We start from the raw sequence: 72,089 nt of genomic DNA, 5'->3' as shown, positions 1-72,089 counted from the left end.
TTCAACAGATATAAGTAAATCAGCCTATGATATTTCAACATAAACTGTTTCAAAACATTTCATATGACTCTTTGTGTATTTATTTTTTCCCGTGCTTTGAAATTATAAAAAAATTTGAAGCTGATTTTAGGCTACACATAAAATGTGATAGTCAATGTGTTAGAGAATATAAAATTACAGCTAGATAGAAGGAATCAGTTATAGGGTTCTACATCACTTTAGGAAGACTACAATTAACAATAATATATAGTTTCAAATAGCTAGAAGGAGAATATTGAACCTTCCCACACAAAGAAACAATAGATGTTTGAGATGATGGATATGCTAATTACCCTGATCTGATCACTGTACATTATATGTATCTAAATATCACTATATGCCTTGTAAATATGTATAATTATTATTTGTCAGTTAAAATAATCAGAACCAGAAAAATTGTACACACACACACACACACACACCAATCTGACAAACACTCAAGTAATACAATCTGACATAATTGGCTACAAGTAGGAAATAAATTTTGCTTTGAGTTTCCTGGAAAACATAGTCCAAAAGAAAACTCAGTTACATAGTCTTCATTGTACAAAAGAAAAAAAACTTGAGTTTCTCAGGCCAAGAAAAGATTTCATAGCACTAAGTTCTGAAAGAAATTACTCAGTATACTTGTGTAGGGATTTTTTAATGACAATGGTACACAATGACCTCAATATCCACACAGCATACATAGATACAGATTTTTTAAAGCTGCTTCTTGTGCTCTTCCAAACAGGTCAATTTCATGATACTAAAAAACCAGCCAGAGACATCAGTCTGCATTGAATCAAAATAGTGCCCAAGGATGTCACATTCTTAGAATGAACTCTGAATAAACCCTACACTAAAAATCAGAATGCATGGATTGCTTCATCTTCGATTATTCACCTGTTAATAGATGCAGATATGAAGTATCACTGATCAAAGGAGGTTCCAGTCAAATATGTGAAGATGAAGCAAATGGTGGGGTTCATATTCTTTGTTTTTCCTTTTTCCTTTTTTTATAAATTTTATTTTATTTTATTTGAGACAAGGTCTCACTCTGTCGCCCAGGCTAGAGCTCAGTGGTGCGATCTCAGCTCACTGCAACGTCCACCTCCCAAGTTCAAGCGATTCATTCTCCTGCCTCAGCCACCCAAGTAGCTGGGACTACAGGCATGCCACTATGCTTGGCTAATTTTTATATTTTTAGTAGAGATGGGGTTTCACCGCGTTGGCCAGACTGGTCTCGAACTCCCTACTTTAAGTGATCTGCTTGCCTTGACTTCCCAAATTGCTGGGATTACAGGTGTACGCTACACACGGCTGATTTTTTGTACTTTTTGTAGAGATGAGATTTCACCATGCTGTCCAGACTGGCCTCAAACTCCTGGGCTCAAGCCACCTGTCCGCCTTGGCCTCCCAAAGTGCTGGGATTACAGGCGTGAGCCCATATTTTTCAATAAAATCAGGGATATGCCAGTTCATCCTGAGAAGTAATTCTAACTTGACTGACAAAAGGACCTGCACAGAAAATTAAGTTTTGTTTAAATACCAATCTTGGTACTACTTGTAGATCAAATTGCTTTTCAAATCCACTTTTTTTTTGTTTTTTTTTTTTTGAGAGGGAGTCTCGCTCTGTCGCCCAGGCTGGAGTGCAGTGGCCGGATCTCAGCTCACTGCAAGCTCCGCCTCCCGGGTTTACGCCATTCTCCTGCCTCAGCCTCCCGAGTAGCTGGGACTACAGGCGCCCGCCACCTCACCCGGCTAGTTTTTTTGTATTTTTTAGTAGAGGCGGGGTTTCACCATATTAGCCAGGATGGTCTCGATCTGCTGACCTCGTGATCCACCCGTCTCGGCCTCCCAAAGTGCTGGGATTACAGGCTTGAGCCACCACGCCCAGCCTCAAATCCACTTTTTAAAGTGTCAGCTTGTAACATTTGATGTTTGTATGGTGTAAACCTGTAACTAAATGGGACAAAATATTTCGAAATTATCCAGTGAAATGATAGTATTTGGACTAAAAATTACTCTGCTCAAAATTAGCTTCCTGTTAAAATCAGCTTTGGGCAAGTTAACCAGCCTCTTTGAACTTATTTCCACTTTGGAAAACAGGAATATATAATCAAAAGTCAAATGGCAGCCGGTAATCTCATGCCTGTAATCTCTTTGGGAGATTTGGGAGGCTGAGGTGAGTGGATTGCCTGAGTTCAGGAGTTTGAGACCAGTCTGGGAAACATGGCAAACCCTTGTCCCTACAAAAAAAATATATAAAAAATTAGCTTGGCACAGTGGTAAGCACCTGTGATCCCAGCTACTTGGGGGACTGAGGTGGAAAAATCACTTATACTTGAGGTGGAGGTTGCAGTGAGCCCAGATCGCGCCACTGCCACTCCAGCCTGGGTGACAGAGTGAGACCCTGTCTCAAAACAAAACAAAACAAAACAAAACAAAAAAACAAAAACAAAAACAAAAAACCAACAACAACAAAAAAAAAAAACAAAGAAAAAGTAAATGACATAAATGACATAAAAGTGTGTTTTACACTATGAAATACCAGGCAGATGCCAGAGATTATTATTACACCCGTTAAAGTTTTTTAAATGACCATCAGAACTTCACTCAGACTAAAGATTCTGAAAATGACTCATAATTTCTGCCTAAAGTTTTTTTTACCCATTGTGATAGTTACATGATTTTATGTGTCAACCTATCTGGGCTGAGATGCCCAGAGAGTTGGCACAATACTATTTCTGGATGTATTTGTAAGGGTGTTTCAGTGAGATCCTAGCATTTGAATCAGTAGACTGAGTAAAGGAGAGAGCCCTCACTCGCGCAGCGGGGCATCGTCTAATCCACTGAAGGCATGAAGAGAACAGAAAGGCAGAGAAAGGACAACTGTTCTCCCTGCATGAGCTGTGACATCCATTTTCTGCTGCTGCAGGACATTGGCAATCCTGGTTCTCAGACCTTCAGACATGGACTGGGACTTATACCATTAGCTCCTCTGATTCTCAGGCCTTCAAATTTGAACTGGACCCGCACCCAACACCACTGGCTTTCCTAGGCTTTCAGCTGGCAGACAGCAGATTGCAGGACAGCCTCCAAAATCTAGTGACCCAATTCTTCATAATAAATATCTTTCTCTGTATCCACATATCTTTTATTGATTCTGCATCTCTGGTTTTCTCTGCCTAATGCACCCATGCAGTTTAACATGTAGTTGTTTGAGCACCCACAAAATGCTTTCAGAGAGACAAAAGAAATGAAAACATGGCTCCTTAACACAGAAGGGATTAGGAGACAACCTTTAGAACAACATTCTATTACATGACAATGTTATCAAATGATGCAGTGAGCATTCCTGGCAATAATAATTCTGCAAGTTGAGAGTTGAAGGAGTTGAGACCTTCGTGGGCTGACTGGGAAAGCTTCTTGAGGCAGTAGAATGCCACAGAGTGATTCTCTTTCTTTTCTTTTCCTTTCTTTCTTTCTCCAACACCCTCACCCCCCCTCACTCCCTCAAGAAAGAAGCCTTCCTCCTTCCTTTCCTTACCACGCGAAGAAGGAACGGAGGAAGCCAGAAGGAACCTACCTCCTGAATGCTCTCGTCTCTTTCGCCCTCCCTCCTCCTTCGTACTTTTTTCTTTTCTTTTGCTATTTCTTTCTTTTTCTGATGTCTTTTCTTTCTTTCTTTCTTTCTTTTCTTCCTTAAGTACTTCATTCCTTACTTTACTTTAAGTTAATTCTCTCTATCTATCTTTTCTTCCTCCCAATCCTCCCCTCCCTCATTTCCTTTCCTCCCTTCCTTCCTACCTCCTACCTCCCTCCCTCCCTCCCTCCTCATTACTTCCTTCATTCCCTTCCTTCTTCCTTCCTTCCTTCCTTCCTTCCTTCATTCCTTCTTCCTTCCTTCCTTACTTGCCTTTCCTTCCTTCCTTTTCCTCCATCCTTTTTCTTTCTTCTTATGGAGTCTCACTCTGTCACCCAGGCTGGAATGCAGTAGCGCAATCTTGAGTCACTGCAACCTCTGCCTCCTGGGTTCAAGTGATTCTCCTGCCTCAGTCTCCCAAGTAGCTGGGATTACAGGCACCCACCACCATGCCAGGCTAATTTTTGTATTTTTAGTAGAGACGAGGTTTCACCATGTTGGCCAAGCTAGTCTAGAACTCCTGACCTCAGGTGATCTGCCCACCTGAGCCTCGCAAAGTGCTGGAATTACAGGTGTGAGCCACCATGCCCAGCCCCATAGAGTGTTTCTTCTCCTCTTCTAATCAGGTCCTCTGTGATCTTGTCACACAGCTTTCATTAAGTATTTAACAACTGGTAAAATGTCCAATGAAGTATTTTTAAAAATTTCTCCAGGATTGAGATCCATATTTTAGTTTCTGTGTGAGATTAAATTATTTTGCCTGAGTTCAGATCTTAAAAGATTTAATAAAGTTTGAGTCATTTTAATATCACACAAGAAGGGGAAACAATTTTCTTTCTGTACACTGTGAGCACTATGTATGATGGCTACATGTCAACATAGATCAAGGTACTAATTTGACAATGTGTGAGGAATTGGAAAACTCTTCCACTTCTTTAAAATTTCAGAATCTATATATGTACAATTTACTTCAGAAACTAGAATAGATAAGAAATGTGACCAAAATTTGATTCCTATATGCATACAGATGAGATGGTCTAAGACATGCTGAAATAAACAGGTCTATTCAGGAGAAAAATAAACCTGCTAATATCTCAAGCCCGTTGAGATCAGTCCATCCAGTCAGAAAATCTCATCCATTTACTCCAAAATGACAGTCAGGGATTATGGTAAGGTTGATTTTTATTTTTATGTTTTAGACTCAAATACCATTTAATGGGTCATTTATAAGAGAAATGACAGGATCCTTAATAAAACCTAAGGTTATTGTTTTTTTCAGACAGGGTCTCAGTTTGTCACCCAGGCTGGAGGACAGTGGTGCAAACATGGCTTATTGCAGCCTCAACTTTCTGAGTTCAAGCAATCATCCCTCCTCAGCCTCCCAAGTAGCTGGGACTACAGGTGTGCACCACCACGCCCCTTCTACATGTTATTTGCATCTTTCAGTTTTTAAAGATCAAGGCTACTCCCTTCATATCCCCTTGGAGTTTCCTCTGGTAGTTTCCCTCTTCCTTACCCTTAGTTGCACTTTTAGCTTCAGGAGAAGCTGGTATCTAAGAGCTTCAGAGGTTGAATGAACAATAAATATTTAAATTTTAGCAGAATTCCGCAGGATAGTAATAATGACCATATTTTTAGATTTTCTCATATGGTTCTGATTTCATTTTTTAAATAATAAAGGTGATATATTTAAATTTTTAAATTTAAAAATAGAACAACATCAGCATTACAGCTCCCTGTATCACATTTGCAAAAATAGAATTTCCTCTATTACCTAAAACTCATGTTGATTTCTATTTCATAGCCCGTCTCCCACTTGGCAAGAAACACCCTCAATCATTTGCCATTTCCCTCCATGACCCCTATCCTGAGTTGGGTCACAGTCATGCCCAGGGCCAGGTTTCAGTGTGAACGGTGTCCCATTTGGTTTTCAGTCCATGCAGGTGGCCATGAAGGTGTCCACAAACCAGAGGAAAAATTCCTGTGGACCCAGTGGTCCTCAGTTGCTGCCAAGCTGTGACAGGGGCAGAAATCGTTCTGATTGCTCTCCATCCACCTGAAGAAACACACCTCCCTGTCATGCCCAACTGGTTGTTGCAAGATGGAATACAGAGGATCTTAGGGGAGAATTGCTGCCCAGAAGCCGAATTCTCTCCCAGAGACCACACCCCTCTGTTCTGCTGGCCTCCATGTTTCCAGGGGAATCTTTAGGTTTTTCCCAGAAGAAATCTCTTTCGTTTTATAATTTTGGCCAGAATACTTTATTTAGACCCAAATCCTCTCTTTACTCCAAGACTTTAGGAAATAAAAGCCAAGAAGTTTTGCAATCTTGTTCAACTCTCTGCCTTGCCACCTCCCTGCACTGAAGCTGGAAGCACAAACCTGGTTCTCTCTTAGGTGAGGAAAGACGGAAAAAGAAAGATACAAGGAAAAAGGAAACAATAGATTTACTGTCTCAAAATGTTTATTCCCCTCACCTGTAAATAATTATGTTTCTCCAGTCCTAGTAGTAAAGGTTTATTTGTTTATGTCAAGTAATAAAGCTGGAAAGATGGTGAACGCTAGTTCCGATGTTACACACTACTGGAGAATGATCTCTTCAATTGTTTTCCCAAAATGACCATGCACAGTACAGATTATTTTAGGGATCACTTAGTCTTCCCCTCTTCTTCCTGACAGAACATCAGCCTCTGCAGTCCTGCTAATGCACAGGGCCACTCAAACCAGTTATTTACAGTATAAATTGCTTAATGCTTATTTATGCATTTCACAATCATCCTTTAATTGTCAACATCAAATGAGGTAGGTAGAAGTTGCATCATGTCCTGACTTTAAGACTTTTTTTACACCCCCCTTTCTCTGATATGCTTTCAGTTAACATTGAGGAAATAAAACTCTCAACTAACCTGTGCAGAAGCCAACTGATAACTAAAAAACATTTTATATAAAACCCATCACAACATTTTTGATAGGCTATTAATAATTTAAAACAAAATGTGATGTTAAAAGCTTGTTTGAAAATGTGGGGAAAAGAAAGAGATCAGCCTGTTACTGTGTCTATGTAGACAGAAGTAGGCATAAGAGACTCCATTTTGTTCTGTATTTGAGCTGCTATTAATCTGTGACCCTACCCCCAACCTTGTCCTTGCAAGAGACATGTGCTGTGGTGACTCAAGGCTTAATGGATTTTGGGCTGTGCAGGATGTGCTTTGTTAAACAAGTGCTTAAAGGCTGCTTGCTGGTTAAAGGTCATCACCATTCTCTTAATCTCAAGTAAGAGAAAAGCATTTGACTCTTGCCCGTCCCTGGTCAATGGAACATCTCGGTGTAAAACCCAATTGTATGCTCTGTTTACTGAGATAGGAGAAAACCGCCTTACTCCCATCTCAGCCTCTTGAGTAGCTGGGACTACAGCATGCACCAACATGCCCTGCTAATTTTTGTATTTTTGTACAGCATGTGGTTTCACCATGTTGCCCAGGCTGGTCTTGAACTCCCGGGCTCCAGCGATCCACCCTTTTTGGCCTCCCAAAGTGCTGGAATTACAGGTGTGGCCACTGTGTCAGCTGATCCTCACATGTGTCGAGCACTTCCTTACTTTCTGGTACTACAAGAAATTTCAGGCTTATTTTGTACTTGCAGCTTATACTTTCTCGTCTAGTCCTGGAATGACCCATTTCTCTAAGAAGCCCTGGTCCCTTTTATTTGAGAATGGTAGATGGAGACCAAGACGCATGTGCAGAGGTACCCATTGGTACTGGGAAATCAGTCTTCAGCCTCTTTCAGCAGAGAGCTGAGAAATATATGTACACACACACACATACACACACATACACACTCACACACTTCTTATTTCTATATCTAGTCACCTGAAAATATATTGAAAACCATGAGTTCATATGGATCCTCTGACCTAACACCACTGAACATATTCTTTTGCCTTTCCTTATATCTAGCTCCTTTTTCAGACTGTGGGAATCCTGGCTTTCTTTTCCACAATTTATTTACTTGCCATATGAAAGTAAGGTCCTTTGTCCGTATTTCCCCCTTTGTTTTCCCTTAATGATTTTCTAAAAAAAAAATTATTTTAATTTTTGTGGGTACATAGTAGGTATATATATTTATTTTGAGGTACATGAAATATTTTGATACAGGCATGCAATGTGTAATAATGACATCATAGAGAATAGGGTATCCAGCTCCCCAAGCATTTATTCTTTGTTTAACGAACAATCCAAATATATTATTTTAGTTATTTAAAAGTAGAAAATTAAGTTGACTATAGTCATCCTGTTGTTCTACCAAATAGTGGGTCTTATTAATTCTTTCTAATTTTTTATCTTCACCTCCCCCTATCCTCCTACTACCCTTCCCGGCCTCTGGTAACCATCTTTATACTCTCTATGTCCACGAGTTCAGTTGCGTCCATGAGTTCAACTGTTTTGAATTTCAGAACCCACAAATAAGTGAGAACAGGCAATGTTTGTCTTTCTGTGCCTGGCTTGTTTCACTTAACACAATGATCTCCACTTCCATCCATGTTATTGCAAATGACAGCATCTCATTCTTTTCATACCTCAATAGTACTCCATTGGGTATATAACACATTTTCTTTATCCGTTCATCTGTTGATGGACACTTAGGTTGCTTCCAAATCTTGGTTATTATGAGTAGTGCTGCAATAAACATGGTAGGGCAGGTATCTCTTCAATATACCGATTTCCCTTGTTTTGGTTGTGAGATCACTAGATCATATGGTAGCTCTATTTTTACTTTTTTGAAGAACCTGTAAATTGTTCTCCACAGTGGTTGTACTAATTTACACTCCCACCAACATTGTACGAGGGTTCCCTTTTCTCCACTTCCTCACCAGCATTTGTTACAGCTTGTCTTTTGGATGAAAGCCTTTTTAACTGGTGTGAGATAATATTTTAATTTTGATTTGCATTTCACTGATGATCAGTGATGCTGAGCACTTTTTCATAGGCTTGTTTGTCATTTGTATGTCTTCTTTTGAGAAATGTCTATTCAAATCTTTTGCCCATTTTTTAATCAGGTGACTATTTTTTTCCTAGAGTTGTTTGAGCTCCTTATATACTCTGGTTATTAATCCCTTGTCAGATGGGTAGTTTATCAATATTTTCTCCCATTCTGTGGGTTGTCTCTTCACTTTGTTGATTATTTCCTTTGCTGTGCAGAAGCTGTTTAACTTGATCTGATCTCATTTGTCTATTTTTGCTTTGGTGCCTGTGCTTGTGGGGTATATTACTCAGGAAATTTTTGACCAGACTAACATCCTGGAGATTTTCCCCAGTGTTTTCTTGTAGTAGTTTCATAGTTTTGAGGTCTTATATTCAAGTCTCCTTAATGAGTTTTAAGGGCTCCTTTTACTAGGGCTGTTGGCTCTTTGTTGCTCAAAGTGTTTCAAATCTATTTTTTCCTTTACTTTTTTATTTTTGCTTTACAGTATTTACAATTTTTTTCTCTTTTTTGGAGTGTCTTATATGTGGTCATGGTATCATGGATGCATGAATATGTCCAAGTTCATTAAAATGTATACATCAGGCCAGGTGCGGTGGCTCACGCCTGTAATCCCAGCACTTTGGGAGGCTGATGCGGGCAGATCACAAGGTCAGGAGTTTGAGGCCAGCCTGACCAACATGGTGAAACCGCATCTCTGCTGAAAACACAAAATATTAGGCAGGCATGGTGGTACGCGCCTGCAATCCCAGCTACTCAGGAGGCAGAGGCAGGAGAATCACTTGAACCAGGGAGGTGGAGGTTGCAGTGAGCTGAGATCGCACCACTGCACTCCAGCCTGTTTGACAGAGCAAGACTCCCTCTCAAAAAAAAAAGTATACATTAGATATGTATATTTTTGTATATCAACTATAAATGGATAAATATTAATAAAGCTTACAGTTTTCTTAATTTAATTGAGAAATTAAATTTATTGAGTTTATTAACTAGAATTTATTTTTTAAAAAATAACATAAAATGATGGAAACAGACAATTACCATCTGGCAAACATCACAGAAACAATTTACTTTAGTCGAAAATCATCAATGGATGCTAAGCTTAGTGGATCAAACTGTGATGAGAAACAGGATAATTATATGATATTAAAGTACTGCCCCCACAAGATACTTATTTATTACAAAGGAAAAATAGCAAATTTACAGAGGAGAAATTTGAGAGGTACTACTTTAACCAAGTGATTAAAGTTAACACTCACAGTAATGGGACAGACCAACGTCAAGTCCCTCCTTATGTGATACACTGAGAAATACACCACATTGCTTTTGTAGCATTCTTGAACAAATGCAAAACTTGAATTTAATTAAAGAAGACCTCGGATGAATTTAAGTTGAGAGACTCTTCAAAAGTCTGAATTTGATGTAAGACAAAGAAAAACTGAGGAACTGTACCAGGGGAAAGGAGACTAAAGATACATGGCAATTTTTGGGAAGCTGATCCTGAGTTAAGGGTACTGATCATATATTATTTTCCTGGATCCCAAATAGCAAACAGCATGGAAGCAAGCACTTAGTAAAATGATTATTTAGTAAATACCTATTCCCTGATTGATTATTAAAGAATCTAGATGTGTAGAGTCTTCTGACTTCACCAGCTCACCTCTTCCTTAGTAGGACTATTTGTTCCAAACTACCCACAGAATATAGGTGTGCAGTTAGGTATGCCAGAGGAGTTCTGTCCTTCATCAGATAATTTATAGCACATAGGCTAAAAAAGAACTGAATAGCTTTGAAGGTGCTAGACTCCACCAAGTGAAGATGTTTTATGATCTCGGCCATTACTCCAGTGTATTTGTTCTTGACCCTGAAGAACTAGAGAGCAAGGCGTCCTTGCAGACATGTCATACCTTCAGAGAGACTATATGGAGGATGGGTATCTTGTTTACTTCTCCTTTTGGGAAATGTCACTGGAAAGATCATAAATTAAACTTCCCACTGTATTTTGTCTATTTTCGAAAATACACCTGTAGACTTTCAGCTTCTGAGAATGGGAAGCTCACATAAAAATAGCCAGGATTTTTGTAAAAAAAAAAAAAAAAAAAAAGATAAATAATATAAATCTACACATCCATAAAGCCATAAAGCCTAGAAAATCCCAGAGGGATATATGAAATCTAAAAAGGATATATAAAAATATATACCAAGGTACATCACACCAAGGCTACAGAATGTCAAGGTAAGAGAGAGAAATCTGAAAAACATCTAGACAAAACCACTGTCCTCCAGAAATACTTCAATGGCAGTTTAGATGAATTAGTTTCCAGAGCATGAGCCAAGCTATTTTATTTTGCAAAAATACTACTATCTCTTAAATTAATACAGTTTTGGTTTTCTTTAATAATTACAAGAAACCAGGCCGGGCGCGGTGGCTCAAGCCTGTAATCCCAGCACTTTGGGAGGCCGAGACGGGCGGATCACGAGGTCAGGAGATCGAGAAGGCCTCTATTAACATATAGTTGTGAAACAACCGTAGCCAGACACTTCTTCTTATGAACCTTCTTTTTATGACGACCCACTCTGCTTAGGCTACTAATATGCCTTAAAGGGTTAAGAGAATTCCTACTCAAAGAAATAACTGTGTAACTTACCCAGAGATCATCCAGTTTGAACATTTCCATAAAATCATACTGTGTAGTGTTCCAGGACCAGGTCCAACCTTACTGTATTGGATATAAGAGGTCTAGGCAATGCACCAAATAAAATGATTCCCTGAAGTCTCCCCATTCAAGATTTAGTCCTTCAAATTTTGTGTATATTCCAGTCTTTGGTAAAAGTGCTAAGAATCCTGGACCTCATCTGGAAATAATTCTTATCTGTTAGCTGGCTGTTGAAAAGACAACGCAGAAATGGGCTGTAGTTTGGAGCATCAGAAAGAAAAACAAGTAGAGGGCAAGAGTGTGTCATTTTTTTTTCTTGTCCCTCTCATTATGCAACTTTTTTTTTTTTTTTTTTTTTCTGAGACTCAGTTTTGCTTTGTCATCCAGGCTGGGGTGGAGTGCAATGGTGCGATCTTAGCTCACTGCAACCTCCGTGTCCCAGGTTCAAGCGATTCTCCTGCCTCAGCCTCCTGAGTAGCTGGGATTACAGGCATGTGCCACCACGCTTGCCTAATTTTTTGTCTTTTTGGTAGAGACAGGGTTTCACTGTGTTGGCCAGGATGGTCTCGAACTCCTGACCTCGTGATCCACACAAATTTGATAACACTTGACTTTTCCAAGTCACTGACAAAAATGTTGAACAAGGTAGCACTTTTGCAAACACTCTGTGACATTCCACTGGAAACCTTAACCCAGATTGGCATAGCTCCATTAATTAACCATCAGTCGAGGTACTGCCTTGGCCTCCCAAAGTGTTGGCATTACAGGCACGAACCACAGCACCCGGCATCATTAGGTAACTTTTTAATTCATACTTTCTTCATCATTTTGATAATATTAATTGGAGCTGCTAGGGGTTGAATTACATCCCTCCAAAAGATATGTTGATGTCCTAACCTTCAGTACCTCAGAATGTGGCTGTATTTGGAACCTGGGCCATTTCAGATATAACTAGTTAATATGATGCCATACTGTGGGGGTGGGGGGCCTTAACCCAATATGACTGATGTCCCTATAAGAATACAGCCATGTGAAAACACAGAGACACAGGGAGTGTATCAAGTGAAGACAGAGGATTGGAGTGATGCATCTAATGAGCCAAGAAATGCCAAAGACTGCCAGAAAACCTCCAGAAGCTAGGAAGAGGCAGGAAGGATTTCCCTGCAGGTCTCAGAGGGAGCATGCCAACACCTGGATTTCAGACTTCTATCTGCTAAACTATGGACAAAAATTTCTTTTCTTTTCTTTTTTTTTTTTTTTTTAAGCGCCCACTTTGTGGTACAAGTACTTTGTCACAGCAGCCATAGGAAACTAATACAAGGGCCTATTATGTGTCATATCTCATTCCAGTAGCTTTGGATCAAGGCCAAATAAGATGTGGTCTCATTCCCAGGAAAATGCCAGATAGGATTTTTCTTTCAACATTTGGTTAAGAGATCTGCAATGTTAGAAAGGCTTTTGAAACCTCAATATACATAACCCTAAGATAAATGAAAGAATTGGAGCTGAAAAAAGTGGATCTTTGATAGAGTGATATAGGTGAGACATACCCTATCTTCTTCCTTTAGAAGTCTTGAGATGACAGCTTTGGAGATTGAAAAAAAATAGCTTGTGTTAATAATAAAAAGGAAGCAGCAATCACTAGAAGTCAGCATGAGTTCACCAAGAACTGGACCTGTCAAGGCCAGCTCATCAGCTTTGACAGGGAAGTCAGATTGGCAGAAGACAAAGGTAGTAAAGTGTGGTGAGATTTTATTGAGACACCTGATAAATTCCCTTATGATGTCCTTGTGAACAGGATGGAGTGGTTGAGTTGGAAATTAGTAATCAGTTGTACCTCGCCTGATGATTAATTAATGGAGCTATGCCAGTCTGGGTTAAGGTTTCCAGTGGAATGTCACAGAGTGTTTGTAAAAGTGCTGCCTTGTTCAACATTTTTGTCAGTGACTTGGAAACGTCAAGTGTTATCAAATTTGTGTCTGATGGACCAGATGACTCCACCTGTATTTGGATATGCGCACTTTGTTCTGGATGCCCTATTTAGGAAAGGCAGAGGGAAGCAAGATGTTCTGAAGAAAGCGAGCAAGTTGGTGACCTCAAGGAAAGTGGCAACTAGGTAACACAAGAAATTGGTGAGGTATTTGGGAATATTCAGCCTAAACAGTAGAAATCCAAGAAAGACATGACAGCCAAGAGATAATGTACTTTACTTGGATTAAAGAGTGGTGACCAATGGTTCCAATGACAGGAAGAACTTTGAGGATGTGAATTTTTCAAAGAAAACATTCTAGCAAAGAAATTTGAAAGTTAGCAAATCTCTATGGATTGATTTATAAATTTAGTAAAAATTCTAGCAGAATATTTTTAAGGAATTAAGTTATTCCAACTATAGGAGAATACAGATTCGTAAAAGATAAATCAGTTTTGAAAAAGAAGAGCAAAGCGGTTCCTCTTGCCTAAACAATGATAAGATGTACCACAAAGCCGTATTGATAACCTGATGGACCTGGTGCAGCCATAGGTAAATACGTCAATGGAACAGAAGAAAGAGTTTAGTGACAGCACTCCAATCAATTGCTAAATGAATGACTGTTCAGTGGGTGTTGTTGAGGAAACGGATGCGTGGGTGATACAGGAAAAAGAGACTTGGAAAATGAACACAACATACAAAGATGGATTAAAGAACTAAGTGAGAAAGACAAGCTCTAAGTCAAATGGAAGAAAATGTAAAAGTACATACCTACAATTTGGGGGTTGGCAGGACTTTAATAAGACTTCCAAAGCACAAAGCATTGGGGGAAATTATGCAAGTGTTTATTTTAAAATTGAGGATTTTGAGTGATAACATAAAAGGTTATCAGATTTCTGACAGGTTGGGAAAAGTTATTTGCGAAGTCAATACCATAAGAGGTTAATATCTAGGCCCTGTGAGGAATACCACAAGTAAATATTTAGCATATACAAGCAAACCCACAATAAAAAGGTAGGAACCTATTTGGAAAACAGTCCTATCAAAATGGACCCATGAGACTTTATTTTCCTCATTTATCCATTCAATAAATATTTATTGAGTGCCTATTGTATACCAACACTCTTCTAGGCCCTGGGGATACAGCGGACAAAGTTCTCTGACCTCATGGAATTTAAACTCCAAAATGTTCTTTCCCACCAATAGGAAAAAGAAATTAGTTTCTACTAAGTGAATTTTCCCTTTAAATTACAATTACATAATTTTAAAGTCAGAAGGATCTTTAAGGTGCCTTTATTTTAAATTCATACTTTTGTATGGTGACAAATGGCAGCCCAGGGGCATAGAGGCTGACACCTCCCCAGCGTTTAGACTATACGCTCAACTGTTAAGTGGATTCAGAATGCCAAAGGCGGAATCCGGCTTTTCTTCTACAACCTATGTTGGCAACGTCTCTGAGCTTCAGTTTCTTCGTCAGTATAATGGCACCAATGATAAGACTTCACATAAAATTGGTATAAATATTAAATAAGGTATTTTTGAAAGAGAACAGCATCTGACACATGGTAAAAACTCAATGTTAGCTATTTTTATTTCTATATTTTGATTATGGTATGATTCCACAATTATTTTCCTATACAGCATATTTCAAAAATGGTAACCTCTCTGGGTTACCAATCAAGTAACTAATTTTTTAAAGTAATAATTTTAAAAAAGGAAGTTATATATTCTTTATGATAGTGTACCCTAAAGGTTTATGAAATGTGTCTCATGGATTAATCGTTTAACCTCATGTGTGAAATCTTAACTCAGGATATTAGGGCTGGAAGGGATGTGATAGACAATCTTGCCAAGCCTGGCCCTTCTTCTACACGGAGGTCTTCAGAGATCTGGAGGAGGAAAGTTCCTTGCCCTGAGTTCGCTGAGCCAGAACAATAGGACTTCTTTTGTAGTTGTGAAACTTGTCAATTGTCTAAGTCTAGGTTAATGTCATTTGGCTGGCTTTTTAAAAAGAGTGTGAAGTAAGAACATGAATAATTGTCACTTAATTAGAGACCTAGACTCAGAGGAATTATAGTTACTCCATGTATGAAAAATTGCAAGACTGTTGACTCTGTCATTCTTTGGTTTAGTGGGTGGAGCCAGCTGTCCTCATTAGAATAAAAGTTATTTATTCAACCCAAGTATAAATGGAAAAAAAGATGTGCCCTCTGTCATTGAGGGTTGACTGACTGGAGAGCTCAAGTGCAGCAAAGAGAAGTGTCAGAGCATGAGTGCTAAGTCCAGAACCATAGGGATTATCGGAGCTCCTTTCTCAAAGGGACAGGTAAGGAAAAAAGTCTTTCTTTGAATTCCTGGAATTTAGTTGAAAATTTTGGACTTCAAAATTTGTAAGGTGTTATTGTCTAGTTCGTTCAGTTTTCTGATACAATCTATATTTTAAAGTCCTCTCACCATTTTCCAACATTGTATAATTATACTCACATACCCACTTATTCTTGTGGCTCCTGATCTCAGCTAGAGCTAAATTCATTTGAACCTACAGAATGTTTTCTCATATTTTTTAGGAGAAAATATTTTTCTTTGAATTGAAATGGACTATTTCTGCATTGTAGCTAGTCATTTAGGTTTAGTTGCTCTTGTTTTTGATGTTACTGTGTGTATGTATAGGAAGAGAGAATTTTAAGAAATACATTTGTTTAGTTACATAATTAATGCCTAGAAAAATTTAGTAGTTTAGTGGTAACCTTCAGACTTCTTATGATTTGGATAACCGAAATATTATTGTTTCATGCAACTTTGTGAATAATTCATGTTATGTTAGGGTTTTAATGATTCTATGAAACTGTTCATTCATGGTCTAGGTAGAACCCTTTATGTGCCTCACTTGGAAGGGGAAAAAAGAACAAAAAAAGTAAGAAAATCCTACTGCAGTTTGGCAACTCTAAAAGGATTTTAATGGATTTATGAAACTCCCAGACTTCCTTAGAGCCACCAGCTGTGAATCCACACATGCCAACAACATCTGAATACACTTTTTTTTCTGCCTGGGCACACTTATTCTAGTAAAGAGAGTGTGATGACAGAACACCATAGACTTCAACACACATCTGTGCTCAAAGAAGATAAAAAACAAAGAACAAAATCAAACGAGACAATGTGTGAGCTGAAACTGCTAAGGTTGATTTTCTCCAGGTTTCTCAGAATCTGGGCAGCGTTTTGCTTCCTTTTAATTTGGAACCCTTGCTGTGTACTCTGACTTTTTACTGCAAAACAAATTGAGAGAGGCCAGAGGTTAGAGGCCCAAACAGCATTTGAACTGTCAGTAAATACTACTTTGCTTCTCCTGGAAATCCTCCAAAAGTCTCTCCCAAACACAGGGACATTTTGCTGACACAGAAGTGTTCCTTTTAAAATCCACACTGTTCTCACCTACTCTTGAACAGGTTATAATAAGTATATAATTTAAAAAAATGACAAAAGGGAAGCAAGTCTCCTCCTTCTACCACCCTTCTCCCATTAAAACATGGTCATGAGAATGGAGTTCATTGTTTCACGATTGTAAGGACTAAGAGAGAGAGATTTTTTTACACTAAGTCATAGAGAGGATAAAATGGCCAAGATGTAAGTATTTGTCCTCACCTAAAGGAGTTACAGGTTTGACAGGTAGTCAAAAGGAAAGGATTAGAGGGCAGATGACTAAAATGTTGAGTCTGAGAAAGGGCTTCATCCCTGTCTCACCTCGTTGAAAGGCTTGCAAGGCAGTGAACAAACAATAAAGTAGGTATTATTTTTACCTTACAGTTGGGTTAAAAAAAGGCTCAGAGAGGTTTGGTAATGTGCTCAACGTCACACAGCCTTGACCAGATAATCTGATTCCAATGCCTATGCCCTTGATTTGCACTGATGTCTCTTCAGACTATTCAACTCCAAAGGTGACTTTATACTTGTGGCCATTTAGGGATTGGGCCCAGCTTAGAAAGTCAGTGGAGCTGACAAAGCAATTTCCAAAGTGGGCAGATAGAGCAAGCAAGAGGAAAGCCCAATCATGAGAAGCCATTTGAATAAAACAAATAAAAATGAATGCTAGAAAATGTAATGGCTGTGTTATAGCAAATATAGTGTCAACTAAGGGGTCTATGAGCTTTGTTCTAAAGTCTGAAAGGGAGAAGGGTAAAAAAACCAATGAGTTTTATCAAACTGAGGATTGAGTATCTACTATATATCAGCTCTACACTACAAAATATAGGCCCCGAATGTAAAGCAAACTGGACTGAAATCTAACAATGAGGAGAAGACAAAAACAGTCTCAAAACTAAAGGCAAAACATGAACCAAGCAGCACCCTATTGGGGTTGAAAGAAGGAGAAATTGTGTCTACTTGACTGGGGAGAGGGAGGCGTGTCAAGCAAAAAGGTAGTAAAGAAGCAAAATGTGTCAGGCAGAGGAGATAGGGTGGGCGCCTTGCTGCTAGGGACAGGAAATTTGACATAAAGGATTTGCCTGGCACCCAGGGCAAGTCTTCTGTTCCTTTGAATGGGGAAGACATATTTGCTTGCTTTGATGCCACAGCCCCAATCCGAAAGATAGACACACGTGTCTTTTAACACATTGTCTCATCTGACAACATGTAATCATTTTCTGCATCTAAAAGCTCGTCAGAAATTAAAATCAGAAAGATTCAGAAAAGAACTGTGCCTTTAGACCTCTAATTGTTCAGGGGGCTGAGGAAGACTTGTCCCTTGGAGGAAGAGTGTTAGCTTCCCTAATGTCAAAACGGCAAGGGTAGAACTTCCCATCTGCTGTTTAAGCAGGCCAAAACTTGAAATTAGTGGGTTGGTCTTTGTTTGTAGTTTTCAGCTCCCAGGTGATGACTTTTTCTGTTGCCTGCTTTCTCCCCAAGAGCTCTAGCTTACTGCTGTGAGTACATGCAGGTAGGCCTCTTTCATGTCACACTCTTTCGATACTTTTGCCCAATTGTTCCCTTGGTTTGCAGAGTTTCTCCGTCACTCTGTCTTGTTTTCCTAACTACCTACTCATGTCGCAAGACTCAGCTTAAACAGTATTTATTTCTTGTAGCCTTTACTGACACACCCTGTTCCCAATAGTATTAAGGGCATCCTGCTTTTGTTACTACATTTTATGTCGTCATTGAAGCAGCTATGTACTGTAATTTGGGTTAAGTGCCCATATCTCCTATCAGCTTATGAGGGACTCAAAGTCAAAAGCTTTTTCATTATTGGATCTCATCTACCAGACTGCTTTTGCACAAACTATGTGCTCACTATGTTGATAACATGGGTTGACGGGAAGAGGGGATGCAGGTTTTGGAATCCAAAGACCTGAATATGAACACAGGCTCTGCCACTTATTAGCTGTGTGCCAGTCTGAAAACCATATAACCTTTGTGATTCTAGTTCTTTCTATTTGGCATAAGAGTCATTCAGTCTACCTTGCTGTGAAGATTAAAAGAGATGATGTAAATGCCTGGCTCTGTAGGAACTCAAAAAATGATAGTTACAGTTCAACTGATTAAATAATGAAAAGGGTTCCTGCTGTGAGCATCTGATGGTCATGATAATGTCTGAAGTACTTTATTTTTTAATTGTTCAGCCACGAGGAGGGGTGGAGGAAGGCCCTACAGTATTGAGAAAGGCTGGTCTGCTTGAGAAACTTGAAGAACAAGGTAATTTTTAAATTGAAAAACGATCAGCCTGATTTCCTCCCCACTCTGAAGGAAGGAGCAGGCCCCTGTGAACCTGGAGTGTGTCTGGAATATTTACACCAGAATTGCAGTACTGGCTATAACCTGAGAAACACATCCTACAAAAACAGCAGGGCATGGGGAGAATGCTCAGGAATTGCTGATGTACACCCTCACTCAGATATTTTGTCTTTCCAGCCAAACTACAGTATAAGAGAAATTGCGTGTGCAGGAACGGGGTTGGGGTGGATGGTAGGGGAGCCGGGGAAACAGCAAATGGAAAGCAAGGTGCAGCAGGAAGTATGCTACTAGCAAGAGGACCCCATTTGTGAAATAAAATAAAATAAAACAGTAATAATGATAATAACAATAGTGCCTAGTGTTTGCGCAGTGTGTATGTATATACATATGCATAAGCATGCAAATGTCAATTTACATATATTTTTAAAGTATAGGCTCAATTATCTGTTATCTTTACATATAAAATGCTGATAAAGTGTTGGTCAGGATGTGGAGCAACTAGAACCCTCATATATTTCTGATGGGAATGCAAATAATACAGCCACTTTGAAAGTAGGTGGGCAGTTTCTTAGGTAAACATATTATTTACATTTTGACCCAGCAGTTCTACTTCTGGGTGCAGAGAAGTACAACTACAAACATTCAAGTGCAAGTTTTCACTTCTCTTGGGTAAGAGATTTGTACTTGAATGTTTGGGGGCAGCAACATTTATAATAACCAAAAAATGGAAACAGCAAAATGCCCATCAACTGGTAGATGGTTAAACAGAAAGTGTCACATCCATGCATTGAGATAGTACTCAACAATAAGAAGGAATGGACTGGCTGGGCGCAGTGGCTCAGGCCTGTAATCCTACCACTTTGGGAAGCCAAGGTGGGCGGACTGTCTGAGCTCAGGAGTTCGAGACCAGCCTGGGCAACACGGTGAAACCCCATCTCTACAAAAAATTAGCCGGGCATGGTGGCATGCACCTGTAGTCCCAGCTACTCAGGAGGCTGAGGCAGGAGAACTGCTTGAACCTGGGAGGCGGAGGTTGCAGTGAGCCAAGATTGCGCCACTGTACTCCAGCATGGGTGACGGAGCGAGACTCCATCTCCAGAAAAAAAATAAAAAGGAATGGACTGCAGACACAGGCAAGAACATGGTGGATCTGAAAAACAGCAGGCTAAGACACAAAAGACTACACATATATGATTCCATTGATACGACATTCTGGAAAGACAAAAGCATAGCAAAAGAAAGCAGATCAGCAGTTCTTGGGGTTGGGGGCAAGAATTACCTCTAAAGGGGCAGGATGGAATTTGAGGGAGAATGGAAATGTTTTAAATCTTGATTGTGGTGGTGGTTTCAAGACTAGATTTTTTTCAAACTCATTGACCTGCACACTTAAAATCAGTGAGTTTTAGTGAACAAGAATTACACCTTGTAAATCTTAAAAAAAAAAAAAAAAAAAAAAAGACAAATACAGACACCCAGCTGAGAACAGAATGCTTGGGTAAATGGACTTGTCCCTTAACTGACAAGCATAATTTGGTCATGTGTTACAGCAGGTGAAATTTCTTTTTCTAGGCATTACTAAATCAGATTCAGACACACATGTAACAAATACCATATTTAATGGCCAGTTAGTTCAGAACACTGAACTGATTCCATATCACAGTTTTACACGAAACTCTCTACCTTTCAAGCCTAATTCAAGGCCTTTTAGGGAGCACACTCAGTCCTTAGGAATCTGGGGTTACCTGCAATTTTTCCTTACTAAAAAGAAAACTAAAAAGCTTTATTTCCTAAGCTTCCAAAGTGTTAGGTTTAGTGCTAAGCACGTATTCACATATTCTTATTTATTTATGATAATACCACTATGAGGCAGGTTCAATGGATATTTTGTGTGTGTGTGTGTGTATCCAGATGAAAATATACCAGTGCTTTCCAAATTTTCTAAGAATACATATATATATATATATATATAGATATATATATTTTTTATCAAAATGAAGCATGCTTACTATAGAAATGTAAAAAGTACATAAGCAGAGAGAGACAGAGAGACAGAGACAGAGACCGTGACATTCCCTATTAAGCCCAAGCCAGAAGATTATCAGTTATATTTTGGTGTCTAGTCTAACTGGATGGATTCAAGAAGTGTTTACTGAGAGCCTGGTATACAGCTGCACCAGTGTGTGGTACTGATAACATGATATCAAGCAAAAGCAGACATGGGTCTACCTTCCTGGGATTTACAGACCTTTCAGGGTTTTCGTTTGCTTATACTTGTGAATATATGCCTATTTTATATAATTGGGATCATCCTACATAGACTGATTTGTAATCTACTTTTTAATTTAGTAACTAAAAACTTTTAATTTTAGAGTGTGATGTGAAGGACTATGGGGACCTGTCCTTTGCTGACATTCCTAATGACAGTCCCTTTCAAATTGTGAAGAATCCAAGGTCTGTTGGAAAAGCGAATGAGCAGCTGGCTGGCAAGGTGGCAGAAGTCAAGAAGAATGGAAGAATCAGCCTGGTGCTGGGTGGAGACCACAGGTCTTGTTGAATAACTGTGTCTATGGGAGTCTGGCACAAAGGAAATGTAACCAAGGCCAGAAGAAGAGAGAAAATATAGAAATATAGATGGAAAAGCATTGACCTATATTTTATATCAAATTTTCTGCCTTTAAAAAATTTTATAGGTTACTAACTTTATTATAGAAACAGACTTAGCTCAATTTGAAGTCTTACAATATCTGTATTTTGACCTAGTACCGCAGAAAATGTATGAAATATGAATGGATTTCATCTAAACATTCATCACAAGCTTACATTTCTAAATAAGTATCTGAGGCAATTCATAGCTTATTTGTTCTTAATTGCTGAAAATATATACAACTCATATAGGTCAACAATTTCAAAGTGTGTGTTTTTCATTATAAAATAATGATTATAACAGTTTTGAAAGCATCAGACACACACACAAGAAAAAAAAAATGTGGTAATCGTACTTCTCTAGCAACCATTTCAACCAGAATTGAAAATCTGGTACATTTCTTTCATGGCATCTTTTCTTCCCTTGTACATGATGACTTTGTTTAACAAGTGTGTGTGTGTGTGTGTGTGTGTGTGTGTGTGTGTGTGTGTGTGTGCATGTGTAAGAGACAGATGTCTATGTTGTGTTCTCACTCTACAGTGCAAATTTCCTTGTTGCTTCATGGGATGTGCATAAGCATCATAAGCATCAGTTTTTTAGTTGCTGCATGATTTTTCATCAAGGGGTTACATCGCTATATATGTACATATCGTCACATATTCAGGTTACATTGTAATTTTCACCATTACAAATAATGTGACAAAGACCATTTTTGTGCATGAGCCTTTTTAAATATTTACTCTCAAGGCCTAGGATAATTTTCCCAGAGAGGCCTGATTAGATCTAAAACCAGAAACACTTCTATGGCTCTTGAGCTCAGTGACTTCAGGCCTCCTCGTCCTCTTCTAAAGCCACACTGTTACCAGGGCCTCTGTATCAAAACTGCAATTGGGAAACCGAGGCTCGTTTTCTTTTGTAAGTGGAGAAATTTGTAAATGGAAATCTGAAGAATGGCACATGGCAAAAGACAAGAAACCTGAAGGGAAAACAAACGTTACATTGAATAATCCATACCTGAACATGAAGGCATGATTGCTTTCACTTCGAGAATCTAAAAGCTAATGATTCTCTGAGTGATACTTAAACATTCACAAATGAGAGAATACAGGCATTGTATAGTATTAGCTTGGTGCAAAAGTAATTGCAGTTTTCAAATGGCAAAACTGCAATACTTTTACACCAACCTAATACATCCTAACTTTTAACTTCTGTGCAAGATATCATTTATGTCTTCCATTCCAGCAAAATGTCTGGAGCTTGAAGTATTTGGGATGAACTTTGTTCCTGGTTCAGGGGGTAACTAGATGCATTGAATAGAATGAGTGAACACACACGCCATACGCTGGCTGAAGAACTTCTGAGTAAGAACATGTAAGAACTTCTGAGTGATGCTCCCAAATTATAAAAGAGCTGGATTTTTTAAAAAATTGAAGGACTTTGTCATACTTCACTTGAGAGAATTAAGTATTTCCCAAGAGAGATCAGTGTGCAGAAAATGATCCAAATTTAACTATGAGAATTGAACAGTGTCTTATGCTAAGGAATTTCTTGTGTAGCTAGTGTTTTTATACTCATTTATTTTTTGGCTAAGCTCTAATCTGTGTAATTCTTACAAGGTGGATTTTGGGGAAAAAAATCACAATTTTTTTTAGTAATGCAATCGATGTAAATATAACTAGTTAGTAAGCACTAAGTGTAAGTGATGCTTTCTCTGTTGTTACAACTGATTGGCATCTCCAATTTAGAACCTATCAGAAATATCAGACACTCTGACTTAAGGGAAAACCAAGCGGGAGCATTAAGTGAGTGAATAATATGATGTATGTAGTGACACTGCAAACCTGATGTTCACACAAAATTTCTCCCCCAAAAGTTTGGCAATTGGAAGCATCTCTGGCCATGCCAGCGTCCACCCTGATCTCGGAGTCATCTGGGTGGATGCCCACACTGATATCAACACTCCACTGACAACCACAAGTGGGAACTTGCATGGACAACCTGTATCTTTCCTCCTGAAGGAACTAAAAGGAAAGGTAAAAGACTGGTTGGTACTCTAGTGCGAAAGAATACTTTTTAGGAGACATTCAGGAGGTGGAAGGGAAATGAGAAACTCCATGTTACCTTATTCTTGGTGTAATCTCAAGTCATTTTCTCTGCAGCCAGTAAGCAAAGGGTTGGTTGATAAAAGGCAGTGAGGCTCTCTATCTCTGCCTTGCAAACTGACTTAATATATATTTTCTCTGATAATTCTTAAACTATCCTTTTAGTAAGTGGGGCAGAGAGTAATCATTTATAAACAGGTCAGTGGAGGTTCAGAGGTTAACCAACTTGCCCAAGATATATGCCAAGCCTATAGTGAAGCAAGGGTTAGCACCAGGTCTCCTCATTCCTTCCTCTTTCCACTACATGCCACACAGTCCTGCATTCTTACCGAGTAGTCCTTCTATATCATAAAGAGTCTTTTCAAAAGAGAAATTTTAAAGTTTCAGATACAATGGTTTATGAACTAATGTATTTACTGGGAGAAGAACCTGTCTAAATCATAAGAGAAAGAACTATCTCCCTGCTCCCTAGAAACTTCTTTTCTGAAAGATGGAAAATAAAATGTCAGATTAAGATTTAATATTATAGCTATTAACTTTTGTTGATATGCCATAGTGTATCAATAAAGTTTTTATTGATATAATATTTTGTCCTTATGATGATACAAGAGGTTAAAACCTCCTTATGTTAAATGCTCAGAAATAATGTCTTTTGAACTAATGACCAAGGGATGGGTTTATAAACTTGCAAAGTATCTACCTAGCACATGGGAAAAACTAAACGTGGCTCCAGGACAAAGCAGATATCATCATATTATGATGTGAAGAATAACCAAAGGACAGGTCACAAATTTCCCTCAGCTGCTCTAGGCCATCCTCTGGATTAAGGACTTACCGAGAAAGGGAAGTAAAGAAGGAAGCTACCAAAGTAATGGGAGCACACTCATTTCTTTATAGAGAAGCCCTGGGAAAGAAGGGCCCAGCAGGAATGGGGCACAAAGTAGGTAAATGCCAAGTGGTTCAAGGCAAAGTCAAAGCAATCAAGGGGAAGCACATATCCCCTTCTTAATTGTGTATAATTTTTACACGATTTCTTCTATATTTATATTCTAAAGGTAAGATATTTGCAATCCAATAAGTGTCTTTACCTTTGAATGTAGGATTTGTTCAAGAGAATCACACATAACCAAGTGAAAACATTGCAATTTTAGATTCCCGATGTGCCAGGATTCTCCTGGGTGACGCCCTGCATATCTGCCAAGGATATTGTGTATATTGGCTTGAGAGACGTGGACCCTGGGGAACAGTAAGCTTATTCCTTGATGTGATTTGCCTTCACATTTTCATCCCTTTGTGTGCTAGATGTGCTTTACTGACCAAATCTATGAGAGAAAATTAAACATCAAGACACATACACACCCACACACACATATTTATATACATGTACATACATATGTATCCAGGCAATTAAATCTCAATTGACTTGCTGTTAAAATACAAATAAAACTATATTGAGTTAGGTTCACAGAACCTAAATATTTTATATATTTTACTATATTGATATTTCCCTTAAAAGGAGACAGGCAGGCACAGTCAGCCTTATTAATTATCTTAATTTCTCTTTTTTAGCTACATTTTGAAAACTCTAGGCATTAAATACTTTTCAATGACTGAAGTGGACAGACTGGGAATTGGCAAAGTGATGGAAGAAACACTCAGTTATCTACTAGGAAGGTAAGATTCTTTTGTGCGTGCACATGTGTGTGTAACATAAAAGGTTGGTACTGACATTAACCAATGTAAGTTATTAATAAAGTCTTTATGTGAAATAATGGGTTGCTACTTTTTATAAAGCAAGGTAACAGATATATTTATCGATGAAATGTGAAGCCATCAATCTTAAACTGAAATCCTTTCCCACTTTTTAAAAGAAAGAAAAGGCCAATTCATCTGAGTTTTGATGTTGATGGACTGGACCCATCTTTCACACCAGCTACTGGCACACCAGTCGTGGGAGGTCTGTCATACAGAGAAGGTCTCTACATCACGGAAGAAATCTACAAAACAGGTAGTTAACAATCTGAGGGAATAGAGAAGCAAGTGTACACTTGACTAATACATATTTATACCTCCTTGACCTGAAAACAAGTCCCAGTTGACACTTACAGAATGTCCATCAATCACATGATGCAATAACTAAAGTGTTTTCCATTGGTTACTACCTTTTTCTGTTAGTGGATAATCTTTCAAGTCTGTCTGTACTAATTTCAAAATGTCAACTATTTTATAAATTACAGTATTACATTTTGTTGTTGTAGGGCTACTCTCAGGATTAGATATAATGGAAGTGAACCCATCCCTGGGGAAGACACCAGAAGAAGTAACCCGAACAGTGAACACAGCAGTAGCGATAACCTTGGCTTGTTTTGGAGTTGCTCGGGAGGGTAATCACAAGCCTATTGACTACCTTAACCCACCTAAGTAAATGTGGGAAACATCCGATATAAATCTCATAGCTAATGGCATAATTAGAAATCTAATCATTTACTTAAGCATAGAGTTGTCTTCCTAAAAATTTGTTCTTTCAGAAAAATGTTTTTCCAATTAGTATAAAACTCTACAAATTCCCTCTTGGTGTAAAATTCAAGATGTGGAAATTCTAACTTTCTCAAAATTTAAAAGCTTGTATTTTCTAACTTGACAAAAGACTTATCCTTAGAAAGAGAAGCATACATTGATTTCCAATTAAAAATTTGCTGGCATTAAAAATAAGCACATTTACGTAAGACCCCATACATAGAGTGAGACTCCTAGAACCAGGAGACAAAGCTACCCCATCTGGAAAGGTACTATGTGTCCATGTCGTTCAAAAGATGTGATTTTTTTTATAATAAACTCTTTAAAACAAGATTGTATTGTGTCTACATACTTCTTTTTTTTTTTTTTTTTGAGACGAAGTCTCGCTTTGTCGCCCAGGCTGGAGTGCAGTGGCGCGATCTCGGCTCACTGCAAGCTCCGCCTCCCGGGTTCATGCCATTCTCCTGCCTCAGCCTCTGGATGAGCTGGGACTACAGGTGCCCGCCACCTCGCCCGGCTAGTTTTTTGTATTTTTTTAGTAGAGACGGGGTTTCACCATGTTAGCCAGGATGGTCTCGATCTCCTGACCTCGTGATCCGCCCGTCTCGACCTCCCAAAGTGCTGGTATTACAGGCTTGAGCCACCGCACCCGGCCCGTGTCTACATTATTTCTAAATACATGCCACACACACACACACACACACACACACACACACACACACACACACACATTCACAATATGTCCTGCTTAAAAACTAAGATTGTATTGTGTCTACATATTTCTAAATACATGCAACAGACATACACACACACCCCCCACATTCACAATATGTCCTGCTTAAAAATACTAAGCAGGACGTATTTAAGAATTGTAGGCTCATGCCCATAATCCCACTGCTTTGGGAGGCCAAGATGGGAGGATCTCTTGAGGCCAGGAGCTTGAGACCAGCTTGGGCAACACAGCAAGACCCTGTCTCTAAAAAATAAAATAAAATAAAATAAAATGATAAAAACATTAGCTGGGTGTGGTGGCACATGCCTGTAGTCCCAGTTACTCTGGAGGCTGAGGCAGGGGGATCACTTGATTTCAGGAGTTCAAAGCTGCAATGAGCTATGATTGGGCCACTGTATTCCAGCTTTGGTAACAGGTGAGACACTGTCTCTTAAAAACAAAAAAATTTAAAAAACAAAACATTTTAAAAGTCACAGTGAAATCATCATTCCCAAAACACTGTGAGGCCTTGAAGCTATTTAAACTCCCTGGCTCTGGTTTCTTCAACTGTAAAATGGGTAATAATAGGTTTGGGCAATCTCCAAGTTCATTGGGCTAGATGTCCACGTTTTACTTTTTCTAAACCTCAAACATGATTCTGGTTAATATTTTCAAAGCATGGTTGCTATTCAAGTAGCCTTTTGGGAGATGGAAGATATTCCTGGCTGGGTGTGGTGGCTCGCACCTGTAATACCAGCACTTTGAGAGGACAAGGAGCTTGAGTCCAGGAGTTTGTGACCAGTCTGGCAACATGGTGAAACCCCATCTCTACAAAAAATACACACACACACACTAGCTGGGCATGGTGGTGAAAATCTGTAGTCTCAGCTACTCAGAAGGCTAAGGTGGAAGGACTGCTTGAGCCCAGGAGACGGAAGTTGCAGTGAGCTCAGATCGCGCCAATGCACTCCAGCCTGGGCAACAGAATGAGACCCTGAAAAAAAAAAAAAAAAGATATTCCCCAAAATCTATTCAGGAGCCACATAAATCAAATTGCTAGTTTGTTTTTAATAATTACTAATTCAGCTGAGGATGTCATCTACAATTACCTGTCACTTCCAATGTTTCACCTTTCACTCACTACAATTACCGTTTAGCCATATCCTAAAAACTCATCTTGGCTCTGGAATGTAGTAAGGAAAATGGAAAAAACAAACCAGAGTAAACAGTAATCAAAACAAAAGCAAAGTTTTTCTCCTCCCAGCAATTAATGTGAAAACCCCAGGGGGTTCTGTAAAAAAGGCAGGCTCCATGAATGGATTTCTTCTGTGTTTTTGTTTTAATAGCTATATGATAAAGGGCCCCTACAATCTGATTTTTCAAATGTAACACAGAATTTAAAAACTGTTACCTCTAACTACTAGACCTTCGAAAGATACACATTTTATTGAATTACTTTTAGATGGTAGCAATTATAATGGATCTCACTCTAAGACACATTGTCTAATACAGTAGCCACATGTGGTCATTTAAAGCTTAATAAAATTAAAAAATTCAGTTCCACATTTCAAATGCCTCACAGATAAATGTAGGTATTAACTAGTGTATTGAATAGCACAGGTAAAGAACATTTCCATCACTGCAGAACGTCATACTGGACAGAGCCACTCTAAAATTACTATTAATTTTCAAAAAGAAAAACTTTTAGGATGTGATAAATACAAAGGCATTTTTTCCCCCTCTGCTGTATTCTTTTTTTTTTTTTTTTTTTTTTTTTTTTTTTTTTTTTGAGACGGAGTCTCGATCTGTTGCCTGGGCTGGAGTGCAATGGCCGGATCTCAGCTCACTGCAAGCTCCGCCTCCTGAGTTTACGCCATTCTCCTGCCTCAGCCTCCCGAGTAACTGGGACTACAGGCGCCCGCCACCTCGCCCGGCTAGTTTTTTGTATTCTTTAGTAGAGACGGGGTTTCACCGTGTTAGCCAGGATGGTCTCGATCTCCTGACCTCGTGATCCGCCCGTCTCGGCCTCCCAAAGTGCTGGGATTACAGGCTTGAGCCACCGCGCCCGGCCCCCTCTGCTGTATTCTAAACCCAAATAAAGTTTTTGTCTTCTATTAGTCTCTGATTAAAAACGTACTTAAAAGCCTATCCAGGGAAATTATATTCCCATGTTTTTAAGCTAGAGAGGGAAAACTGAATTTTTAATAAATTAATTAGAATGTTCATGTCCTTGAGAAAGTGATTATATTGATTTTCATTTCCTCTGTATAATACTAGAGTCATAATTTTATTCTCATTCTAGGATCAAAAAGCAACAAATTCCTCAAGGCAGCAAGAATACACTGACACTATGTTAAGATTAATACTTGAAATAATTTCTAGCATTTTTTCTGGGTAATTTTAAGACTGAGTCTGTAGGGGCCGGGCGCGGTGGCTCACGTGCAATCCCAGCACCTTAGGAGGCTGAGGCGGGCAGATCACGAGGTTAGGAGATCGAGACCATCCTATCTAACACGGTGAAACCCTGTCGCTTCTAAAAATTAAAAAAAAAATTAGCTGGGCATGGTGGCGGGCGCCTATAGTCCCAGCTACTCGGGAGGCTGAGGCAGGAGAATGGTGTGAACCAGGGAGGCAGAGCTTGCAGTGAGCCAAGATCACGCCACTGCACTCCAGCCTGGGCGACAGAGCGAGACTCTGTCTCAAAAAAAAAAAAAAAAAAGTATGAGTCTGAGCCTGCAAAAATTACTTTTACCATTATATAAATTTTTAGCTGGACTTGCATGGCCAGTAATGATTTAGTGATGGCAATAACATGAGCTACAAAGAAAATAAAGTTCTAGGAGGAACGTATTTAGAAATACGAATTTGAAATACAGTTGGTTAAATTCACTAGTTTTTTCTAAAAGAATCTGTAACTCTTAATTCCTAGGCCAATGTCAGTCACCAACTGTAGTGTAGGACCCACAGAATAACCCATTTCCAACTGACCCCAGCCAGCACACCGCCTGGCACACAGCCGACATTCATTCCAAAGGAGTCATGAAGCAATCACGTGGTATATTCATTCAGCAGACTTTACTCATTAGTTTTCAAGTCTTTCACAATGCCAATTCCCCCAAAATTAACAATGTCTCTCAAAATCCAAGAAACCCTGAAGAAATAAAATGTGTACTGTATTTACAAATATAAAATTAAAAAATTTTAAGATTATAAAAATTGAAGAATTACATCATCTGTCAGGTGAGAGTGTCAATCTGCAAAAGCAATTATTTTTAAAAAAAGAAACTGGAGAATCAACCAAGTTCAAGAATTTTCAGATGTTATTTTCTTACATGGCTTCCAACTCATTTTATACAGTAAGTTCGAATCCATAGCAAAGGTAATAAAACTACCAATGACCTTGATAGAAACTATGGAAATTTATAATAAAATTTCAAGTCATTTTAAAAAGAATATGAAGCCTTGTTTGCTCCTACAACGCAACAAAGTCTAGATTTTTTTTCTTGATAAAAATCTTATTATTCTGAAAATCTACCAAGAGATTTATGCATAAAATATTTGTAATAACTGTTTTACATGTGTGGTGCCTTTAAAATAATAAATCTGAAGACTAAATATGTCATTAATAATAAAAAATACAAACAAAAACAATGGCTAGAATAGGAAAGACTGAAAGTGCCAATGACAAAAGTCATTTGATCACAGATAACCTCTATGTTCCTATGTAGCTCTAATAAGTTGTTATGAATATGAACAACACGTATCTTACTTGATCTCTTAGAGACAAAAACATAGATAGGGAGATGGGAGTTATAAGGTGTCCACAGATTCATCATTTGAATCAAAATAAAACAATCTGAACATCATCACTGCTTCTATCACCATAGCGTGATCACATTCAGATTTAAAAGGTTTGAGTCTATTCTCAAAGACGGATGTATTTCCACTTTCTCCACAGTACAGTCTGGCTTCACTGAGTTACTGGTAAAGACACGGGCACCTGATTAGACTGAGGTGCTGGAGACCCACTGTTCATAGCTTGTGGAGGCACTGCAGCTGGTTCCATCTTGCTAATGTGTGTGATGAATCGAAGACGAAGTTTTAAAGCTGGTTTTAAGTTACAGATAATTTTCTCTACCTAAGAAATAAAAACACATTAAAACGTACTTTAATCAGAGAATTTCAACTTCTCACATTTAAAGCAGGATTTACACATATCCTGAGACAATAAACTAAGGAGTGGCGTGGGGTAGATGAGAAGTTTCTCAACATGTTCTGTGTTTTACGAAAAGCAGATACAATTCTTTCTTGCATGAGAAACAACACATTCTCCCTCACACACGCCTGTTACATATTCCATATGCATGTTTGTACATAAACCATATGTATATTCATATATAGGCGTTTCCTTACAAAAGCATATCCACTTATCTAGCTAGCCAGTCATCCCACTACCAAAAGCTAGCAGAGTTTACACTGGAAATTTCATACATCCAACAAGCTGATCATTCTTTTAAAATGCTATCTTTACAGAAGCATGAAGCATAATTATATTTTAAAGTTCTCTGAATAACTCATGTCTGCAACATTTATCTACAAAACTGATTATTTTTGTTTTGATTTACACTTGGAATTAACTAAATAATATTAGATCTACTCTTTTGAAAAACACTAAGGAGACCAACACATCAAGCCGTTTCACAGCTTTCTTAGCTTTACTCAGATGCTCTTTGACCTTTTCCTTTCTGTACTCCCTTGTGTTAAAGTTTCTTAGGCCCAAACGTAAAGAATAATTTTTTTTTTTAAAAAGCAAACAATTTCTTTTATAGTTTCTCTGCATGTTCTGTGTTGTAACAAAAGCCGATATAATTTCTCTCTTTCTTACATGAGAGAACAGGTCACTTTTCTTTGACACTGCTGCTGAGACATAAAGGAGTCAACCTCCTTGGTATCTCAACCCAAAGAATTGGGAGGGGTATCTCAACCCAAAGAATCAGTTATGATTCAAGGTCTTTTCTACTTTCAGACATCCCTATTAGGAAGTTCCTCTTCATATGCTAAGTCAGGATGTCCTCCCTTTAACTTTCCCGGAATTCATACACCCTCTAAAGTGACACAGAACAAATCTAATCCCTATTCCAAATGAAAACCCTCCAAAATGCTGAGGGCATAAATAATTCCCTAGGACTTTTTTTCTTCAGGTTAAGCATTCCCATATTCTTTAAACGCTCTTCATGAGTTAGTCTCTAGTCAGGATGAGTCTAGAATCCTGACTTTAGTCTTCTAGTTATGCTGCGGTTTGTCTAATGTCACCATGAGTGTTAGGAGAAGTAGGACCTCCTTTACTCATAACACAACAACCTCTCTGCTCATATTTCAGCAGCCATATCCCACTGTTTCTCCCTAATGAGATTATTATTAATTAACCCTCTAGGTCTTTTGGGGGAAAAGTACAAGAAAATATAACATGTATTTACTTTAATACTACATCTAGAATAATATGCCTCTGTTGCCTAAAAAGGTCTCATACCCACTCTTTTTCCTTAAAAAAAATTAGACAAAATAAAAATAATCACTCAAACCAAAAAAGTCTATTACTATATGTTCAAGTTTTCTAAATTAAACATCATTAAAAATAATTAAACAAATTCAACTTACCTGCTCTTTCACGCTATCACCAGTAAACATATACTTCATGTGATATAGGAAGTCGCAGATGGGATCCATGTAATTTAAATGGGTGCTACACTGGTCGACATTCAGCAGCATGTCATAAAACGCCACACCAATCTATTTAACAAATAATGTAAAATTATTTAAGTGATTAAAAGCGATTCAATAATTCGGCATGATGCAGCTGGGCTCCATTACAACACTCGCACTGGGGGATACTGTCTTTGTTGTAGAACTGTCATATACCATACACACCTCTATGCACATGAGATATGATATGGCTTGCATTTATAAAAGAATCTATAGTGCTACAAAATGCCCCTAATAAGGCTTAAATAAAATTTCTCTTCATAGTTTAGTAATTTATCTTAAAATTAAGAGATAAACAATCTCTTTTACTCCACTCCTAGGGATCCTTTGGTTTATACTTTCTTAGTTTCATTTGGTAGCTCTTGCTTTAAGGTTCTACTCCTGGGTGCTTTCCTTGTTTTCGACATCTTATTAGAAGTGACTGACTTCATCCATTCTCATGATTTTAATTAGTTCCTCTGCATGTAAGATCTCAAGTGTACTTCTCCATCCTTAACCTCTTCTCAACCTTCATAATGGGTATTTCTCCTGCATCTCCAACTCAATACATCCCACCCTATATTCATTACTGGCACACTAAGTCCTCTAAAGTTGCTCTTGGATCCTGTTAAACTAGTTTCACTACTAATGGTTGTGACCTGCAGTTTCAATAACACTGGTAAAACACCTAAATAGATACTTCAGAATTTAATCATGTCACAGGAAACCCAGATTATATTTTACCTCTATCATACAACGAGTTCTCTCTTGCTGAAATCTTTGTAAAAATGGTCCAACAAGATGGTATACATAAAGCAACTGGAATTCAGTCTTCACTATAGGAAGAAGTACTTCAGTGAGAAACCTAAAATTTGAAGATAAAAATAAAAATCTCCTGTGACTTGAAATTATTTAAATTGTTTGAATTTTGTAATACATTATTTACAAAGTATTATAACAAAACATAATTTTTTAAAAGTTCCTTTTACTCTGGTAACAATAATATTTCTAATTGATCTCACATCTCTCACTGGCTCTTACTTTCATTTGATTCTTTTTATTTATTTATTTTTTTGAGATGGAGTCTCACACTGTTGCCCGGGCTGGAGTGCAGTAGCGCAATCTCGGCTCACTGCAACCTCTGCCTCCCAGGTTCAAGCAGTTCTCCTGCCTCAGTCTCCTGAGTAGCTGGAATTACAGGTGCACGCCACCACGCCTGGCTAATTTTTTTATTTTTAGTAGAGACGGGGTTTCACCATGTTGACCAGGATAGTCTTGATCTCCTGACCTTGTGATCCACCCACCTCGGCCTCCCTAAGTGCTGGGATTACAGGCACCCGCCACCACACTCAGCTAATTTTTTGTATTTCTACTAAAGATGGGGTTTAAATCAGATTTAAGTCATTCTTAATCATAAAACTACTGATAGGTGAATTATCTGAAATAAAAAGAGAATAACCTAACAGAAATGCCACTCTCAAGAAATTTCAGTCTAATTAATACCATTATTATGGTCAAGAAAAATAATCAGGAAATAGGATAATATCAGTTATTCAGTTTAAAATGTAACTTTTGGGATATATTCTGGAAAAAGCATGCATTTGACTAAGCTTCTTCAAACTATAGTGGAAAACTACATTATTAGATTATTACTAGCACATACAAGTCAATTTTTAAAAAACAATTCTGAAGCAAAAGGAGCTTTCTGATCAACTTACTTTGCAAGTTGTTCTTTTGTTGTTGCTTTTTTGAGATGGAGTCTTGCTCTGTCACCCAGGCTAGAGTGCAGTGGCGCGATCTCGGCTCACTGCAACCTCCGCCTCCTGGGTTCAAGTGATTCTCCTGCCTCAGGCTCCTGAGTAGCTAGCATTACAAGGAGCACACCACCACGCCCGGTAAATTTTTTTATTTTTAGTATTTTAGTAGAGACGGGGTTTCACCATGTTGGCCAGGATGGTCTCGATCTCCTGACTTTGTGATCCACCCACCTCAGCCTCCTAAAGTGCTGAGGTTACAGGCGTGAGCCACTGCGCCCGGCCACAAGTTGTTCTAATGAATGAAGTATATATCTCATCTGTTAATGAATGAAATACATCAAATGTCCTTTTTTTTTCAGATGCAGTCTCACTCTGTCACCAGGCTGGAGTGCAGTGACGCGATCTTGGTTCACTGCAACTTCCCAACTCCCTGGTTCAAGTGATTCTCCTGCCTCAGCCTCCTGAGTAGCTGGGGTTACAGGCACATGCCACCATGTCCAGCTAATTTTTGTATTTTTAGTAGAGATGGGTTTCACCATGTTGGCCAGGATGGTCTCAATCACCTGACCTTGTGATCTGCCTGCCTCGGCCTTCCAAAGTGCTAGGATTACAGGCATGAACCACCACACCCAGCCTATGTCAAATTTCTTTAAGAAATTATTATACTTACTTTGGAATGAGAGAAAGTTGTCCGATGCTAGAATGGTGCCACACAGCATGTGCGAGAGCTAATGTATAGCTACAACTCATCTCAGAGTAGGACTGATGACAGGCAGTGAAATCAAAGAGGCGGAATGGATAGCCAACCCACTCTGTTTCAGATGTCAAGCTGGGGCTGCTGATGACACTCACAATTCGATCATGAAGAACAATCCAATACGGCTCCTTTAAAATCGGAGGAAGGCTAGTGAAAATATCACTTATCCAGCATTCCACCCCAAAGTCTAAAGTAACAGTGTTTTCTCCTTCTTTGAAGTTTTCTATTTCTCCAGCTTCTGCACGTACAGTTGGGTGACTTTGTAACTGGTCAAATTAAGTCAGTAACAACCTGGGTGAAGTACCTGTGAGTTAGCGGGCTCCATACATGTATCTGCCCAGCTCATTTAGGTACCTGATATATACTATGCAGTAAATCAATTAATTTATCAAACAATAAATCTATAATTTTATTATTTATTTAAAAATAATAAACTTTTAAAAAATATGTGTGGAGGTCAAAGGAAGGAGTCTTCATGTGAGCTGGAACAGTCAGGGAAGGCTTCATTCACTGATAAAGGAGGCTCTAAGCTAGCAAAGAATGAACAGGCTTTAGAGAAGGTGATGGAAAGAAGTAAGCTCTGGAATAAGAAAAATGTCTTATTCACTCACATTCAGAAGTACCTAAAACATGTCTTAAGCACTATCTGCAGGAACAAAAGCTGTAGATATACAACATGTTAAGTGGCCAAGAGCAGATCAGGCTATGATGTAAAAACTAAAGTTGGATAGGTAAGGTGGTACTAGAAAATGCAGAGACCTGTAAGTCACATAGATATATTTAGATCTAATACAGAAAGGCAAACACTAGTCACTGTAGATTTTTAAAGCAGTAATAATATGAAAAAACTTTAAAAACATAAAATACTTCATTAACTTGCATCCTACATGCATCTTTTTCTTTTTGCTGACATGGAACAGCTGGCTATATTTCATCACTAAGCACGAATCACAATTATTAACTCACTGGTAGGGCAGTGATGATCAAACCAATTGCATTCATCCATGCTGTAATGTTCTCTCTTGGCACTAAAGGCTGACTGCAACCGGCAAAAAAGAATGTAAGTATGAATTTATAAAAACATTTTAGATGGTTGACAACAGATCTTATTTTTAAATAATATATCTAATTCAGAGGATTGACAACTAATCCATTTCAATAGAACAACGGGGAATTTTTTATTGAATAAAAATGTAATATGCATAAAAACTCAAGAAGTCTTTTTAAAAATACTTCCTCCCCAATCATTATCCCATACTTCATACTAATTTTTAAAAGAATCTTGAAATCTTGAAAACAAGATGAGGAGAATCTTGTTTTAAGTGACAAGTTAACATTACGCCTATACTAAACATCAAACTGCTATTAATAAGCAGAAGTAGGAACAAACCCGGATCTTAGGATCCTGTCCAGGGCACATTCCATAACTCCTATATCACAAAGACAAAATCTGGAACCAGAAAATAGTCATCATCCAACGTGCATCAGCCTTTTGGCAACAGGTTTGTCTTAAAATTCCAAATAAAATACCATTCTGTTTACAAATAAACAACAAATCTTCCTGCATGAACCAGAATACATACCTTTTCAGGACAACATTTAGAAGGGCATTCCCAACCTCTTTGCCTGAAACTGCCAAGGCCATGAGCTCCACACAAGTAACATGGAGAGCGTGGGCAGCTGGGTTGGGAAACTCATTGAATCTCCAGTCACAGTTTGGAAAGGGACCAGGAGATTTGCCAGCCATCGGTACACACAGTTAAAGCAGTAACAACTGGAATATCTCATCTGATTATCAATTTATTGGATTATGAGCTGCCAAGAAGTGATTTATCTACACTTAGAGAGATTAAGATGCAAATACAAACCAAATGCAAATGAGTTTGACATGATTGAAATGTATTAAAGCAACCATGTGATTAACCACAGGTATAAATGGTTGGTCTTACAGGTGGGTTCTTATAAATATGACACAATAGCCACAGATGCAACCAAGGTATACCTAGGTTTCATGAGCCTATTTCTTTTAATAGTTATAAGACATTAATATGAAAATTATTTTATAATGAGTCATTCTGTTGCTTCAGAAAATAAATTCCTTTGTGTAGGAAAATAAGTCATGCTCATTTATGTAGAATTTCTCTACCTAGTAACATAGTGGTATGGTTATAGACATTAAGTATAGAGTGCTAATAACTGAAAACATAAAATCAAAATGAAGAAATAAACACACAAGTATATTTTCACTAAAATATACCTTTTCCATAAAGAAAAATTTATCATTTATTATAATACAAACATTAATTTTTTTAAAGTAACAAGATCCTACATTCTCCAGCAGCACACAGATGCCTGTGCTATGAAACATAGTATTTAAGATTTTTTCTTTGAAACGAATCTCCACAAAGTCTATTTTTAAATATAATTTTTTTTTTACCACTTATCCTTAAGTTCAAAAATAACAATTTTAATAGAATTTCAGCCTATCTGGTATGATGCTGCTAATTTAAGATTTCAAACCTTTACAGAGATGAAAATGGAAGTGATCTTAAAAAAGTTAAAACCTTGAAATATATAAACAATTACTTTAAAAAGAAAAAAATATGTTCTCATAAATCAAAATACCATTATTTCTGGAGAATCTGTAAAATCACAATAAAAAGGATATTATCGACTAGTCTGCCAATCAATCTGCAATAGTAGGTGTCATCTGGAACCCAAGGATTTTCCTCTCGTGCATTCATCGCACACTTCAGGTAAGTGTCACTTAGACACCAGCCCTGCGGTCGATTATCCTTGAGAGAGCCAATGATTGCATGGACGAGTTTTCGTTTGAGAAATGCGCGGTCTCTCAGGTGCATTTCATAATAGTGCAGAGTATTATACAGATAAGTCACTGGACGATCTGCCAAGAAAAAAACATACCACCACAATGTTTAACTGGTTACTAACAACTGTGAAAAACTGACCAACTGCCTCCCAGATAACTGGAAAACAGCTCAGAAGATTATGAAACAAATTCACATGCTGGGCAATTGTATACTATGAATATTTTAATCTGAGGAGAAGCAGAAGGCTCAGAATGCTTCTAGTAATATACAGTTGTATTTATATCTATTTTTATTTAAGTGGAAGCAATTCCATTTCTGAAAATTTATCCTGCATAAATTTTAGTCCCTTGACATATAACAAGGGATGTCATTGCAGCCCTGTTTACACTAGCAAAAGATGAAAAACTGCCTAAAAGGTCAAAAACAGGGGACTGATAAAGTAAATTATGGCATGTATGAGGCAGCTCTTTATGTACTAATACAAATGACCAAAGCTAATACATGATAAAGTTGAAACAAATAGGGTACAGAATAATATGTGTATTATATTTTACTTGTGTTAAAAACAAACAAACAAAAAAAACCACCCAGGATATCTAAGAGGGGATGACAAGAGACTGGTAACATTGGCTGCCTCCAAAAGAAACTGGCTAGCTGGAGGTCAGGATGGGACTAATTACCTTTCACTGTATACTCTTCCCCACCAAGTGTGTTTATTACCTAATCCAAAAGAAAAATGTTTTTAAAAGAATGCTCACTTGAACTTTATGCCTATTCTATCGTGTTAACACACAATTCATACTTCTGCTTTGAGGGAAGGTATCTTAGATTAAAGATGAAGCAGGACTGCCCGCCAGACAAACACTTTGTTCCCACAGTGGCTGCTCCAGGACCTTCACATTTCTGTCACTGACCCTGCCACTCTCCAGTTGCTATGCTTACAATTTTAGAGTTGTCTTTTTCTTTCAATATTCTCCTTATAATCAGCCAATCAAGTCCTGTTCCGTCTTTTGTGACCATCTGTCCCTTTTCTGTCATTTTCAATGCAACCATTGTTGCTTAGATACTAATCACACAACTGGGCTTTTTGACATGTCCTTGAAATGGCTTCCTGCTAAGATTGCTGCCAACTATAACTGGATGTAGCTTTCTGAAATAATGTTTCCTATGCCATGATCATACTCAATAACTTCCAGTTGATTATTATCTGCAATTATAAAATCAGCCTAGCATTCAAGGGGACCTAAGTTAGGTACAATCTGTCTTTCCAACCTTATTTCTAGAACTCTCTGGTAAGAATTTTCAATTCAACCCAACATAGCAATTTTTCTTCAAATATACCTTATTTTATCTCCTCCATGATTCCCCCAAATGATCCCTTCTGCCTCATATGCTGTCTTTTCCCTGCTGCTGCTACATAGTTCAAATCCTACCCATCCAAGAAGGCTGCTAAGATCTGTTTAGTTTATAGTAACATCACCCTGTTCTGAACTCACACTTTTGTATGTATTTTTATGTTGTATATTTTATACTTTACGGCACCCTCCACAGTACTTATCCTCAAAACACTTCAATTTAAAAAAATTAAAACAAAACCTTTAGAGCCATTATTACCATCTGGTCCTGCCCAGCCCACTTTTGATAATGGAGGTATCAGATGAAATTAAAATTTGAAAAAGCTCACCATGAAATTTATATAAGCCTCCTAGGTGATCCAGTAGAGTCTCCAATGATTTGGATACTGGAAGCAACTCTAAAAATCTGTGGATTACTATATCAAATACTGGAAGGAATCGAAGACACACATTCCCAAAATATATGGGCAGATAGGGAGACTGGATTTGTACAGGAGGATCCACCTGTTCCGCAAGGCCCTCAAAATACAACTTCTCTGGATATTTCTGTGCAATTGAGAAGATGATAAATGGTTAGAGCATTTTTTAAAAAAAATTCTCTTAAAAGAGCTAAACGTGAAAACATTTAGATTTGTTTTTACAAGGAAACATTTTAAATTATATTTCATTATACTTCACTTCTTTTTATACAAGTACTTAAGTCCACTAAACTGCAGTTTCAATTTATTCTCAATGTTACAGATATTCTCAAACCTTGAAGAAGTTTAGAGAGCTAACTTACTTCTATATAGACCAGAGAAAAAACATTAGAACCAGAGAGAAAACGGCCAAATCAGTTCATCAAATGCTCAAGTATGGTTTTAAAAGCATTATTTTAAATACTAATTAGAACTAGTACCTTGTGATAATTCATGTGCTTGGTGTGCCAGTCATTCTGTAACCAGTGCTCTGGGGAATTTTCCTTCACAAAGTCACTTACTCGATTTCTAAAATCGTTTGGTTTGAGTAACAGCAACTGAATTATGAAATAACAAACCTGGGCTTCATTTCCTTCATGACTACGCATGGCCTTTGAAGAACAACAGAAAAATTATATGAAAATGTTCAACCTGTGCGAAACCATGAGGGCCATTTGAAAGTCTAAATTTTAACAAAGTAAAATCTCACTACCATAATTTCCTTAGATGTCTAGTCTATCCCAAACCAACTGTTCAGTATTCCCCAAACATATATGACCTTTCTTGCCTATTTTGGCTTACTATTCCTTCTGCCTGGGATGTCCATCTTTATTTTTAAAAATTTAATCTATCTTAAGCAGATAAGATTTCTCACTGTTTCCTGGAAATACTTTTTCTACACCTCCACCTTATCCTGATATCTTATTAATTTATAGACTTACATTATTTCTCCTAAAATATAGTAACTACTTTTATATCTATGCTCCACAGCTAAGGGGTTAACGTTAAACTATGCCACTCCAAATATCACCACTATAGAATTTTTTTCAACGTAGCATTTTCCAGCCCACCTTAGTGTCTTTTTAAAAAATGTACCCAAAGGCTAGGCGCAGTGGCTCACGCCTGTAATCCCAGCACTTTGGGAGGCCGAGGCGGGCAGATCATGAGGTCAGGAGATCGAGACCATCATGGCTAACATGGTGAAACCCCATCTCTACTAAAAATGCAAAAAATTAGCCAGGCATGGTGGTGGGCGCCTGTAGTCCCAGCTACTTGGGAGGCTGAGGCAGGATAACTATGTGAACCCAGGAGGCAGAGCTTGCAGTGAGCTGAGATCATGCAACCTGGGTGACAGAGCGAGACTCTGTCTCAAAAAAAAAAAAAAAGAAATCTACCAGAAATAGACACCAAAGTCAAGAGAGAGAGAGAGAAAAAAAACATTTGGGGAATGTTTGCTACCAAAGTGTACAGAAATGGTTATATTAGCACTCTGTAAAGAAACACAGTGACTTACTGCTACTACCTGCCTCTAGTGGGAGTTCTGGAGTTTTGGAGAATCAACTCAGGGTCTAATCGCTCATATTTTGAGAGTACCACAAGGCTAGGACCACATCTTCTGTACCTTCTATATCTTACTTCTATACCTTCTATACATAGAACACAGTTGATATTCAGTATGTACTTATTAAATGAATGAATAAGGAAGTTGGGGCTGGAGGCAGTAGCTCATGCCTGTAATCTCAGCACTTTGGGAAGCTGAGGAGGGAGGACTGCTTCAGTCCAGGAGTTGGAGACCAGCCTGGGCAACATAGAGAAACTCCATCTCTATAAAAAAGTTAAAAAGAAAAAAAAATTAAGTGGCTATGGTGGCATATGCCTGTAGTCCCAGCTACTCAGGAGGCTGAGGCAGGAGGAGATTGCTTGAGCCCAGGAGATTGAGGCTGCAGTGAGCCATGATCACGCCACTGCACTGGGCGACAGAGTGAGACCTTGTCTCAAGAAACAAAAAAACAAAAACAAAAAAAAAGAAGTTGGAAAATTTGTAGTTCTTTAGGGAAGTGACAGCAATGCTTGATATAGTATAAATTCATTAAATCCTTCAAAGCAATATAGAGCAGATTGGCATAAGATATATTAGTCATACATCTTGATCTAAAAGAGAATAAGCTTAGAAACATATTTATTCTTACCAGGCAGAGAATTAATCTGTCCAGTGTAACAATGTTATACTTCCATACCATGTCATTAAGAATTTCAATGCATTTATTGAGTTGCTGACCCCCTGCTGATGTAGAAAACTCATATACCAGAAAATCTGCAAATGTCCTCACATGGGCTACCAAGGCCCTGGCTCCAATTCTCTCTAATACTCTGGAAGGCAGAGAGTAAAACATAAACTCCATTGTTGTATGGATACAACAATTTGCCAAATGGAATGCAAATTAGGTTTTTGACTTACCTATAGCCAATTTGATTAATATGATCTGTTTCCAAGAGCATTTTCCAGAGAAGACAAAGAAAGAGAGGAGGGGAGCCCTGCATAGAGAAGTGGGTGATAATGTCGTTTTCATTGCTCATTGACTTCCACTTCCTATACTCCTCCTCCACATTTTTTTTCAGATTAAAACGGCTTTCCTGAGGCACATTATTTTGTTTGAAGAATGCCTAAAAAGAGGATCAGAAGTTTATTTCATTGGTCATAGTAGAAAGAGCACTGGATATGCAGTTAATAAGCAGCTCTAGACTTGATTCTGACATTAATAAACTTTAGGTGACCTTGAGCAATTCAGCAATTAAGGCCTGAATTTCTGTATCTGGAAAATACATAAGCTTGACTAGATTATCTCCAAGATTCCTTTTCCTAGATTTCCTAAACTGAAATTATAAGCAAGCCTGAATTTAAAGCTTCTTCAATCATCTGTTGATACTTCCACCAGTCCTAAAAAGAAAAAACAGAATGAAATGTCTCTACCCTTTGGCTACCTATGTTAGTGTCTCTAAGGAAAATCCACTGCACTAGCCCAGTGATTCTCAGAGTGTGGTCCCAACACCAGCAGTATCAGCATCATCTGGTCTTACAAGAAATGCAAAATTCTCAGACCTTATCCCAGATTTACTGAATCAGAAGCTCTGTGGCTGGGGCCCCAGTCATCTGTAGCTTTGCAAGCCCTCCAGGTGATTTGGTAAATTTGAAAACCAAATGCTCTAGCCCTAACAGGAGTTACGAAAAATGGACGTTCATCATGCCTAACATTTTTTCTGAAAAGAAGAGAGATGACGTTTGCCTTTCTCCCTATTAGAAAAACCAGGTTTACAGTTTTTCTGGAATTAAAAAAAATTCAGTGAAGTGTCATATATGTGCACTCTGTGAAGCTCCATTACATTATACTTCTCCCCATTTCAGTTCTATGAGAGACAAAAAATTTTCAGGTACTATGTTAATTTTCATGAGATTCTGAAACCATTAACTATTTTTTTCTTTTTCAATTTTTTTCACTTTTTTTCCTCTTCCTACTCTTCCTTCCCATAAAACTGTTAACTAAGGTGAAACCACAAAAATTAAATTTTTAGAAACATGCCCAGTCCCAGAGTAGGACACAGAACAACTTGAGAGATTTTGGAAGTAACGACATTTTTTTTTTCTAGAGATAGGGTCTGGCTCTGTCACCCAGGATGTGGTGCAGTGGTGTGACCATAGTACCCTGTAACCTTAAATTCCTGGGCTCAAGTCATCCCCCTTGCCTCAGCCTCTCAAGCAGTTAGGACTAGAGGCATGTGCTACCATGCCCAGCCCCTAAATAATTTTTAAAATAAATAAAAGCTAATTTTATTCAGATGTCACCAAGACTCACTCTAGAACACCACTGTGAAGGGGAAGAAGGATTTCATGTGTATTCAATAAGTAATTCAAGACCAAATTACCTGTAGTGGGCCTGGAAAACAGCTCAGGGTGTGTGAAGCCCAATTATGAGGAGTGAAACTCATGATGGTCTGAAGTATGTCTTTACACCAAGTTCCCTGAATTGAATCAGAGCCTGTAAAAAAATCTAAACATAAACAAATAGATGTAATCCACATTTAAGTGATTATATCCACAACTCATAAAAGATTATAGCGAAAATAATAATTAAGTACACTGAGAATTTCACTGTAGTGCATTCATTGCTTAACTAGTCATATTCAGCTTAGAACCTAAATTTGCTTAGTTTATGAGGGATCTGGATGATCACATTAGAAAATATGAGAACAATTTATGAAAAGATGACAAAAGACATTTGGAATCTCTTTTTTTGAGGTTACAGAGTACCAGTGATAATGGTACAGGTCCACCACTACTGTTCATTTATTTTGACACTGATTTAGTAGTACTTTATTTGGCCAAGGGAACAGAATAAAGAAAGATGTCTTTTTTGGTGAGTGAAATAATTACATAATACATGTATAAATCTCAGAATTGAAGAGGGTTCTTTACATAAAACAACATAATTTACATAAACGTATTTGAGGTTGCTAAAATCAATAACTATCTCTTTAAAACATCAGTTCTAAAGTGTGGTCTTCAGACCTCTGGGGGATTCCCTAGTAGCCCTTCAAAGAATCAGTGAGGTCAAATAATAATAAAAAGATATCACTGGCTTTTTTACCAGATATGAGCACTGACGGTGCAAAAGCAATGGTGGTAAAACTGCTGGTCCTAAGCACAAATCAAACAGTGGTGGCAAACTAGATGAAAAGGCTTTGTATTCTCCATCCACCACATGCACTCAGTGAAAGAAAAGTGCCAGTGTCAATCTCGACACTTATTTTTAATATCATATTTAACAAAATGGGAAGCATATGCCTAGTGTTCCAAAGTTTGATGGGTGTCTTGAGAAAAAACACTTGTGTGACTGACTGACTACTGAGTTAAATCAGCTGCTTTTTTTTTTTTTGAATTCCAATTTTACTTGAAAGAACGTCTGACAGAAAACTATAGTTAGCTAGACTTAAGTATTTAGCAGACATTTTCTTGAAAATTAACAAAATGAGCTTGTCACTTCAAGGAAAACAAATGATAGTAACCTTTAACAATGATAAAATTTGACCTTTTAAGTAAAAATGGAAATTTTGGAAAACCTGTATCTACCACCATGACATGACAGCATTCTAAAACTTAGATTTTTCTAATAAACTTTGCAGTGATATTAACGAATGTAATTTTCTGATACTGTATAACAAAATGTCAACATTTGCTAGATCTACGTAACTCAGTGAACCAATATTTTCAAAATGAATAACTCATGAAGTTACAAAACATGCATGGATTTAAAAATCCACTAAATGTACAAAACAGATGTACAGATTACAATGTAACAAAGTACGTGAAGTTCACTGATAGGGTTTTGGATTCCACATTGCAACTAACCTTTAAGCAACTATCATTTTTCCATGTGATGTCAAAGAACATTCACAACGATCTGAAAAGGCTATTAAAATACTTCTCTCTTTCTAACCTCATCTGTGTGAGGCCACATTTTTCACTCACTTCAACTAAAACTTCAATGGATTAAATGTCTAAGCAGATGAGAATCCAAACTATGTCTTCCTTTACATCAGGTATTAGAGAAGCAAAAATGTAAAACAATGGCACCTCTTCTCACTAAAGTTTTACTTTAGAAAATATACTTTTTTTCATAACATCATATGCTAACATGTAATGTTTATTATTACTATTTAAAAACAAATTAATAAATATTTTTAAACTTTATTTTACTATCTAATAGAATAAATATCCATAGATATAATCCATATAAACAGAAACTCTTTGGGAATTTCAATTTTAAGAGTGTAAAGCAGTCTTGAGACCAAAAAGCTTAAAGAATTACTACTTTAAAATCATGGAAGATAGCTGAAAACTGATGCTCAACCCAGTTCTTAATAGAATGATGTTACACAAAAGAGCTTCCATAAATGAATGAAATATTGAAGATATCAAAACAACTGGCTTTTTTTGAACAAATGAAAAGTATCTTTTTAGTATGTTATACCCATAGTAATTAGTAGAATCATGGCACACTTTAATTCATCTGCTTTTGTTTGTTTGTAGTCACATAGTCACTGTACCTGTTACATGAGTTGCTCTAGCCAAGGTCAATATCAAGGCTCGGTTCAGTTCTTCAGATTCTGCTGAGAGCACTGTTTTGGGATCACTAAGGAAGCGTGTAAACTGCGGTTGTACCTCTGAGCTACCTAATGCTGTTATAAGCCTGAGAGCAGTGCTCTCGACACTGAAAAGTGGGAGAATAAAAAGAAATGTAAAAAAATTTCAGAATTATGGAGTTAAATCTAATTCTAAGGTTAATTACAATGGAAAAACATGCAATCTATATGACTATCTCTTCTTTAATTAAAAAAACACTTTTGTGTGAGAATAAATGTTGCTTAATTTGTTTAAAAAACCTAATGTGTCCAAATTTATAATGAAATTCGTGACATTTTTACACATTTGAAAAAGATAGCCTGTCGCCTATAGGACTAAAAAATTTCACCTGGAGATACTGCATTTCAAAAATTACATTTTTCTATCTAAAATATATTTTAATTTAAAGCAAAATCAACGTGACATGATACTTTAACCATAATCTGAAGTATACTTAAAAACAGCATTCTAAAGGGCTAAGTTACAACATAACAATAAACACCCTGGAAGTACTAATTCTCAGTCCAAAGATCCTGAAGCAAGGACTCAACTACCTTAATCAGTTTCTATTTAAAAAGCTGGACTCTGCTCCTATACTGGAAACAAAGTACTTTAGAAGCAGAGAAGTTTTATGACAGATGAATTAAAAAATAAAAAAACCTGTAAGGCAAAGGATTAAGAACCTCATCTCCAAGAAAGGTGCTAGTAAATCTTAAGGAAAGATGATCTTGAATGAGCTCACCAAAGATGGAGCTGGTTCTGGTTTGTTTGCGCAACTGCAGCCAAAGTATGAAGATGACTCAGGAGCTGAACTCGGTAATGAGGCTGAATATGATGCATCCGGTAGCTAAACATCTCAAGGAGTGTATGTAAGATCCCCCATGCATGTGATTTGAAAACAGTTGGCAAAAGCTGACCTGGAGGAAAAAGACAATTTAAGGTACCCATTATTAAAGGCTATGCATTAAAAGATAATTGAAGAAAGTCACATTGAGTAAAATATAAAGATTTGATTGCGAAAATACACACGCACACACATATATATTCTCCATATTTTCTTATTTTCTACTTTAACAGTAAGGAAAAATTCAGATCCTAACTATAGTATAAATTTTTTTTTCCTGGGACTTGGGAAGTGATAATCATGTTTATCTGGAAAAATAAAATGAGACAAGATATGAAAAAGCATTAATCTTCTCAATTCTGGTATCTTTTATTTTTAGACAGTTAATGTTCCATACCTTTTGAAGTATGAGGTTCACTTTTTAATACAAAAAAACTGTACTACACCTGACCTTGTTTCCTCCTACCCCCAAGAAAGTTTTATTCAACAATCAGTTATCTAAGAAGACTTACTATGGTTAAAATTAAAACTATGCTGTATTCATGAAAAGCTGGAATTACGATGAATCAGAAAAACACTTCTGTATTAGAAAGTATCTACCATTTGAGAACTACATAATAAATAACAGATATTATAATGTATCTTCTGCAATCTAAGAAAATTCCTTCTTTATTGCCAGTCAGCCTTTTGTATGCACTGGAGGACAGCATTACTGCCTCAGGCAGAATCCATTTGCATGAGGACAGGGACCAGGTCTATCCAGCTTATCACATCCCAGGCACCTAGCACATTAACCTTTTCTTACCACTTCAGTTAAAAATGCAACAAACCCCTCCTCCCACCCTCAAACTTCCTATTCCTTTTTGTTTTATTTGTCTCTATAACATGTATCACCTGACATACTCTATATTTCATTTATTTAACTTCCCCTTCCATAAGCTCCATCATGGTGGTGACTTGTTCTCTGCTGTGTCCCCAGGACCTAGAAAAGTACCTTTAGAGTTAACAAATGGGTTAATAGTTATAAACACCAGAAAGTCCTGTCTTACTGATAAATCCTTTGATGCCCAAAGACTCTATTTCCATATAGACCAATAAACGACTGTAAGTTTCCACTAGGGCTGGAGCCAAGGCCACACTGGACTTTGCATGAGCAAGTTTTATCACCCTGGTTGCAATGCTGTGAATAAGGCTGAGGAGAAAAAAAGGGAAGAAAATAAAAATCCATATTTTTGACATAAACATAGGGGCTACTCTACTTAGAAGTAACTTAGTATAATTTGAACTTAAATGATTCAAATGAAGTTGATTCATTTAATGTGTTTAAGCTGTGCAGGACACTTGGTAAGGATGCACTGCACAACCTGAGACTCATTCCGGTTTCCATGGTGCTTTCAATATGCATACGGATCCCCCTGCTCATGGGAAAACAAACTTTGGGTTCAACTTATAAGAGCAAGCTTGAGAGATTTTGGTCACTCAAATGATGCATCAAAATACATTTGGGAAATTAAATAACTTCTGTCACAGATTTACTTTAATATATCACTGCTAAGACCCAAATGTTAGGTTCTAATGGGGCTTTGCTCAAATCTGTTATACATGCAAGTGAAGCACATGTGTAATTCTATCACAATGGTTACCATGTGAAAAAGAGCATAGCTCTACCAGAACTGATGCTCCACTTGGAGGCCCACAGACAAATTCTCTTTGGCCTATATGGTGGTTGTTTTAAATTTGAGCCAATACTTAAAGGCTGAAAGACTAGTAATAAAAAATCTGGATTTCTAGCCCTTCTCAAAAATGTTGGAAGCTCTAGCTACACTAGTCCTCCTTCTTAACTATCTACAAAAAATGAAAAAAAAAGTGCAAAAAATTTTTGTAATGCTTATCTCTCATGGAGAGATTATGACAATTACTTTCTTTGGGTTTGTTTATCCTAGAATTCCTATAATAAAAAATATTTACTTTTGTAATAAAATAAAGCTATTTTTTTTTCCTAAATGTACCTGACTATGAAAAATTACACACATAAAATCATGAAATAAAGGTTTATACTATACTCATATCAATTCCCTGACATGGAACCAAACTAATAAAAAGAACATACCTCATTTTGGCATGCACTGTCAGTGAATCCAGGAGGTTCATAGGTAAGGGGGTAATAGATCCTGAAGCCATACAGTTTGTTCCAGGGAGAGGTATCCTCATAATTCCATTTCCATAAATAGTTTCTACCAGAGCTCCCATGGGTAATGTAAAACATTCTGAATTTGTAGAGTATGCATTACACAACAGAGCAATCTTATAGTCATTCATCTGTAAACTTTTATTTCTCAGACTCTGCTGCAGGAACCTAAAAATTCATGTTCCATTAAAAAGAAAAAATGAAAATTACTTCCATAATGTTAATTTGTATTTTTTTAAAAGTTCAATTTTATGCAATTATTTATTAATGCTATCTTTGTTCCTATACGTATTAGAGTTTCTGTGTGAAATGTATAGTGGCAATACACATAGAAGCTGGGGTAGTGTTTCAGAAGAAAAATAATTTTAAATAAACAATTAATGGGTATCTGTTAAGTATGCACTACATATACAGCCACCATATTAGGCTAAGTTTCAGAGATGAAGAAATAACTCACAAGTCTATGAACCAGGTTTCTACTTATTATCTATCTGTATAAACACAACAATGTCTTCATTACAGATATCACTTTGAAAAGGTGGTTAAGGGGTATCTCATAAAATGAAAACCAAATGAAATATCAAGTCTGACTCCCCTGGCACATCCTATGAAGAGATGTGGCAGTCCTTTTCAGAAGTTCTAGGTGGGAAGTTAGGCTATTCCTAGCACCCTTGACTACAATACAATACAATACTATCTAAGAATGGTATCTTCTTTGAGTCATCACAACTTTGGAAGAGATATTAAGGGGCATGCCAGCCAGATCAGCTCAATCAATCCTGGCAGCCCACAGATGAATATCTCAGTCAGCTCATGCTCAAGTTTCAAGCACTTGAGAAATTCTGAAACATTTTTACATTTATAAAACTTGATATGCTTTCATTATATTAATAACTTTAAAGTATAACATATACAACTGAAGATCAGCCTTGAAAAAAATTTTTTTTAAATCTATACATAAAAGCAAGACTAATCTTGTAGCTGTTTCCTGATATAGGTGTTGGTCAGATTCTCTTGCTATGACATATATCTCAAGTATTTGCCCTTACCTATAGTGGGTATGGGGAGATTTCCAAATTTCACACAAACACCGAGACCAATATTAGTCTACAATCCGCTATTAATTAAACAAGAAAAATAAGTATCAAGCAGCAAATAACTTACTCATGGTGAAGTCTTAAGGAATGAGGTATTGGAATCTGTAGCTTGGAGTTGTCATTTTGAGCTTTTCTATTGAGATGAATCCAAATACAAGTCATTGCAAAGGCATGGGTTGACTGGGGTTTGTTAATATCAGGAACTGGAATATACTGAAAAATAACAATTTGAAAAATAACACAATAGAAGAAAGAGAAGAATTAAATAATTATGTGTATTTTAGTAATCAATTTCTAACATAACTCTTTTTAGCATATCATATCTTACTTTAGCCCCGATAATTCAATAATACAAATCAGAAGGTCTAACAGCCATACAATTTTGAAATTATTACAAGATGCTTTATTTGGTATATGTTTTTACTTAAAGTAACACAAATTCACAGGTGCTTTGTCAAGCTTTTCCTACTATCGCAGAGCATTCTCAAATAAAAATAATTTTTTAATTTTTACTTTTTAAAAATTAAAACACATCATCATGAAATCTTACTAAATGTGATAAATGTAACTAAAAACAAGACTTTCTAAAAGTCTCATAATAATTTTTAAGAACATATAAAAATCTAAGAAATATGCAACCTAAATGATTATCATTAAACATATTGACTATTAATGGATAAAATGATATGGGTGTCTGGAATTTGCTTGAAAATTGCCCAACTTTAACAAAAAAGATAAGGAGGAAAGATGAAACGAGAGTATTTCTTGATGATGGGTATAATATGGTGGGGTTACAGCTAGTGCATGGTGGGGTTACTATAACCCCACCATGTTATATCCATCATCAAGAAATAGTCTTGTTTCATCTTAAAATTTTCTGGGCAGATCACTTAAGGTCAGGAGTTCAAGACCAGCCTGGCCAACACAGCAAAACCCTGTCTCTACTAAAAATACAAAAATTAGTCGGGCATGGTGGCATGTGCCTGTAATCCCAGCTACTCGGGAGGTTGAGGCAGGAGAATTACTTGAACCCAGGAGGTGGAGGTTGCAGTGAGCTGAGATCACACCACTGCACGCCAGCCTGTGTGCAAGAGTGAAACTCCGTCTCAACAACAACAATTCATAATAAAGTACTTCTAGAAAATGGCAATCACCAAAATACATCACATTTTACTCAAATATCTTACATGATAAAACACCCAGGGGACATACTGAGGCTCAGCTGCCAAAGAAAAAACAGCTATTAATAGAGACTGTTATCTGGCCATTCAATGATGTATACAGATTAAAACAGTTTTCGTGATTTCTAAAACTGCAGACCTACCTAGAATGTAGAGAAAGAGCTTGCTACACCTAATACTCAATTGTAATTTAGCATAAACTTTAGAAATACACAAAATCACACTAAAATCCTTAAACATAAATCAGACATAATTTACTCATCATGTTGTTATGAATAGTTACTCAGTAAAGCTTACTTCTTTTTCTGGGTATAGCAAGTCGAAGAGCTTCATCACGGGGAGAAAATCAGCTAGTGCATTTTTCTGAATACTTCCAGAAATGAACTGCAGGAGAACCCACATAAGATGATCTCTGCCTTTAATCAGTCCTCGCCCTGCTAACTATAAAAGATGTTTAAATATACATGTATACACGGCTACTTAAAGAGATGAATATAGAAAGTTTTTATTATTATTTTGTTGTTGTTGTTGTTGTTTTTAAAGAGAAACCCTGGTTCTTGCTCTCAGAAAGTCAGCATCTAACTTTGGTACTTAGTAATTACTTAGTCTCAATTCAAGACACACCATGCAAAACCTGCTAAATTATTTTAGTATTATATATATGCTTATTTCCTGCTCCCCCAAACAACTATGCATATAAAAAAATGCAGTTTTAGAACATAGTCAAGTTGATCATGTGTGCATGAGAATCAAGTTTAATATGGGATAATTCTTATTTAAAAAATCTCATCAAAACCTGGGGAATACTCTATCATACCAAAAGGATTTTTGTTTTAAATTTGAAATTATCATGGACTGGTTATCATAAAATGCTTCCTGGTTTTCTGTACATTTTGTTTCTTATTTATTTATTTATTTATTTTTAGAATAAGGATAGAGATGGGGTCTTGCCATGTTACCCACGCTGGTCTCCAACTCCTGAACTTAAACGATCCACTGGCCTCGGCCTCCCAAAGTGCTGGGATTACAGGAGTGAGCCACCCCTCCACGCCCCCGCTCCGGCCGGTTTTCTGTACATTAAACAGAAACTAATGGTGGTTTCTGGGAGAAGGTGGTTAAAAGGATTTTAACAATATTTACGAATAATTTTCCCCAAGATAATCCATGCTGTGGAGATGTTATATAAAACATTTATTTTATTCCCATTCAATATGTCTAAATTTTTTGACAAAAAACGACTTTTCCCACAAACTTAAGTCTTCCACTTGTCTCCCTTTTTTGGATTCATCGTCCTCCCTTCTATTCATTCCCAGAGTAGGAACCACTGAGCAAGCCTAGACTCCTGCTACTCCCTCTATTCACTGTCAGTCACCTAGTCCTATTCCACTTCAGTATCCCCCATCTCTGGCTCCTCCTTTCTGTCCTGGTTTAGACCTTTAGCACCTAGCCCACTGCAGTATCTCTCACTAATTTCCTTGCCTCTGGCTTTGTACCTGTCCATCGCTACACCACCCACTTTCTCCATGTGGACATTAGCATTTTTCCAACTTGCATATGATGATGCCATTCTCCTCTGCATTGCCTCCAAAACAAAATCTAAACTCCTTAGAACAGGCACATGGCCATTTAAAGTTCTCCATGTCTGCCCTTGCTTTCCCACTTTCCTTATCTCACCAACCATTTCCCCTTCATATTTTTATTTCTAGTTCTCACACATCTCTATCCCTTTCTAAATGATGGTCTTACAGGTAGGAAACACTTTTCTTTCTCTCTTAGCAAGTTTCTATTGGTCCTTCAGGTGTTAGCTTAAAGATCTCTTTGATACAGCCATCCCTGATATCTCTGATAGAAATTATTCTTTTTTTTTTTTTTTTTTTGACACGGAGTCTTGCTCTCTCACCAAGGCTGGAGTGCAGTGGTGTGATCTCGGCTCACTGTGCAACCTTAGAGACTATTCCCTTCTATTTGTATTGCAGGGAAATGTGCTTTCATTATAATAACTATTAAGATATAATCATACTGTCTGTGTGTTGTGTGTATATATAAAATATCTCCTCCTTTAGTGAGGTGCTTCTTGAGGATATTACAGTGTCTTTTCATCTTGTATCCGCTGGTGCCTGTACTGGGAATACATAGGATGAATGACTGAATCCTATTTTTACAGTGACAAGAAAGTTAAAAAGTTAAGAAACTATAAAAGCAGTGAACAGGACAGAAATTAGGGCTCAGAACTTCTGCAAGTTCTAAAATCACTAGGGAATGCCCATAGCAGTCTAAAATCCAGTAATCAACAGGTGAAGTCACTCCGACCAAAAGATTTAGTACATACCTTCTGATGAAGAGAAAGCACCATATGTGGAAAACTTGCAAACTGGAAAAGCACAAAGAAAATGAGCTGACTTGAGAGATGCTGCCACAGGAGTTGGCTTGTTCCCCCATCGTCAAACTTCTCCTCGGTCTCAGATCGCTCCATGGCATAAACAACCAGATCCACCAACTGGTCCTCCAGCACAGGGCAGCGCTGCTTGTGCTGTAGGGCAGAGATTAAATACAGTATTCCAAAAGCCTCTCGGTTAGTTTCAGAAGTTACCAGTTAATGAGCATTAATTGTAACAAGAGGCTGAGAAGCATGGAATGAAGTTGAACTTAAGAAGTTAAGATTAGATTTAGTCTATTAAAGCTGCATCATGTTCTATTATCATACAGGATAAGTTTCAAAAAAATTTTTTGAGGTTTCCTACAAAACAGACGTCCCATTAACTTTGACTTTCACTATGGACATTATTCTTTCAATTTGACAAAGGGCAATGCATCGTAGAAAATTCTGTTATTTATCCTTTGGAAAAAGATAACATTTTAAAGCATATGAAACAGGGATAGCAGTATTAATTTTGCAATCTAAGTCGAAAGATGAAAACCCTGGATTTACAGGGAGCAAATATTGTGACAGAACAAATAAAGCAGGTATGTGAATCTCTTTATTTTAAAGTAACCCCTATAAGTTTACACTAACTTTATATACAGAGGTATATCTAAATAGCTACCAGATTATTCAACATCTGTTTTCAATGTGTGGTATTGGTTCTGACACTGAAATGGAAACTTCTTCCACAAGTGGAAAAAAATTGATCTCTGCTCTTCCTTCTTGGAAGCCAAACATAATGCAGCTTTAATTTTAAATTAGACCACTTTAAAATCTAAAACAAGAAAAAGAATTCAGTTTAAACACTAAAAATGAGAATGCAGCTTCCCTTTCTAGAGGCAAAAAGATCTGTGCTTTTAAAAGTGATTTAAAAAATATACTTTTACCAAAAGAAATATGTTAAGCCATGTTTAAGCCATTTTCATATTTCCTTTATAAATATGTTATATGACTTAGTAGCAGGCAGTTGGAAGCCCTTCTAGTGAATACAATTACTAATACAGATCTTTCCCCCTAAACTTTAGGTGTGATTATCAGTCTTTTGCCATGAAAAAGGGATATGATTTTTTCAAATTTAGGGAAAAAATGCAAAATGGGGACAAATTTGGAAATAAACAAGACATAATGAATAGCATCCCCTCTTTTGCATGCTCTTTGCCAGCTCCAAACTTGTAAAGCTCCAATATAGCTGCAGTTTCTTAAAGCATGCAAATAAAACAAACATCTATCCAAATGATAAGCATCAATGGTTGTTTCTTATTTTTTCCAAAAACACAATGCCATGACCACAGTTCAATCACATTACAGGTTTACAAATAGCAATATTAACACCACCAGTTGAGACTACAATACTTTTCCTCCAAATGTAATTATCATTATGAAGCAGAGCAAAGTGCAACAGACAACACTACAGACTATTTCTTAAATCAGCATGCAAAACTACTGTGTACAGGGCTTGAAATTCACTAGTTCTGCCAACCACCAACAACCTAAGAAATGTGTCAGACAACACAAATTTAGAGTGAGATCATTCAAAGTATACAGAGTCAGAAAAAATTGTGAAAAGAAGTAAAGCCAGGATTTCCAGTAGGAATTTTTCACTAGTGATGGGAATTTGCTTCCAGTTTGGAAACTGACCAATTTGTCATCTATTTCTCCATCCATAATGGTCTTCCATCAATCTGCTTTAGGAAAAAAGAGCAAACTAAATAAAATTGGCTTTTAGCACCTGAGTCATTTTGGAGTTTCCCTTTTCAGTATTAGCTATTTAAGAAAAAAACTGGATTTTCCCCTACATATTTTTAGGCATGTAGTGACTGTCATACAGTTAATGATTTTAAAAGGAAAGCAAAAATATTACGATTTTGACAAAGCAAGAACTAGGAAATTTACAGTTAACGCTGATGGTCTTTCAATACATGCCATGACCCTTAACTTTTCTGTCAAAAATTAAGTCAGTCAGGAATCTCTGCAGTACCTAATGCTCCAGTACCTGAATGTAGCAGAAGAGCTATCAGGATTAACTACAGATTTCCCAGGTATTTTTAGTTAAAGCCAAGGATATTTCTCAAATCAAGTTTAAAGAGAGCTTAAATATGTTGCTTTATCTGTAAATTTTGGTAATATCAAAAAAAAAAAAAAAAAAGTCTGAGCTACAAAATGATCTGTACTGCTACTTCAGAATAATAAACTGCTTTAGTTTTCAATTATTTAAAGACAGGCACATTAAAATTAAGACTCTCTACTACACAGCAGATGGTTTTACAAAGTGGAACAAACATTTGTAAAGCAGTTTCAGAATCTATGAATAAAAGTTAACTGTCAATCACTAGGCTAAGATTATTTCATAAGCCAATGGATGCTATGCCTGTAACTGTTCACATCTTGTTTTGTGAAAGCTTTGGTGAATTTAAGTCTTCAAAATACTGACAAAGTTAAATTTGTTAATGTACATCATAACTATATGCCTACTTAGTTAAAACCTGTTTTAAGACTATTTAAATTCAATATTTTAACAATTCTATTTCTACCTAGTAGCCCAAACTATACTGAAACTTCATTTAAAATTTTCAGCTTTGATAAAAGCTAAAAATCAGGCAAATGACATTAATAGAAACATTAATATTAACCCTTGACCTATGCCCGATTCCTTCCCAGCACTATTTCAAATGGCAAATGATAGCGCTTTTCAGTCTTAGCATCTCATATCCTATATTGAGTAGTACTTGACACTTTTCATGTACAGTTCTCATAATGCTTTTGCAGCAAAATTTTAACATACTGTACTTAGGTGAGCTTAAATTAATTTTAAATTATTTCAGTGATGTACATCAATTTTAAAATAATATCTATTCAGGAGAAGTTGGGAAGAAAAATTCCTTTCAATGTCATTTTCTCTTTCAAAATCATATTCACTGCTTTAACCAAGAAAGTTACCAATAATCAGAATAATATCAAAGAGAAACTTACTGATTAACACAAGATCAAATGAATGATGAATACTTCACTGTCTCATAGTAGCCAAGGTTGATACACCACCATGTAAGAGGCTGAGGAGTGCATCTGTTTTACAGTGCTTTTATTCGGCAGAAAGAATACAAACTTGTGTAAGCACATGAAAAACAAGATTTTTTCCACTGTGAGTTGAAGTCTAACACTCCATCTTGCCGGTCACGGAACTGGGCTATTTATGACTTGCTGAATGTAACCAATAATAGCATAAAATATAACCCAATTCCTACTGGAAAATATAATGTGAACAGCTCTTAAGGTTTCAAAAGCTATGAGTAAATTATCACATTGCTAGAGAAAGGACAAGAAAGTATAGTGTAGGATGCAGTTCTGTAATGATAAAAAGATGTAATACGATGATTTGGTTATCTTTAATCATATGCTTCTTATCCTGTGGGTTCTCGTTTTCTAGTCTACTTTCCAGTAGGTAAAAATTTCATGTCAACTGAGCATATTGTCTTCTATCTACACAACCCTTAACTAAAGAGTTTTCTATGAAAACGATTACTGATGAATTGTGAATTTTTGACAATGTTTACACTACAGTGGTACCAATACTAATAATGTTCTGTCAGCATTTCCATTATAAACTTTATTTTTTATGGATTTATGTCTTAGTCATAAACTTTTTAGGTTGAAACTTGTTATCAAAATGATCAGATCAGAAATACTCTCAATTGTTTCGTCAATTTCTAGTTTGAGAAGAGCTGCCCGCCCCCAAAAGAAAAAAGCTTAGGATAGCTAAGGATATCTGGGGGAAGGTATTTGCAGCTCAAATGACCATGGGTACATTTATCCACCAAACTGTAAAAAAAGTGAGTCAAGTATGACTTAAGGTTCACTGTAAAAATTACTTTTAAAACATAGCATGAAGCATTCTTTCAAAGTTAACTGAATACTTACCTCTAATTCAATGAAAGTTGATCAGAATTAATGACTTGGTATTTAAGATGTTAAATTGACAGATTATATGAGGTAACTGTCAGATACTCTAGTGTGAAGCAGTTTCAGTTTCACATGTACAAAAGCTTGTCCAAACAAGGAAACTTGGCAAATTTTTCAGAAGAAAAACTTAAAATAACAAAAGAGATACTGCTACTAGGGTGAGGTTTGGCATGCAAAGTTTCAACACTGAGCAAGTTTTATGGCCAAGCTATATGTCCTTAAAAATAGGGCTTTATAAATGGAAGCACTGGCACAACCTTCACTATAGTATTGCAAACAGTAACGCTATTTTATATAACCTAGACAAGAACGTCTTTTTAAAATCAAAAAGCTGGTCTATTTTAATATGTTGGGCTCAAAAATTTTTAACAAAAATAATTGGAACCACTATTTTGTTTAAAATATCAAAGGTGAAAAGTCCTGGAACAGACTTGGGACTGTATAAGAGTTTGATTTATAAAGTTTGGCCATAGTGTTTTTCTCCCACCGCAGGTGAGTGTCAGTTGAGAGGAGCTCACTCTAGGAGGAAGGCACTTCTGGCAAAGACTGACAAAGAAGGGTGTTTGTCAAGCAGGTGTGGGGTCACCTAAGAGTCTGACATTTCGTAGTCAATCCCCATGTTTCCAAAAAAGCCTTTCCTGTATAAAGTTTACCACTCCAACTTTTAAAAGCAGCATATCTCTACTAAAGTGCCTTTTTTCTCTTTTTTATGTTGTTTTTAATTTGTTTTTGTTTTAAGGCAAAGCAACATAAGTATTTCTGTTGTTGTTATTTTTCTTTATTTGTTTTAGCAGTCTGGAAAGATAAAGGCCACCATAAATCTTTCCATCTCTGAAAATTCCACCAGGCTAGCTTTAGCCCTAAAGTAGGAAAAAGTAAATGGAGTGGGAAGGAAAAATAAACCATCAAAAAGTGACAGGCTTCATTGAGTGCCAGGTGTTGTCTCTTTGTTACCAAAAAAAAAAAAAAAAAAAGAAAAAAAGAAAAAAAAAGTATATTAAAAAAAAAACAAACACCAAAAAAACAAAAACAAAAACAATCCACCAAAAATAACTCTCATATCCCAAGAAGAAATCGTTTTTTAGTGGCCTTGGTCTCAGCATGGTCCTGCCAATTTCAAGCCCCGACCATACACGTATTCTCTAAATGGAATCAGTGGCTACAAAGCGGCCAGCGTATCGTTAGTCACAATACAACAGTAAGGTTGTGAACATACCTGAGCAATGTTCAAGGTCTAGAGCATTGGAGGATGGGCAGGACAAGACAGGACAGAACAAAAATAAAGGAAGAAAAAAAGAAAAGACAAAACAGTGACTATGAGGCCAGCCTCAAGGAACCCAGAGTCAGCACAAACCCTCCCACATGTTAAACCACCAAAAACAAGCAAACACACACCAAAAAAAAAAAAAAGTCAGCAAGAAGGCCACGCTGAAGATACCAAGGGTTATATAAAAACAGACACCCAAACAACAAAAAAAAGTCAAAAATTATGGTTAAGTCATGTGTAGGTTTCTCTGGCAAAAGGTATACTTGAAACTGGCCTTATAGAAAAAAAAGCAATGCAAAATAAACCAATTTTAAAATTTTTTCTTTTTAAATTTAAACATTCTTAAAGTAATATATAAATGGTAGGAATAATATATTGTTTAAAAAACCATGTATATTTTTAAAAGTCACTAAGTAGTCTTTAACTGTTTTGCTCAGTTAGCTATAGCAAAGAAAAGAGAAAAGAATAGTGCAGATTCTATGCAGAATTTACTAGGTTTCCAGCATAGTACAGTACCTGCTTATTTAAACCTAGCATATTGCAGACCATATCCCTGGAATAAGGCTGCTCCAATACATATCTCAACAAAGCAGTCTGTGGTTCAAAGAGATCCTTTAAAGAAAATAAGAAAATCATTGCTTCAAGATCAATGTCAACATTAATCCAAATTATTAGAAATGAGATTTAAAAATCCTCTAAAGGCACTTGTTACCTTCACAGAGTAGGCAGTATCTAGTGGGAAAAAAATCATAGGATTTTAGTGCTTACAGTTCATCTGTTCCCACCCCTCATTTGCCTCATTTGACACCTGAGATGAAGCGGCTTGCCCCAAGGTCATACAGAGGGTAACAATAAAGATAACACTAGAACCAGACCTTCCAATCCCCCTTCCCCAGTGTACTTTCCACTATACTTTAACTGAAAACACAGAAGGTTTACATTTTTAAAATTTTAGCATCTCACTAATGTCAATTTATATAGATTTTGTCCTAGGTGATCATGTTTCCTAGGCATAAAGAAGCATTATTAATAATATCTTTGCTTCCTTTCTGTTAAAACTTAACAAGTCAATTTTCTAGAAGTCTTTCTAGGCATGTAAGTATATAATTTCTGATAGCCAAATTCAGTTTATAATAAATAGTACTAGGCGGGGCATAGTGGCTCATGCCTCTAATCCCAGCACTTTGGGAGGCCGAGTTGGGAAGATCTCTTGCGCCCATGAGTTTGAGGCCAGCCTGGGCAATATGGCAAAACCCCATCTCTACAAAAAAATATAAAAAATTAGCCGGGCATGATGGCATATGCCTGTAGTCTCAGCTACTCAGGAGGCTGAGGTGGGGAAGGTCACCTGAGTCCCAAAGGTTGAGGGTGTGGTGAGCTGTGATCATGCCACTATACTCCAGCCTGGGTGACAGAGTGAGAGCCTGATTTAAGAAACAAATAATCAAACAAAAAATAATACTAGAAAGCGACATTAAAAACAAAATATTTTTCAGAGTTTTCCAAATGACAGGCTGAATGTTTATTCAATGTCTTGAATATAGACCAATCAATTCCCTATTTTCCTAATAAGATTCAAAAGACAGCTTTTTAGCTTAAAGCGTATCAACTTTTTGAGAAGTAGATGAAATAGCGATAAGCCTATTTATATTTGTTAATTTTGCCTGCCCATACTTAAAATATATTAATTTAAAAATATGAATTTATGTTTATTAAATAGATTAATTTAGAAGGATTTCATTCTAGTTTATTTTAACTCTTCCATGATGCTAGATGGTTTCTAAGTCATCTAATGGCTTTCTAGAGTACATCGTTTTCATTTCTATGTTGCTGGGGACATAACATTTTGATAGAGTTAATGAAAGTTTTTCTTCTTACAGACCTCAAGTACAGCCTGCATAAGGTTAGGGGGATGTTTTTAAATGTCCCCTTAGGTGGATGGACAGATAGAAAGAAAAAAAAAATCACTTTATATACCTATTTTTAAGATAATCTTTAAAAGACTATGCTATTGTAACTATGATGTAAAAACCTTAGAAACAGTTATGGCATTAAATTTTTTTTTTCTTTTAAATTCATTCCTATCAGCCTGTAATCCCTCTCTATTCAGCCCATCTACCGGAATGTCTTTGTTTACTGTTTCTTTCTTCATTTGAGCAGTAAAATGTCTGGGAAAGGGGTCAAGTACATAAACATTCACTTCAATGTGCTAATTTTAAAGAATTCCTGAGGCATTTTAAAACAGAATAACCAAAGTGACTGTTTTACGAAGACGTTCTTATAGCAAGAGTTGACCATGCAGATATAGTTGTAAAAAGAGCAACGAGGCCCAAAAAATTATCAGTCCAGTCAGCAAGACTGCTCACTAATGCAACAATTTAGAAGGACTGGTGGCCCTTAAGGGGTATATCAAAATTTCAGTGATTTGAAAAAGCATACCCTCTTCCCTTTAGGGTTAAACTTAGAAATGTGACTTCAAATATAGTCACATTAGTCTTAAGTATCATTGTAATGAAGTAATTTTCTGTTCAGAAATGTAATCTAAGAAGAATGAAGACAGTTTCTAAATACTGTTTTACAAGTGTAAACAAAAACACTATTTCCAAATTTGGAAGGACAAATAACTTGATAGCACAGGTGTTAAGAGTGTAGATTCTGGAATCAGACTGAGTTCATATTGAAATGCTCTACCACTTTTAAAATGTGGGGACTTAATCAAGGAATCAATTTAAAATTTCAGTTTCCCACCTCCAAATACCTTGCCAGAGGTGGACCACTGAAGCATAAACACCCACAATAGCATCAACCACAGGGTATATTTGGATACTAGAATAACATGATAAACTATAAGCTATCTTTCATTAAATATTTACTTCTTCAGATTATGAAGCAACAATTTAGCATCACACATAATCTAGGTTGAAGACTGTCAGATGGACTAAAAGTGTCATTATATTTAGCAACATACCTTATCATATGGCAAAAGGCCTTTCAAAGGAAAACGAAGAGTTGCAGGATCCAGTTTCCATGAATTACAAATGGCACCCGAGTTATTTACAACTGGCAGAAGACTACAGCGACCTGTACGTATCACAAAAATGTTTTTAAGTAAATGTGAACACAGCAGTACTTCATTCACTTCATAAATATTTAATGAACATATATGCTGAAATAGGCATTGGTTTGGTTTAAAAATGGCTTATAAAAATGTTTCAATGAGACTGAAGTTTGGGAATTTTATTTTTAGTTCAGATAGTTGAAGATCAATTTGCACAGGCTTTCCGAAGTTGAAAATGTTGCATTTTGTCTAAATGTCTAGGGCAGAGATCAGCCAACTATAATCCATGGGCCAAATCCAGCCTGGGACCTGTTTTTGTAAAGTTTTATTGGAACACAACTGCCTTTGCAGTCCAATGGCAGAGCTGAGTATTTGGAACAGATTCTGTAGCCTATGAAGCTTAAAATATTTACTAAATGGGCCTTTACAGGAAAAAATTTAAGACCGCTAGTTCAGTGTCAACATGATTAAACTTTATGCAGGACATTCCTAGAGGCTTTACATGTCACATATGACTATCAGCTCATACATCCAACTGCCTAACAAATATTGTCACTTGGATGTCCTACAAGCACCTCAAACTTAACATGTCTCAAATTTATCATCCTTCTCCAACCTACTTTGCTTCCATAATTCACTACATGATATCAATATCCACTCAGTTACAAAAGCTAGAAATCTGATAATTATCTGTCTAGTGTCTATTTAGATTATTTTTGTATTTTCAGTATCTAGAACAGCACCTGGCTCATAGGAAGAACTCAATATTTGATCACTGAATAAACAATGGTCTATATTTCCACACAGTTCTGAGGTCACCATGATTTCTAGAAATAATTCAACAGGATACGTGGGCACTGCAAAAATTGCCAAATCACATGGTTATTTTTAAAAGAAAGTTGAGAGACTCTAACAAAACATGGGAAAATGGAAAATTAGATGAAAGGAAGAGCAAAAGTGGGAATTAGAATGGGCTGAAGTGAGCCTGACACCTTCACGTTCTGTAGCCACAGAGGGACAGGTCTGTTGAGCCTTCCAGCTGCCTAAAAATTCCATGGTGCTTTACTAGCTGTATTAAAATGTCTTTCTAATCACCAAGAAACCCACTTCTAGAATGGTTTTAAATGAAGATTAAACCCATTCCAGAGTTTCTTTTTCCTCCCTGTATTTGGCACACAAAGTAAGTGAAAACAAGTGAAAGACATTATATTAAGCTCTTAGAGAGTCACCAATATGACAAGCTACCAAGGCACATATTAAGAGACCATCCCTCAGCTTTGTTCAATAGTTAGATTACTAAAAATCAGGTACTATTTGGCATATTTAAAATTATAATCCTACCACAAATGGAGTTTATCCTTGCGGTGGGCCTGAAGGTATCCACAAAGTCTGATACTAGGTTTCCAAGTAACTGAAGACAGAAAGAAAGAGGGAAGTTAAGTAAATAGTACAAAAGGAAAATTGAGACTGCCCCTGAAATATCGTGAACATTTACATAAAATGAGATAATATATGTAAAGATTTAGTACAATGCCCTGGCACATGATAATTGTTTAAAGGTTAGCTCCCTTTTGCTCCCTTCTAAAAAAAATCACTCACCAGTTCATCTGTCCCTGAATTAAACCAAGTCACACCACTATATCCTTAGCTATTTGATGAAGCTGAGCATATTTTATCACATGGCATATAAATTGTCTCAATGGAAATGCAGAGAAATGAAAGAAATACATTATGATTAAAAATATACATATTATCTAAGGATAAAGTCATCATTAAAAGAATAAGCACACAAAAATAAGATTAATATAACTGTTTTTGACAAAATACCCTTTTCCGTGTGTGAGACGGGGTCTCATTCTGTTGCCGAAGCTGGAGTATAGTGGCACAATCACAGCTCACTGCAGCCTCAAACTCCTGGTTTCAAGTAATCCTCCTGCCTCAGCTCCTGAGTAGCTGGAGCAATAGGCATGTGCTACTATGCCTGGATAATATGTGTGTGTGTGTTTTAATGTTTTGTAGAGACAGCGTCTTGTTATGTTACCCAGGTTGGTCTTGAACTCTTGTCCTCAAATCATCTTCCCACCTTTGCCTCCCAAAGTGCTGTGAGCCACCGAACCCAGCCGAAAATTTATATTAAAATTTATATTAAAAATTCGGGAAATATAAAATTTACCCAATGTGGAAGTTTGCCTTCAGGATACAGTTTCCTGATCTCAGTGACTGCAAAATAGGCTGGTAATAAGCAGGCATTTCTTTCCAAGATATATGCTATAACCTAAGAAAAATAAAAACACCACATCATTCTTGACTAGTCCCACATATAAGCCTTTTATTTTATTTATTATCATTATTTTTTTTTTGAGACAGGGTCTTGCTCTGTTGCCCAGGCTTTGAGTGCAGTGGCACAATCATGGCTCACTACCATCCTCGACCTCTGGGGCTCCAGTAGTGTTCCCACCTCAGCCTCCAGAGTAGCTGGGACTACAGGTGTATGCCAGCAGGCCTGGCTAACTTTCTAAATTTTTGTAAAGACAATGGGCTTAAATGAGCCTCCCACCTCGGCCTCCCAAAGCATTGGGATTACAGACATGGGCCACTGAATCTGGTCCATGTGAGCCTTTTAAATACAACAATGATAATGACAACAAAAAAGATATTAAAAAGTAGAGATGTTACTTTCTGGAGAGATGTTGGTCAAAGGACAAAATTTCAGTTTGACAAGAGGAATAAGTTCAAGAGACCTATTGGACCTTATGGTGACTATGGTTAATAACAATATAATGTATACTTCAAAATTGCTAAGAGAGATTTTAAGTGTTATCATTAAAAAAATAAGTATAATATATATATACACACACAGACAACTGCTACTTGTCAAAATAAAATGTAGAGATATTATTTATTGGATTTATTGGGTTTCAACTGTAGCATAAAAGAATACATTTATATGCAAAAAATATCTAAAAATAAAGATTAATAAACAATGGAATACATTGTTAATGGTTAGTCAATAACCTTGCACATGCTTTAAATACTGGCACACTTAAACAGGAGAGCAACAGACCAACTTAACAATTCTTGCAATACTAGTTACAAAGTACAAAGATCTTTTAAGTGGTCCACATGCTGTGGTCTTGTAATGGTTTAAGCTATTTTAATTTCTATTTCATTGTTTTCGTAATTTAAAACCATGAATTAAAATTTAAAATGTCCTTTTGAAATATAAGGGAACTAGCATCTCTTAAAATAGAAGTGATTTTTTTTTGTAGAAGAAATAGAGCATCTCACAAAATACCATAAGTATTAAAAGCACAGACCTAAACAAAGCTAGACTTTTTTGAGGTTGTGATCATGAATTTCAGACATGTCTAAATTACCTCTCTTGCTGCCAGAAGCTGCTGTACAACAGCAGAGCTCACTGTATTGGGAATTGTCAAAATCTTCTCCAAAATCACTTTTAAGAGATCTCGAACACCCTGATATAAGAAAAAAGACATGGGTTAAAATTAAGTAGTGTCTACTGTGTTAGCTAAAACATCCAAAGGTTTCAGGGTTATATATTCCTTCCAGGTCACACCTTTAAATTTTCTGAATCCTAGTTACTATCTACGTCCTTAACATTAACTCAAGAGAAGAGTCATGTTTCAAAACAGAATTCTAAAGACTGTCTTACAATACAACGAGCAAAAAAAGTCATTATATGGTTTGCCAAGCTTTTTTGGCCCTCATAACAATAGAAGGGTTTCCACTGTTACAAGGGTCAAACACCTTAATTTATACATACAGACAGAAATACATTTTAACAAGACTTGAAAGCACTCTGAAAACTTGAGTAACAGTATTAAACTTTTTGGTAGACGACTCTTTCTGCTCACTCCCTTTTGTGCTGGGATTATAGGTGTGAGTCACTGTGACTGGCCTATTCTCCCTTCTCATCCATCACATACTTTAATCTTTCAAGGATATCCAAGGCTATTCTGTTAATCATTTCCACATATCTAATACCAGTTACATTATCTGATATATAAAGAAGAAATTTCATTCAACATGCATTTATTGACGATGAACTAGGTAACCAAGCTTGTAAAAGACAGAACATATACGTAAAAGAACAATTATGAAGTACCATACAAATAAGAAGGCAAAAATTGCATAAGTCCGAGTAAACAGAAAATAATTATCAAAAGCTTCTTAGAGTTAACTGTGTGATAAATCATGATTTAAACTAGTAATTATCTGTTAGGTCAATATCTGGTAAGTCATTTCAGATTAGAGAAAATGCAGAAATAAAGCACAGGGTCAGACACTAGTAGTTCTTGGGAAAAGGACAATAACAAAAGTCTCCTGAAGATACAGAATGGCTTTTGTAGCTATGGAGTCCCTAAGCCATTTTATGAGACAAAATTAGAGAGTGTATGTTGTTTTTGGTCAAGAGCCCAAAGTGCTGAAGATATTAGTTGAGGTAAGACTCACGTCCAAGGGAGGTGAAGCAGGTCTTGCTCCCTTCATCAGTGATGCCTACCATCCCTTCTCAGTTCCACACACCCCTGCTCTGTGCTTTCATTTGAAGGGATCATAACACGCAGCATGAAGGAACATGGATTCTGCTTTGTGACTTCCCTACTCTTCATAAAAATGTATCAGCTACCTGTATTTATAAGAATGTTGGGAGGGGAGTAGAGGAGCCATGGGAACAATTGAGTAATTTTAAATCTCTTCAGGAAATATACCACAAGAAATAGACAGATTTTGTAAATGCTTCCACATCATTTCTCTCACCTGAAAATAGGATATGCACACCGAAAAATCCATTATATCTGAAAGCAATCACTTTTTATAATGAGAAAAATATACCTTGTAATCCACTCCCCCAATTATTTTCCGAACCAGTTTAAATGTTAAGGCCCAAAGCTGTGTTCTTTCCCACTCAAGAGTGTCAGAGTTTATCAGGGATTCACAAACCAGCCTATAAAAAAAGAAACAGCCATTCCAGTTATAAGACAGAAATTTCCAAGTTCTCTAATAGCCACCGATATGGTTTGGCTGTGTACTCACACAAATCTCATCTTGAATTGTAGTTCCCATAATCTCCATGTGTCATGAGTAAAACCACTTAAATCATGGGGGACAGTTTTCCCCATCCTGTTCTCATGATAGTGAGTTAATTCTCACAAGATCTAACGGTTTTACATGGGGATTCCCCCTTCGTTGGGCACTCATTCTCTCTCCCGCCACCCTGTGTGATGAGGTGCCTTTTGCCACGATTCTAAGTGTCCTGAGGCCTCCCTAGCCATGCCGAACTGTGAGTCAATTAAACTTCTTCCCTTTATAAATTTCCCAGTCTCAGGTATGTCTCTGTTAGCAGCATGAGACAGACTAATACAGCCATAGTCTATGGACTGTATTATATTTATCCTCTCAAATATCTTTCATAAAAGTGCATTATTACTAAGCACACTTATAAATATGTGTAGCATTTTACATTCTTTACTTGTATGAAAGATCAAAAACAAAGTAAGAATGAAATAATATTCACTATGTTATATTTTATTAGAAAGAAGTGTATCTGGAGCTTTCGGTTACATGTTTACCATCTATCACCTTGCGGTACAATGCATTTTTCCAAGAGGGTGGCAACAAGATTTTTGATCCCACATCTTCTTCTGAAATGTGACACTGACATTTCTCCCAAGGAGAGGTAGGGGGAAAGTCTATGTTCTCACTCCTTAGATGTGGGCAGACCTAAGACTATGGCTGAAAGGATGCAGTATGACTTCCAAGACAAGGTGACACAATTTCTGTCAACCCTCTTTTGCACATTTGCTGTTAGGCTCCACCATGAGGTGAGAAAGTTCAGGCCACAAGGCGAGGGCCTGTGGAGGTTCTGGCTAATAATCCCAGCTGAGGTTCCAGATGACAGCCAGGAACCAACCACCAGATATCTGAGTGGGGAAGCTTTTGCCATGCTCCAGCCCCAGCTACATCGATCATTAATCATTAAGACCTTGAGGAAAAAGTGCCTCCTAAGCCCAGTCAATCACAAAACCATGAATAATTTTAAAACCTGAGTATTATTGTTTTAAGCCATGAGGTGTTGAGGTTATGCAGCAAAAGTAAAGTGTTACAAACTAATCAAAGAGATTAATCTCAGCCCCTGGGGAGAAACATCTGGTTTTGAGCCTACAAGCATTATATAATTCAAAGACTATGACTCCTAAAAACTAAAACCTGAGGTATTATATAAAGGATTACTTGATGAACCTCACTTTCTTCTTCATTCTCTTATCTTTTCACAATAACAACCTCAACCAATTTCCAATCATATATAGAAAAGAAAATTATTCAGATTGCTCATACCCACTAAACATACCTGGGTGGAAGGAGACCAGTCTCAACTGCCATTGCTAAGCAGTCATAAAGAAAAGAAATTCTTTTAGGACTATGCTGACCATGAATAAACTTAACAATCCACTGGATACACTGTTCATGAGACTCCTGGAAAATTAGAGAATGATTTTATTTGGGGTCTAAAGTTACATTTTTATAACAAGTAGCTAATACTACAACTGGAAGTATACCAATACTATGAATGAAATACTTCACTATGAGCATCTGTGGATGAAAATAATTGTTTAAAAAAGCAAAATTAAAATGTTCAGATTTAGTATTTGTCACATTAAGCTTAAAATTTTGCAATTATGTAGACAAAATGCGACCTTTTTATTATATGGGACCTTCAAAAGTATTAATTAATTAACTAACATATCAATGGTCAATAGAAAACTCTTAACACAGATCACTGTAAGGCATTGTAAACATTGCCCTTTATGGCATATATAAATATTACTGTCACCAGGGGTAAAATTCATTATGGATCAGTATGTATCAGCCTTATGAGAATTAGGTGTGAATCTAATCCCTAAGAGCCTAAAGAAGAGCCCACTATGAATCTAATGACATGTCACATTTCTAGACTTGCAAAACTTTAAATATGAGGTCAAATGTTGTGCTGTATCAAAGTTTATCTTCTAGGATATCTCCAAAAAGAGCCTATAATGTTCTGCTTCTCTCCATGACCACTGTTCTCATACATACTTCTATTGTGGCACATACAACAATGATTTGGAAATACCTATTTTCTTCCTGGTTTCTCCACATCATAATTCATAAAGTGTTGAATGAATTTTTTAAAAAAATTTTGGAAAGATGTTCAACATCACGAGAAATGCAAAATAAAATTATACTGAGATAAAATTTCTCGTGTTTTTGATCAGCAAAGATCAAAAAGCGTAACATTCTATTGTGAGGTTATAATAAAAAGATACTCTCAAACACTGCTGGTGGAAGTATAAACTAGTATAACCCTTCTGGAAAATTTAATAATTTCTATAAAACTTACAAACCAGTAAGGCTTTTGACTCAGCAATACTATTTCTAGGAATTTATCCTATTTTTCAGGCATAATATTATTCATCACAGCACTGGTTAAATGAGAAAAAGTTAAGAAGAAACTTAAGAGTCAGTAGAAGATTGGTTAAAAGGAGGAAGGTACAGCCATACAATGGAATATTACATTGCTATTTAAAAAACAAGTAAGAAAGGAAGGAACAAGTAACTCTTGAACTGATAGGGAATTACCTTTAGATTATTATTAGGAGAAAAAAAGTGCTAATTAATTAACAGTGTACATGGTATATGATCATGCTATAAAAATGTTTCTATACGCATAAAATACTTCTAGGAGAAAACATAACTTGAGGATATTGGCTACAGACAGAAAAAAGGACAGGTAAGAGAAGAGAAAGAGACTAGTTATTGGATCCACCCTTTTTATACCTGTGCATTTTGAACCATATGAATGTATTACCTATTAGAAAACAATTAAACAAAAGGTTAAAACACAGCTGTATTAGCATTATATGATCCATGTCTGGAGTGGCAAATCTTATCACCAGTGGCAGACACACAGTTCTCATTTCCCTACCAATAATACACCATGAGAAGGTAAGGCACTACTGGAATGTGAGCTCTTCGAGGATGACACATTTTGTCTTTTTCACGGATACATTTTCTGGTAGCTGTTCTTTGTTACTTTTACAGTTTGTTTCCTCATTTTTACTATAATATCTTCCTATCGTTATTATAGAATCTTGGTATTCCTATTGTAGCATCTTTGTATCAATGCTGTGCCAATCCCTTTATTAAGTAAAACAAATGGAATGTGTATCCTTGACAAGTAAAGCTTAACAAACATCTGTTTTCAAGTGTACCAAATAAATCCGAATAGGATGAAAATGATCTTAATTAATCTAACATAGAGGAGTTTTTTTTTTTTTTTTAACATTGCACACTGTGCAGTATCAACTTGACTTCTCAATATACGTTTTCCACTGAAATATACAAATTAAAACAAACGTAAGCCAGAATAAAAAATGATGACAATTTTATTTCTTCCTTCTCAGGAAGATCTTAAGAGCAACATCAAAGTAAATGCTAAAGGAAAAAAAAAAAAAAAAAAGAAGAGGCCAAAAATCATCAGCTGAATGTATTAAAAATGAAGTGCTCACCTGAGAAAGACCACCCCAAAACTGTCTGAAGGCACCCAAACAGCTAATTAGTTTTGTTTTCTCATCTTCAGGAGTATCCATAAACATGCTAAAAAAATAAAAATTACATTATTTGTCATTCGTTTTAAAAAGGTAATTACACACAATCAGAATAGTGGATCTTAGAACCTTCCAACACGAAACTTAAGTAAAATCTGACAGATACAATCACATGAAAACACAAAAATCCGCCACGCATACACTCACCCAGGAAAAGCCTCTTCTATAACTTCCGTTTTCTGTAAAAAAAAAAAAAACAAACAAAATGTAAACAATGTTAATTTTAAAAAGGCGCCTCCCTTAGCCAAGTATTACAATGTAACACGGGACAAGTCACCTTAATCAGCTCCGAAACTATCAATACCTATCTGGCCTGTCACTGTATCGATTTCAAAGGATACAACGAACTTGACAGCAGTTTGAGAATCACTAAACCTCCCCGCATACAACCTCAGTGTCAAAACAAGGGAATAAAAAGGGAAGCGTGAGACGAGGTTGCCCAGGGCAGCTTCCTTGGTCTGCTGCCCCCGCGTCTACCAGTCCCCGAGTCTTAGTCCTGGATGGCCGGCAGCTGCACTCACCACCACCTCTTCGAAAATGCTCTGCAGTTGCGTCTCCATCTGTACTATTACCCCCGCCTTTCCGGGGTGCCCGGCAAGGCCCGGGTCAGACCCGCGCTCCGGGAATATATGGGGCAGAGGGGCGGAGACCTCCGGAGGAAACCGTAGCTCTCTGGCGTCGCTTCCCTCCCCCAGTGCTTTACCGGGAGCGTTCCCACCGCAGCCCAGCCAACAGGAGGAACCTGTACGGAAGACCGGAAGGGCCCGGTACGCGCTGTTTGCAAACCCCGCAGAAACCAGCGGCGCCGCCAGACGGTTCCGTCTGTGGAGAAGGGCAGCCCGCAAGCCAGACGAGAGCGCCCCCAAACGGAACCTTGAGCCCAAGGACCCCGGAGGCGTCGTGGACCGCAGGCCGCCACCTCCCGGCTGGAGAAGGAGTTGCTTCCAGCTCGGGACTAACCCGTTTGCAGACTGGGAAATGAAAAGCTTGGAACCCAGAGGCTGCAGCCTGCGGAAAATGCTGGAGCCGCAGCTGATGTCTGTGAGCAGCTGAACTTCTGGACCTCCATCAGCGGCCTGCAGCCAGGAGCTGAAGCCACAGAAACGGTGTCTTCTCAGCTATGATAACCTCAGTGCAAATGTGATTGATTGACTTTTGAATGCCAAACCAATTTTGCTTCTATGGTATAAATGCTACTTGGTCATAATATATTATCCTTTTAAATGTATTGCTGGATTCTATTGGCTATTATATTGTTGAGAATACGTGTTTTTCTTCATATGCCACCATCATCACCAACCCCTAAAACATCTGTTATGCCTTTTGAATGATCAGCTTTCTTTACCTCAAAAAGAAAATTGT

General features: G+C 37.1%; 2 protein-coding genes across 4 annotated transcripts; one reads left to right on the top strand and one right to left on the bottom strand.

Moving 5' to 3' along the window:
- Positions 1 to 15,400: 15,400 nt before the first annotated feature.
- ARG1 (arginase 1) lies at positions 15,401 to 26,590 on the top strand. Its single transcript, XM_010357604.1, has 8 exons — positions 15,401 to 15,596; positions 18,883 to 18,955; positions 21,364 to 21,538; positions 23,512 to 23,671; positions 24,892 to 24,986; positions 25,310 to 25,414; positions 25,612 to 25,748; positions 25,999 to 26,590. Exons 1-8 carry the CDS (start codon positions 15,540 to 15,542, stop codon positions 26,163 to 26,165), a joined length of 969 nt encoding a protein of 322 aa, XP_010355906.1. The 5' UTR covers positions 15,401 to 15,539; the 3' UTR covers positions 26,166 to 26,590.
- Positions 26,591 to 30,023: 3,433 nt separating this feature from the next.
- MED23 (mediator complex subunit 23) lies at positions 30,024 to 71,476 on the bottom strand. 3 transcript variants are annotated; one of them, XM_010357605.2, is made up of 30 exons: positions 71,249 to 71,476; positions 70,875 to 70,906; positions 70,629 to 70,716; positions 68,432 to 68,556; positions 66,916 to 67,027; positions 65,439 to 65,537; positions 64,235 to 64,336; positions 63,403 to 63,472; positions 61,972 to 62,084; positions 59,520 to 59,615; positions 58,953 to 58,970; positions 53,687 to 53,887; positions 51,655 to 51,798; positions 50,244 to 50,389; positions 49,002 to 49,247; positions 47,941 to 48,083; positions 46,790 to 46,964; positions 45,972 to 46,135; positions 43,791 to 43,915; positions 42,328 to 42,533; positions 42,059 to 42,239; positions 40,310 to 40,480; positions 39,741 to 39,957; positions 37,894 to 38,130; positions 36,809 to 36,974; positions 36,192 to 36,264; positions 35,139 to 35,353; positions 33,456 to 33,576; positions 32,628 to 32,759; positions 30,024 to 31,107 (listed from the first exon to the last, which is right to left on the bottom strand). In XM_010357605.2, the coding sequence occupies exons 1-30, from the start codon at positions 71,285 to 71,287 to the stop codon at positions 30,940 to 30,942; spliced, it is 4,125 nt and encodes a 1,374-aa protein (XP_010355907.1). In that variant the 5' UTR covers positions 71,288 to 71,476; the 3' UTR covers positions 30,024 to 30,939. The 3 variants fall into 3 exon arrangements, with proteins under 3 accessions (XP_010355907.1, XP_010355908.1, XP_030784466.1); XM_010357606.2 differs by lacking the exon at positions 58,953 to 58,970; XM_030928606.1 differs by lacking the exons at positions 30,024 to 31,107; positions 32,628 to 32,759; positions 33,456 to 33,576 and having other exon boundaries at positions 35,212 to 35,516; positions 71,249 to 71,433.
- Positions 71,477 to 72,089: the final 613 nt, after the last annotated feature.

Source organism: Rhinopithecus roxellana, chromosome 4 (genome assembly GCF_007565055.1).
Source record: "Rhinopithecus roxellana isolate Shanxi Qingling chromosome 4, ASM756505v1, whole genome shotgun sequence".
NCBI lineage: Eukaryota > Metazoa > Chordata > Mammalia > Primates > Cercopithecidae > Rhinopithecus > Rhinopithecus roxellana.
Note: the sequence above shows the minus strand (reverse complement) of the source record. Positions and strands in the feature narration are given on the sequence as shown.

Excerpts from the sequence above, each read along its gene's own strand:
- ARG1 (XM_010357604.1), top strand. The coding sequence starts at position 15,540 with ATGAGTGCTAAGTCCAGAACCATAGGGATTATCGGAGCTCCTTTCTCA. Across the intron at positions 23,672-24,891 it reads TGAAGGAACTAAAAGGAAAG|ATTCCCGATGTGCCAGGATT; the intron begins GTAAAAGACTGG and ends TTGCAATTTTAG. Across the intron at positions 24,987-25,309 it reads GACGTGGACCCTGGGGAACA|CTACATTTTGAAAACTCTAG; the intron begins GTAAGCTTATTC and ends TCTCTTTTTTAG.
- MED23 (XM_010357605.2), bottom strand. The coding sequence starts at position 71,287 with ATGGAGACGCAACTGCAGAGCATTTTCGAAGAGGTGGTG. Across the intron at positions 42,240-42,327 it reads ATTAATCAAATTGGCTATAG|AGTATTAGAGAGAATTGGAG; the intron begins GTAAGTCAAAAA and ends TCTGCCTTCCAG. Across the intron at positions 32,760-33,455 it reads GAACTCGTTGTATGATAGAG|ATTGGTGTGGCGTTTTATGA; the intron begins GTAAAATATAAT and ends TTTGTTAAATAG.